The sequence below is a fragment of the Camellia sinensis genome, chromosome 3 (genome assembly GCF_055761805.1).
Source record: "Camellia sinensis isolate YWXY chromosome 3, ASM5576180v1, whole genome shotgun sequence".
In the NCBI taxonomy this organism is placed as follows: domain Eukaryota; kingdom Viridiplantae; phylum Streptophyta; class Magnoliopsida; order Ericales; family Theaceae; genus Camellia; species Camellia sinensis.
The window spans coordinates 30731833-30803921 of record NC_138963.1 but is presented as its reverse complement, the minus strand read 5'-3'; the positions used below and the strand labels follow the sequence as shown (position 1 = coordinate 30803921).

The following is a 72089-nucleotide window of genomic DNA, read 5'->3' as shown; positions in this document are numbered from 1 at the left end:
ACGATCTTTCCTCAGTAGATCATTCCTCACTTATATCATACCACCTGATTACTTGTATTCTTTCTGCGAAACACATAGTCCTGCATGTTCACGCGCCTATTCCACTAAGAGAATTGTGGTTTGAGGGTTCCGGCACCTTTTCTGTGTTAAACGTAGTTTGATGTTGCGTCTCCATCCCTTTATGGTATTTGTGTAGTTTTGTACTACTTGTGGTTTGATGATTCAATTAGATTGCATATCATTTGCATTGTTTCGTTACATTGTATATCATTTACATTATTTTGTTACATTGTATATCATTTACATTATTTTGTTACATTGTGTATTATTTTGTATCCTGCCTCTGAACTACGCTGGTTTGATTCCTTGCAACGGGATACGTAGGCAACCCTCGGGTTCAATCAATTGCATCTGCATTTTGTTTATTTACACTAGTCTTACGACCTTGTCAAAAGGATCGTATTTGGGTTTTGACATTCACTCATGTCATTTCATGGCTTCAAGCTCTGTCAAAGAGGGGTAACTGTAGACACCCCATTTTGACCGCCCTTCAGACTTGGGCGCCATTGATTGATTATTTGGTGATGAAAGTGGTGTTGTGTAAAGGTTCAATTTCTTCGGCAAGGAAAGCTCCAATTCCCAACCTTACACCTCATTTTGGACCAAAACTATTTTGACCAAAATGATTTTTAGACCTTAAAACCCTCACTTTCAAAATATTTTTGAAAAAGTTTCTACGATGTTCTGAGGCTCACATTTAGTTAAATGTTGCGCTTTTCGATAAACCGAGCAAGGACAAAGTGAAAATGAATGAAAGAGAGGTGAACTCTTTGAAAAATATTTCAAAACACCTTATTTCGGGGTTTAGAGTTGAAGAAAATAGGAGAGGGAAGAAAACTAGCTGAGGAGAAGTTAGGCATGAATCCAGTAAGGACCGAAACTGAGCAGTCATCACTAAAATAAGCATATATTTTTGCACACTTAGAATTTTGATAGGAGGCTACCACCATTGGAAAGAATACTTTTGAGGATTCAATTTAGACTACCACCATTGGAAAGAAGACTTTTGAGGATTCAATTTAGACTCAAGAATGACCCGCAAAGGAGTCCAGATGAAGGAGATATGCCCATTTGAAGTTGGACTGGGAGAGTAAATTTTTCTGGCCGGCCACTGGTGGAGTTTTCTGGCCATGAATGGGCTTTGACGGCCATGTGTTGGCCATGAATGGGATTTTTTGGCCATGTGTCAGCCAGGGGTGAGTTGTGTCGTCCATTGGTGTCGAAATGGCAGTTTTTTTCTGCAGATATTTTCCTCCAGCTGTTCCACACTGCTCCAGTTGTCCCTTCTTTGATATTTTTGACCTGAAGCCATATATTTTTATATATAGAGGACCTTCTCTACTGTTTTCAAGGTTGAAAAATTTTTGGGAGTCTCTCTCTCTAGATTTCTTTTTCTCTCTTGAACTTTTGTGCATATAGGTGTAAATACACTTCAAGTTTGCCTATCAACCCTTAACCAAAGTTGCTTATCTTTGGGTTGAGGTTACTTGGGACCCTCTTTGAGCTCTAGAAGGTGGTCTTGGCTTAATTTATTGCCTCAATTGTATCTTGGCTTCAAGAGGTATAACACTCTCCTTTTAAGCCTTCTTTGCATAATTGTTTTCCTATCTCTTTCCACTATTTTTGGACTGTTTTTGGCCTGATTTTGAATTGTAAACAACTCTATTTTTATGACCTAAAAATGGTGGTTTGATGCCATTTTCAGTTAAGAGGTGGTTCACCCTTCTTGCTTCCTTGCTTGTAAAGCTTTTGTGCTATTATTCATCACTTTCAAATCAACTTTTTTTGGACCTTTTAACCACTGAATTTTAGAGTATTTTTAGTGGCCAAAATCTCATTTTGAAGTCCAAAATTGGAGGGGTTAGCCTCCCCTCTTTGTGTCTTGTTTACATGCCTAGTTAGCTTCACATGTTAGTATGTTTTTTTAGCTTAATTTAGCTTAAGTCCAGCATGTTTTAGCCTATGAAATAACCTGTTTTAGCTCTGTTTTAGGCTGGTTAATTTGTTTGAAAGTTTTGCATAGTTGTAGTACAATGCCATGTATTAGTTTCATGTTTTAGCTTTTTGTGATTTAAGTCCAACATGTTTTAGACTATAATTAGGGTTGTTTTGCCTTTGTTTTTGGTCATTTGTTTCATTTGAGCCTTGCATGGCATGGTTGTAGTGTTAATTCTTTCACTAGCTTAGTGTTTTAAGGCTTTAACTAGCATTTGTGTGAGATGGTTGCATGTTTTGGTGCTTTTATTATTCATTTCCAGCACCTAATCATCTCTACAACCCCCCTCAATTCTTCACTCTTGATTTGCTTCGAAAGTGGTTTCAAACCACTTGTTTGCCTAAGTGTGAGATGGAGGTGCTACACCTAATGGTTTAATCCCTTATGGGGTTCATTACCAACAGTGTAATGCCTCTTTCATGCCCAAAGCAATTTGTGGTTTGAGCCATCTTTCCATTAGAGGACACTGACTAATGGACTAAATTAGTTAAAGGATGGATTTGGTAATTAAAATGAGTAAACAAAATTGACAAGTAAAAGTGTGCAAGATAAGCATTCTTTGTGTTGCATTGCATGTGTTCGAATCGGACGTTAGTTTGAACACAAGGAAAATGGAACATTTCATACTAAAAAGTGATGAAATGTGCCATTTCCCTAGGTCACCATTACCCTTGATCATGCATGATAGGGTGGTGGTCATTTTGGTCTTGTTTGTGCATTTATTGAACTTGTATAAACTTGGTTCCTTAGCCATCATGCATGGAAATTGCTTGATTGATGGTTTGAGGTCCAAGAGTTTATCTCCTTTGAGCTTGTGTGATGATAAGGAGGGTAAACAGTACATACAACCTATGAGAATACACTGTTTTGCTCTGCCTTGCTCCCTATTGCAACAAGGAAGTCCAGCTCATTAGTGGCCGACAGCCACCACCAGTGGTCGACCGGCCACCATTGGTAGTTGACCGGCCCCTTGTCCCTCTTGTCGGCCATCAATGATGTTTGCACAATGTGATGGTGAGATGAAGCAAAGGTGTTCTGGAAGTTGGCAGAATTTTCAGTGATCATATGTGCAAACAAAGGCTTGCAGTAACAGAACAACGGCTTTTCGAGTGGAAATCGAGCATGTGCATCAGCCTCCCTTGCATTTTAAGTTTACTTATCACTTAAATATCTGGCTTGATATGTTTTGTTATTAATTAGTCGTAGCTAATTAAGTGTTGTAATAATTAGTTAGTTTAACTAGTTATTCGTTTTCGGTTTGTAATAATTAATTAGCTAGAGTAGTTAATTAATTCAGTTTATAATAATTAGTTAGCTTAATTAGCGTAGCTAGTTAGTTAGCTTATTCATTCGGACCCTCCTTCGCAAGGGCGTAATATTGTAATAAGTGTGCGTGCGTGCATGTATGTATTCCAACCCCACGTCTTTCTCCCTTTTATTTAATCGCTTTTGATGGTTAGATTAGGGATCATATTTCAATTAGCATATCGCATGCTTGCATCCATTCATTTGTATTGCATGCACCGAGGCTCGGTGTATCATTCTAACTGTATTGCAATTTCAAAAAATTCTTTGAATATGTGTTTAAATCGCATGTTGTTATCAAATCGATCCATATGCCATATTAGTAGCTAAGCCTATTAATTGCATATTGCATGTGTTGCATTAGGCATCTTGTATAATTAGGAATCATGAATATTTTTCTAACTCATGTTTTCCTAGTTCGGAGTACTAGGTGAGTTTTTACGCTTTAGCATACTTGCATGAGTGTGAGTGTTGCCATGATTAGCATGCTTGCCATGAGGCTATGTGCTTAAATGCTAAACTGCATGAATGCCTGTGAATGAAGGCTTGTTGTTTGAATTGGAACGATTCAACAAATGTGATGTTTTAAGCCCACTTTGTTCAGTAGCAAATCATGTTTTAAGCCCACTATGTTTGGTGGCAAATCCATATCTTTAAGCCCATTTGAGGTGGCAAATTCAAACCATTTTTGTAAACAAACATGACTTAAATGTTCCAATTCTTGCGATGTAGTCTATACTTGCTTGCACGTATCACATGGTAAAGCTAGTTTAATAACTGGAATAAGAACACATAATGTTTATAAAAAATCATATCATGATTAGTAAAGGCCGATCTTTGATCGGGCGAGCGGGGGTGTTCAATTTATGACCTTCCCCCCTCGTACCCAAGTTCTCGAGCTGAGGCAACTTTGGTGATGACAGACACGTGGCCTTTGGCACGAGTCAGGATTTCCTAAATTTTTCCAAAAATAAAATATTTAGGTGGCGACTCTATATCTGGAAAAGCAGTCTAATTTTGGCATTATTTGATTTAAAATCGATTTTCTAAAATAATTTGCCAGATTTGGACTCTTTGGTGTTTATTAATTCCCCATTGCACTTGTGAGAGTAGATTCAGAACCGAGGGAGTTTGAATTGTAGGGTTTTTTTTTCAAACTTTCCGAAAGGAGGGCGCGAAAAGGGTGAGCCATAGCAGGCCTCGAGAAGGCTTTAATGGAAAGTGACGATGAAACGAATGAAGGGACTGAACTAGGCCAAGAGAGAACATTAGCAGAAGATGGAATATTTGAGGCTTTCATGGCTGAGCAAACCTTTTTGGTTGACAAGCAAACAGAGGTAAATCACCAACAGGCTGTTTTAAAGGAACCTGCTAGCACAAAGGTACTAGAGTGTAGCATGGAAGATGCTTCTGAAATAATAGAACAAGTTAGTTTGGAAGAAAAACAAGTACAGCCAGCAGTTCAGTTTGGCTCATTTCCTCCAATGTCAGTAAACATGGTATATATACTGCCATAGGAGTTCCAGACTAGAGATGGAAACCAAGAAGGTCAGGAAGATGACCCTATTCCAGTTTCTAGTGAAGATTCACAGGTTAGCATGATTTAAGATGAGGCTGAAGTGGCCACACCAATGGAAACTGAAGATGAAAGTAAGGAGGTGAGTATTAATCTCTCATATTCCTTCGAGTAGCCTACAACATCTATGACGCAACACGTTAAGCCCTTGTATATCAAGGCTTATTTCAATGGGATACAAATGAACAGGGTGTTAGTGGACAATGGGGCAATAGTGAACCTACTTCTGAAGTCCTCTTTGAAAAAATTGGGGAAAAAAAACCCCAGATTAATCCTAACCAGCACAACCATTGCTGGCTTCACTAGGGATAAACGGATGGCTCTGGGCATCCTGCCTATCAACTTGAGTGTGGGAACCAGAGATTGTATAAAAGCATTCTTTGTTATAGATAGTAATTCCAAGTATAATGCTTTACTTGGCAGGGATTGGATCCACACCAACAAATGTGTGCCTTCCTCTCTACATCAGAAAATAATGATGGCCCTATGCAATGGAAAGACAAAGGAGATCAACGCAGACCCTCAACCCTTTATCACTTGTGCTAATTTTGCAGAGACCAAGTTCTATACTGAAAGAGTGACACCATTCAGTTTATTGAGGAAGCCTAATGGAACAACCGAAGTGATGGCTGATGAGAAAGTAGCACACCTGAAGCACTTAGTGCAAGAGAGTGTTGATGAAGAGTTCATTACCAATGATGAAAATGATGCCTGGTTGTAAGCAAAAAGATAGGACCTAAGAAGCCAGACCCTTGGCCTAAGTCAAGTTTTCAGCATTGGACATAAAGTCAATAGTCCAGAAGGTTTAGGAACAAGAGAGGAAAGCCATGGTGGCTGGCTGTAATCAGGAGCAACAAAAAGTCAAGCCTTTGACCCTTGATAAGTACTATACATTGGACATTAAAACAAAAGTCTAGGAAATACAGGAAGAAGAAGCCTTATGGACAGATTTTGTCTATGAGGAAGAAGGCAAGGATGTTGAACCAGAGAAGGTAGGAGCAGAACAAAATGAAAAAATTGCTTTGGAGGCAGAAAAAGTCAAAGGAGAAGCATTAGTAAGTGTCAAGTACAAGACCCCATGGAAGAAGTCAATTTAGGGGAAGGTTCTGCACACTAACCTACTTATATCAGTGCTTGGTTAAGTTCTATTGACAGGAACCAGTTGTTAGTAGTCCTAAAGAAATATAAAGATTGTTTTGCGTGGTCTTATAATGAATTGCCAGGATTGGATAGATCATTAGTGGAACATAGGCTCCCCACGAAGTCTAACTTCAAACCAAACAAGCAGAAACCAAGACGAATGAGCCCTGAAGTGGTTCAGAAAGTGAAGGAGAAAATTCTCAGGCTCCTTAAAGCAGGCTTCATTAGAACGGCTAGGTATGTTGAGTGGTTGTCTAACATTGTGCTTGTGGTTAAAAAGAATGGCAAGATGAGGGTATGCATCGATTTTAGAAATCTAAATTTGGCAACTCCAAAAGATGAATGCCTCGTGCCTATAGTGGATCTATTGGTAGACAGTTCAGCAGGGCACATGATTTTGTCTATGATGGATGGGCATTCTGGTTACAGCCAGATTTGCATTGCAGAGGTGGATGTCCATAAGACAGTATTCAAGTGTCCTAAGAATATTGGCACCTTTGAATGGGTAAAAATGCCATTTGATCTAAAGAATGCTAGGGCAACATATCAGAGGGCAATGAATACTATTTTTCATGGTCTTATTGGAGGACACCAAGAGTGTTATATTGATGATATTGTTGTAAAGTCCCAGTCTATGGACGAACAATTGGTTCACTTGGTAGCAGCTTTCGAAAGAATGAGAAAGTTCAAGTTAAAGCTTAATCCTCTCAAATGTGCTTTTGGTGTATCAGTTGGAAACTTCTTGGGGTATGTTGTGCACAAGAAGGAAATACATATTAATTAGAATAAAGCCAAAGCCATCATTGAGGCCAAACCTCCATCAAGTAAGAAAGAAGTACAAAAGTTCCTTAGTCAGGTTAATTTTCTTTAAAGATTTATTTCTAACATTGTAGGGAAAACTAAAGTATTTTCTTCTTTGTTAAAGTTGAAAGATGATGAGGAGTTTGTGTGGACAGTAGAGCATCAAGTTGTTTTCAAAGGAATTAAAGCCTACTTGGTCAAGCCTCCAGTGTTGATGCCGCCAAGGAGGGACAAGCCCTTGAAGTTATACATTGCTGCAGCAGAAGATTCATTGGGAGTTTTCCTAGCCCAGGACAATGATGAAGGCAATGAGCAAGCAGTTTATTACCTTAGTAGGTTTTTAAATTCTTGTGAATGTAAATACTCAGCTGTAGAAAAATTGTGCCTTGCATTATACTTTGCAGCAATGAAATTAAGATATTATCTTTTGCCTACTGTTGTATTAGTAATTGCAACTATAGACTTGGTTAAGTACATGTTATCTAGACCTATGTTGAGAGGAAGAATTGGCAAATAGATATTAGCTTTATCAGAATTTCATCTAGAATATATCCCTTAAAAGGCAGTAAAATGACAAGTTTTGGCTAACTTCTTGGCAGATCATCCATGTCAAACAGAAAGCCAGGAGATAACGGACCTTGGTATGATCAATGTTGAGCCATGGCAAATGTAGTTCGATAGATCAAAAGCCAGTGGTTTGGTTAGAATTGGTGTTATAATTAAATCACCATAGGGGGTAAAAACCACACATGGTTTCAGAGTGGATAAAACTACTTGTTCAAATAATCAAGTTGAATATGAAGCTTTAATAATAGGACTTGAGATACTTATTGGATTACAAGCTCATGCAGTTAATATATTTGGGGATTCCCAATTGGTAATCAACCAAGTAAAAGGAATCTTCAAGTGTCAAAGTGCAAGTGTGTTATCATATTATGTTTCTGCACTTCATTTGTCTTCTCGGTTTCAGATAGCCAATGAGACTTATATCCCAAGATTCATAAACCATAAAGCCAATGATGTGGCCCAAAAGGCTTCAAATTTCAGAAGAAAGGGGAATACCCAAGTGGATATAAGTTAAGCGGCATACTAGAAGTTAATACCACCCTTGGCTAAAAGGGGTATTATGGTAGAAGTTAACCAGAATAACTTAGAAAAGTATGATTGGAGATATCCAATCATTCAATATTTAACTGACCCATCTTCAAAAGCTAGTAGGAAAATTAAATTACAGTCTATGTAATATATAGTGTATAACAATGTTCTTTACAAACGAGGAGCAGATGGGTTGTTGTTGGAATGTTTAGGGCCAAATGAAGCATTGACTGCTATGCTTGAGGTCCATAAAGGTATTTGTGGTACCCATCAGCTTGGTGTGAAGATGAGATGGTTGCTTCGAAGGCATTCCTACTATTGGCCAACCATCTTAAAGGATTGTAGAGAGTATGCAAAAGAATGTCAGAAGCATGGCATGATAAGACATGTTCCGATAGCTAATTTGCATACAGTAGTGAAGCCATGGCCATTTAGAGGATGGGCAATGGATATGATAGGGAAAATATATCCACCTTCTTTGAAGCAACATTGTTTCATTCTAGTGGCCACAGATTACTTCACTAAATGGGTTAAAGCTAAGCCTTATAAGGCTGTAGATCAGGTTGAAGTTATTGGATTTATCAAGGAGTTGATCCATAGGTTTGGCATCCCACAGACCATAACTGTAGATAATGGGACTGTTTTTTATGGAAAGAGTTTGGAATTAGCCTTTTTAGTTCCACCCCTTATTATATACAAGCAAATGGTCAGGCTGAGTCATCTAACATATCCTTAAAAAAGGAAATACAAAGAGTTGTGGAAGACAATCCTAGGGATTGACATAACTTGTTGTTTGATGTGTTGTGGGCCTATAGAACTTCTCCAAGGTCAAGTACAAGAATTACTCCTTATGCCTTAGTATATGGACATGATGCAGTTGTGCTTGTGGAAATTAATATTAAATCCTTAAGGGTAAAATGCCAGGACCAGTTAACTTCTGAGCAGTACCATCAAAACATGTTCTTGGAATTAGAAAGTGTGGATGAAGTTAGAATTTTGGCATTAAATAGTATTCTTTTTCAAAAGAAGAAGGCAGCCAAAAACTATAATAAGAAAGTCAAGCATATGAGCTTTGATAAAGGTGATTTGGTATGGAAGACAATATTTTCAATAGGAATTAAAAGTCATAAGTTTGGCAAATGGTCACCTAATTGGAAAGGACCATATCAAATTTATAGAGTCTTGCCTGGGGGCACATACTATCTGAGAAATTTGAATAGATATGTGCATCCCAAAAAAATTAATAGCAGGTACTTGAAGCCTTATTATCCAACTATGTGGGAGACACAAGGAGTGTAGAAAGTACTAAATAATAGAATGATAGAGCATGATACACCCACACAGATAATAAAAGGTTTTTCATTTTATAAAGAATTAGATACATATAGCCACAAATTGGCCTAGAAATCAGTATAGTGTTTCAATTGTTCCCTTACAATTGATTCTTTACTTCTAAGGGATGGAAACAATTGAATGGCTATAGCTATCTCTTGTTTTTTGTCAGCCAGTCCTTGGTTAGTAATTTGTAGCCGATCCAAGGCTAGATTGATTGCTGCTAGCTCCTCTTCCAGTTGAGCTTTCTTCTCCAACAGTTGGGATCAAAACTGGGATGCATAGGAGTATTATCTCTTCAATTCAAACACTTCAGCATGGATGTGGGATACAAACTCCTTATCCTTCAGCAGTTTTTCTTCTGTAGCCTTAGGCACTTGGTAGATATTGATATAAAAGTCTATGGTGGCTGCTGCCTGAGATAGATGGCTTGAAAAGGCCAGATCAGATTGCTCGAAGGCCTGGCATCATTTGAGGAAACCATCCTTGATGATAGGTCTCTGCAAAGCTTCAAATAGAATCCTCGAAAATGTTTGCAGTAAATCCAAGCAAGTGCCCAAGTCCACTCAAGGTAAAGAGGCTTCAGCAATAGTAGAGGAGCTCTTAAAAATCTCTAGCAAGGAATCATCAAGGGTCAATGGCTCAGTCTCATTACTTGGTACCCGAGCTGGTGAAGAGATGCCAAACAAGCTGGTTACCTGAGCTTCGAAGATGTTTATCTCATCTTCTGACATTATCAGTATAGAGGGATTGTTGGTTGAAGGAAGAGACGGAAGCATGGGAATAGGTGAAGGGGTAGAAGTTCCCCTCGCAGAGTCAATAGTCATGGCTACCACCAAGTCTAAAGTAGAGGAATTGGAGCGGGATGGTTGAAAAGAAATTGGTGAGCCACTAGTATTTTCCTTGCGAGTACCAGTTATCACTGAAGATGAAGTGACCACTGGAATTCTCTCAGGTGATACAGGAGCAGCCATGATTACGGGAGAAGTAAAATGAGAGGAGAGGAAAGATAGATGGGGCAGGTATGGTGTTAAGCTTGGGCATAAGGAAGGTGGAATGTTTTGCTTTAAAAAGGAAGGCATGGAGGATATAGAGCTAGGAAGTGGAAGTACCATCTGAATAGGCTCTATAATCATTAGCACTTCAGTATAAACCTTTCTTGTTCCTTTTGAGACCAAAGAGGCCAATGTCGGAGGAGGAATGACTGTTGTTGCATAAATAGAAAACAGAAAGAAAATGTTAATTCTTTTTGTTAAGTCTTAAGAGGGAATCAAAAGGAGTTAAGAGAGAAATTACCAGCCTCAGAGGTTGTATTGGTAATGATTAGAGAGCTGCGAAGGGCATAGAGCTCAGCAGTCTATTTTTTCCTTGCAGCCTCCCTTTGTAGCACATCAGCAGTAGCAGCTTCATCCTTTAGTATTTGTTACTGCCTCCTCTTTTCAGACCTCTGAAATACGATAATTTCTTTGGAATATTCTTTTTCCACGGCCTTAACAGCTGTCTCGTGAATAGGATCACCAACAAGGTTAGAAGGAGAAACTGTTATTTTCTTCCTCCTCTTCAATGGTGTTTCTTTATCTTTCTTTGCTTCTTCCTCTTCTATGGGAGCCTCAGGTGTCTCCTCTTCAAGATGGTCAGAAGGAGAAACTATTATTTTCTTCCTCCTCTTCAATGGTGTTTGTAGATCCGACTTTCTTCGCGCGCACCCCTTTCGGAGAAGGCGTGAATTGGTCTTACTACAGTTCAGACTCCTGTCATGGTTCTGAATCTAATCTCACAAAGTGCAATGTGAGACTGATAAACACCAAAGTGTCCAAATCTGGCAATTGGTTTTGGAAAATCAGTTTTGAATGAAAAAGCGCCAAACATGGACTGCTTTGCCAGATTACAGAGTCGCCACCGAAATATTTTGTTTTGGGGAGATTTAGGAAACCCTGACTCATGCCAAAGGTCACGCGTCCGTCATCACCAAAGTTGCCTCGGCTTGGGAACTTGGGTACGAGAGGGGAAGGTCCTGAAATGAGCATCCCCGCTTGCTCGATCAAAGGATCGGCCTCTACTAAGCATGATATGTTGTTTTATAAACACCTATGTTCTTATTCTGATTATTAGCTAACTTACTATGTGATGCACACATCATACAAGTATAGACTCAATCACGAGAATTGGAACAAAACAACTCATGTTTGTTTTTGAAAATGGTTTGAAAATGCTACTCGCAAGTAGGCTAAAGCGCGGATTTGCCACCTCAAGTGGGCTTTAAAACATGATTTTGCCACTCCGCAAAGTGGGCTTAAAACTCATAATCATCCAGTTGTCCCAATTCAGGCAATCAAGCCTTCATCCACAGGCATTCATGCAGTATGCTAAAGCGTAAAACTTGTTATCATGGCAAGCATGTTATCATGGCAACATACACATCTCATGCGGTCAAATAGCCTCATGGCAAGCATGTTATCATGGCAACATACACATCTCATGCAGTATGCTAAAGCGTAAAACTTACAGTGTACTCCGAGCCAAAACAGAAAACTAGTTAGAAATAATGCATGATCCTAACTATACAAAATGCCTAATGCAACACATGCAATAATGCAATCAAATAGACTCGGCTATCTAAGATGGCATATGAATGCAACGATTCGATACATGTATTCAAAGAAGTATTGAAATACAATGCAGTTTGAATGATGCGCCGATCCCATTGCATGCAATACAAATGAATGATGCACGCATGCAAAGCATAAGATATGCTAATTGAAAAATGACCCTGAACTAACCACCAAAAGTGATAAGTAAAAGGGAGAAAGAAATGGAGTTGGAAGACATGCACACACACACGCACCCTATTACAACATCATGCCCTCACGAAGGAGGGTCCGGATAAATAAGAACTAAGCTATGCTAAGCTAAGCTAAGCTACTTATTACAAAACAACTAATTAACTAACTTAGCTAATTAATTATTACAACACAATTGAAATTGAATAACTAGCTAATCTAAGCTAATTAGAATATTACAAAGATGAATTGAATTAGCTAAACACATTAACTAATTAATTACAAAACCAGTAAATTAACTAACTAAGTAAAGTAGTAAAATGGCCTCGGGGGAGGGAGACATGCATGCTCGGTGTGCTTTGCCCAAAAGCGTATTGCCTTGCCATGAGTTGCCTCTGTTTGCACTCACTGTGATCTCAGAACATTGCACAAACTTCCAGATGGCTTCTGCTTCCAAACAAGAACATTTTGGACAACTTCTCCTGCAGCTGGCCAACTGATCGGTAGGCTACTTCAACTGGCCGGCCAGCCAGTACAAGTGGTCGGCAGGCTAGTGCAAGTGGCCGGCCGGCCACTTTTCTTTCCAGAATCCTGCCTTTGCTGCAACAGAAAACAACAGAGCCAAGGCAATGTATTTGGCTAGAAATGTGTGTACTACCACCCTCCTTATCATATCTCAAGCTCAAAGGAGTGTGATACTTGGCTCTCAAGCCACCAATCAAGCATCTCAATGCATGATGGTTCGAAAACCAAGCTTGTACAAGCTTAGTGAATGCGCACATAAGACTCAAAATGCCTCCACCCTATCATGCATGATCAAGGGTGTTGGCGACCAAAAAATACATCATGTTTCATCACTTTGAGTATGAAACGTCTCATATTTCTTGTGTTTGGATTAACGTCTGATCCAAACAAATGCAATGCAACACATATATGTTATCTTGGCATATTTTACTTGGCTCAATTCTTGTTTACTCATTTACATTACCAAACCATTCCTTAATTGGTTAATTCTAATTGTGAAAAGTCCTCTAATTTGAAAGATGACCTAAGCTTCGAGTGCCTTGAGCATGGAAGAAAGTATCATGCTATTGGTTAGTAGAAATCCCCAAGGGAGGATTAAAACCAATAGGCATGAATGCCTCAAGTTCATGCTCAAGCCAACAAGGGCTTAAGGTCATTTTCAAAGTGAATGATAGTTTGAAACAATGGAGTGCAATAACACACATTTCAGCACTGAAATAGCATGCTAAGTGACTTAGAACAATGCAAACAACTCATGTAATGCATGCTCAAAGGCTTAACTCATTAAGCTAATGAAAGGGGTTGTGCTACCTCCTTACAACACAAGCCTCAAAGGGCTAAACCAAATCAAAATAGACCTCAAACATGCCAAAATAGTGGCCAAATCATGTTGAGATTGAAGTTTACAAGGCAAGAAAATCATGCATACCAATTGGCCAACAAGCAAGGCATAAGGCTTAACTCTTAGAAGCAATGAAAGAGTGATATGCATGAGAGTGTGACAGAGAAATATGCTCTGAAATCATGTGTGAAATGATGTCATAGCATGCAAACATCTCAAACAAAGCATGCTAGAGGCATCAAAACACAAGGCTAGTGAGGTCCATTGCACTACAGCTATACAAAGCAAGCCCCATATGACCAAAATCACTCAAAATAGAGTTAAATCATGCTAAAACATGGGTAAAATCATGCTAGAGAGTGGTCAAAATAAGCTAGAATGATGGGCTAAAGCATCAAACATACAAGGCTAATTAGCAAGATTACACTACAAGTGTAAGAAGCATGCATGATGTGACTCAACCAGGCCAAAATAGAGTTACAACATGTTGAAACAAGGTCAAAAGTAGGCTGAGATTAAGTCAAGTGATGGTGGAAAAATATGCTCAACAAGTAGGCCAACAAGACATGTAACCAAGAAGCAAAGAGGGGAGGCCACCTCCTCTTACTTTGGACCTCAAAACATGATTTCTACCTGTAGACACCTCAATTTTGTCAAAATGACATTTTTGGCCAGCCGACTACTGTGCATCTGCTTTTGCAGATATTTTAAGACAGCTGTCTTGCTTTTGGCTCCCCTCCATACACGTGTATGGAGGGATCTCTCTCTTGGAAGCTTGTCTTGTAAGCTTTACAAGACAAAAAGCCTCTATAAAGAGAAGCCTTGTCTCTTGGCTTTAGGGTTGGAGACTTTAGACATTTTAGAGACAAAAAACACAGAGAGAAGCTCTGGTTTTTAGGGTTAGGATCCATACATATCCTATCTCTCTTTTTCTCTCTTTGTGTTCTAGGTGTTTTGTGTCTTACTATTGCACACAAACACCTAGTGTTTCACCTTTTTTTGGCTCCTGAGGTTCTAAGGGGCTGATTTTGGTGTTTTGGTGTTGGATTCAAGCCAAGGAAGGCCATTGGAGCATCATTGTTGAAGAGGTCTTCAAGGGTAAGAATCTCACCCCTTTATTCCCCATTTTTGCACCTTATTTCTACCTATCTTAAAATCGTTTTTGAGCTTAGTGTATAATACAAAAAAGTTCTGTTTTTAGACCCTCTTGATTGTTTATTAAGGGTGTTTTGTGGTTTGAGGGTGTTTGACCCCTCTTAGGCCTTGAAAGGCCCCATTTTGTGCTATTTTGTGCAATTTTTGAGACTTTGGTATTTGGGCCTCTTCACCACTAAAATCTTGAGGGATTTCAGTGGTGAAGATGGTGCCTTGAAGTCTCTAAAAGGAGAGGGCCACCCCCTCTCCTTGTTGTCCTTGAAAAGGACCATTTTTGGCCTCTTGAGGGAGCACTTAGCTAAGCTTCATGTTGACCATGCCTTGGCTGTTTTTTGTGCTTAATATGTCATATTATACCTCTTTTTTTGTTGGTTTTGGTACACAATGCATGCTTAGCATACCTACCATGTAATGCCATGTTATTGCCTCAATGTGCCTTAGGTTGTTAGCCCTTGTTAGAGCATGTTTTAGGCTTAGTCTTGTGAAGCTTTTGTGCATATTTTGCCATGTTTTAGGTCTGTCCATAGTTGTTTGGGTCGAATTTGGCATGCTTAGTATAGCTCCTTTGCATTCCGGCTTGTTGGCCTTAAGTGTATGAGTGTATAGCATGACATTTTTGCATTGATTTGGTGATTTGGAATCATCCACCATGTCATTTCAGACCTTATAGTATGCTTGTATGCTTGCTTTAATTACCTCTTTGATGCTTTGAAGGTTTGTGTAACATGTTCCATGTTTTGGCACTTGTGCATGCCTTTGAATTTGAGCCATTTAGATGCCATCTAAGTGGTCTTTTGGGCTTTATTTTATGTGCTAAAATTCTGTTTTTAGTTATTTAGTTCATGCCATGTTTGGTCTGGCTAAGTGTAGTTCAATACTCCATTGGTTTACTTTGAGTACTTGGACCATTTGCATGCTAATGTTTAGCTTATCTTGTTGCTTGGTTTGACATCATCCTAACATGATTTATAATGCTTACCTTGCATGCTATTTGTCCATGATTGCCTCATTGAAATGTGCTTAGAAATAGCCCTTTGATGCTTAAGCATTTGGGCCTTAACATGTGCATGCGTGTATGTGTATTTTGGTCCCTTATTTTGGTCACTTCGGCCGCTGTTTTGGGCCTATTTAAAGTTGCCTAAATCGTGCATAAGTTCGTCTTTTCATCCATTTGCATTGCCTCATGTTTGCTTGTATGCTTGCATAAGTGCCTTGCCATGCCATGTTGCATCCTTAGCTTGCACGCCTAGGTTGCATTGCATCTTGCATGCATGCCTTGTTCTTTGACTTGGTGATAAGAATTGGGCCTTGGTTTGTTTGTTTGGTTTGCATTTCATTTGACATGAAAGTTGCACACTTGACTCCTTGGGCCATCATGCATGGAAATGCGTAATTGGTGGTCCGGGAATCGAGACACATGCCCTTTTGAGTCATTACCATGATAAGGGACATGATTGGTGCATATATGCCTTGAATTGTGCTGCCATGCTTTGCCTTGCCCTCTGTTGCTGTCAATTGCAGATTCCGCAGGAACACTCTGCTGACCGGCAATTTCTAGTGCCGACCGGCAATCATTTCCCTGCCGATGGATTCATTTTGTGCCGGTGGCCACATGCTACTGCCGGTGGTAATCCCACTCAGCCGGTGATGTCTTCCAATATCCAGAGAAGCAATCCAGAGGTTTTGGCAGCCTCCAGAGGAGTAAAAGAAGGAAAACAGAGGCAGCCTATGCATGGCGGTGCATTTCCGAGCAGGATCGAGCATGCATTGCATCGAGCTCTTCCCCCGGGGCAGTTTATCTGTTTTCCTAGCTTAATTAGTTTGTTAGCTGATTAAGAAATTTGTAATATTTAATTAGCTTGCGTAGTTAATTAATTTGTATTATTTATTTGGTCCCTCCGAGCAAGGGCAAATCTGTAATAAGTGTGCGTGAGTGTGTGTATGTCTTCCAATCTCACGTCTTTCTTCCTTTTTATTTACCTGCTTTGATGGTTAGTATTAGGGCACGTTTAATTTAGCATACCTTATGCTATGCATGCGTGCATTCATGCATTTGTATTGCATGCATTAGGCTCGGTACATCACTGTAGACGTCCCCGAACGCCCCGGGAGGAACGAGCTCCCGTTCTGTTCATATTGGGGTCACTACAGCTCAGGACTCTCAAATTTGTCACGGTTCTAAGTCTGAACCAAAGAGTCCAAATCCGGCAAATCGTTTTGAGCAAATAGATTTTGAAAGAAGTGCCAAACATGGACTGTTTTGCCAGATACAGAGTCGCCACCTAAATATTTTTTAATGGGGAATTTAGGAAACCCTGACTCAGTGCCAAAGGCCACGTGTCCGTCATCACCAAAGTTGCCTCGGCTCGAGAACTTGGGTACGATTGGGGAAGGTCACTTCGTGAGCACCCCCGCTTGCCCGATCAAAGATCAGCCTCTACTAACCATGATATCTATTTTTGAAAACTTTGTGTGTCCTTATTCCGGTTATTAGCCTAGGTTACTATGTGATGCACACAGCATATAAGTATAGACCGGGTTGCCTGAATTGGAACAAAACATTTCATGTTTATTTTTGAAAGATGGTTTGCTACTCGCAAGTAGGCTTAAAATGCAGATTTTGCCACCCGCAGGTGGGCTTAGAAAAGATGGTTTTGCCACTATCTAGTGGGCTTAAAACAAATATTTGATGATTTATTCCAATCCAAGTAACCCAACCTTCACCCACAGGCATTCAGGCAGTTATATCACATAAGCATATAGCCTCATGGTAAACATGCTATCATGGCATTCACTCACACGCATGCAAGGATGCTAAAGCATAAAACTCACCGGGTACTCCAAGCCAAAATAAAAACTCATTAGAAATCATGCATGAATCCTAAGCATACAGAAATGCCTAATGCAACACATGCAAAAATGCAACTATAGCAGGCTCGGCTATTCTAAACATGGCATATGAGATGCTACAACTATCATGTATTCAATTTGGAATTGAAAATACAATGCAGTTAGTATGGTGCGCCGAGCCCGGTGCATGCAAAACAGATGAATGATGCAAACATGCTGTCATACTGTATGCTAATTGAAATATGCCTTAATCTAACCATCATAAGCGGATAAATAAAAGGGAGAAAGACGTGGGGTTGGAAGACATACATCACACTCACGCACACTTATTACAATTATGCCCTCGTGTAGAGGGTCCAAATAAATATACAATCCCGAATAAAAGAATAGTACAGTCCGAATATTACAGTCCAAATAATGTTCAAATTCCTAATTAATTAACAAATCAACTAAGAAAATAAATAGAACTGGCATGCAAGCCAGGGACTGCCTTGCTCCTGATGAATGATGCATGTCTGGGCTGCCTTGCGCAGAAATCCACTGGGATGCCCCAATTAGCCTCTGTTTAGCAGTTATTCTTGGAAAGCGTGCCAGACTCCGAAAAGTTGTTGATTCTTCATTTTGCTGCAACAGAGAGCAGGAAAGGGGCATAGCAATGTATTTTCACAAATATATGCATACCTCGATCCTCGTGCCACCAACCACGCATATCGATGCATGATGGCCGAGGAGTCGAATTGCACAATTTAATATAGAATGAATGCACGTGTAAACACAACAAGAATCTAACTCCATCATGGGTAATCCGGAGTGTCGGTGACTGGGAATTGAGACGCGTTCCGTCACTCGGAGTACAAAACGCACCTCGTTTCCCGTGCCCGGGCTAACTCCTATCCCGAACACGATGTAATATGCATGATATGCATGAATGCAACTAAGATACAGCCTAGTATGCACAATGCTATGAAAATGAGATGTCTCGAAATGCGTGCACACGGGCACGCAAACCGAGAAAATGTATAAATGCGATCTAAGATACAACCTAGTATACACTATGCTGTGAAAATGAGATGCCTCGAAATGCGTGCACACGGGCACGCAAACCGAGGAAATGACATACGCAATGCAAATGACATGAAAATATGATACGGGCTTACACTAACATGAGAGAGCCTCAGCCACACTCACGTAAGAGGCCGATGGATGAAAATGAAGTGCCTCAAAATGCGTGCACACGGGCACGCAAACCGAGGCAATGACATATGCAATGCAATAGCATGGAAATGGCATATAAAATGCAACATGGACTTATACTAACATGAGGGAGCCTCAGCCATACTCACATAAGAGGCCGATGGATGAAAATGAAGTGCCTCGAAATGCGTGCACACGGGTACGCAAACCGAGGCAATGACATATGCAATGCAATAGCATGGAAATGGCATATAAAATGCAACATGGACTTATACTAACATGAGAGAGCCTCAACCACACTCACATAAGAGGCCGGTAGATGAAAATAAAGCGCCTCGAAATGCGTGCACACGGGCACGCAAACCGAGGCAATGGTATATGCAATGTAAATGACATGGAAATGTGATATGGGCTTACACTAATATGAGAGAGCCTGAGCCACACTCACATAAGAGACCGGTAGATGAAAATGAAGCGCCTCGAAATGCGTGCACACGGGCACGCAAACCGAGGCAATGGTATATGCAATGTAAATGACATGGAAATGTGATATGAGCATGCTAATGGATTTTCAGCAATGGAACGTGGGGGAAAACAGCCCCGAAATGAGGCGAAAACACACCCGATGCGCGGAATAGTCCCGAAACACGAATTTTGGCACCCGAAATGGCCTATAGCTATACCAAACATGCAAAATTGGTACATGGAATGTAAAGACAGAAGCAAGGCAGCCCCAAAGTTAGCATTTTACTAGCACAAATCATGGCCAAACAGCAAACCAAGATAGGGCAAAACTAGCATGCAAGAAATGGCCCTAAACATGGGATTTAAGAAGCAACTCATAGCTGATGCCCTCAAACAGGTTAGGGCCCTTCAACAAAGTTGAAGAGGGGCCCAAAATATGATGTTTTACAGTTTATGGCAGCCCCAAAAACAGTATACAAATATATTAGAAATGCAATGCAAAAATGAGGCTCAAAAGTGGCTATAACATGAGGTATGCAAAACATTCACCAAACAGCCAAAGACCCTTAATGAAACATGTTAAGAAGGTCAAAATAAGACTATTTATAGGCCTGTAAAATGACCAAAAACAAAAGCATGATAGGCTAACAAAACATGCAAGAATGGGGACCAAAAGAGAGATATAACATGAAGTGGCATATGGAGGTCCCAAACCATGAAAGGCCCTAAATGAAACATGAATAATGGACCAAAATAAGACTATTTTCAGAACTGTAAAATGGCCAAAAACGAAAGCATGATAGGCTGCCAAAGCATGCAAAAATGGGACCAAAAAAGGAGTATAAAGGCAAGTATAGCATGGAGGTCCCAAACAGTGTTGAGCCCTTCTTCAATGTTGAAGAGGGGCTCAAAATAAGCCTATTATCAGTTTATAACATGCTCCAAAACAAATCACACACAAGCTAAAAATATCATGCAAGAAAATGACATTTTAGAGGGATAATGAAGCAAGTGCAAGATGGAGGGCTCAAACAGGGTTGAGCCCTTAATGAGACATGAAAATGAGCTCAAAAGAAGGCCACTTTAAGTTATGGCCGGAGCTCAAAGAAAAAAGCATAGATGGCTAAGAAATATTGCAAAGAAAAGCTCAAAAAAGGGGAAAAGGCAACTCACCCTTGGAGACAAGTCTTTTGTTGCTTCTTGGACCAATTTTGATGACTCTAAGCTACTGGAATTCTTCCCCTTGCTGCTGAAATGGAGTGGTGGTGGTAGAGCTTGGTGGTGATGAAGAAAACAAGGTGTAGGACTTAAGGATTTTTAGGAAAATGAGGAAGATAGAGGGAGATATGTGTATTGAGGCTTGAAGACAACTTTTTCCAACCCCAAAATATGATATTGCCTGCTGGTTATATGGACCAAAAAGGGGGTGTAAAGGTGGGGGAAAAGGAGGCCAACTTTCCCCCACAAAATATCCCCCGGATATAGATATTTTCTGGGGGATAAAGCTATACAGCTGTAAAGTGAACAGTGTGAGGATCATGGCCGGCCAAGTATTTTTGCTGCAGGTGGCCGGCCGGCCACATCCCCTAGCCGGCCGGCTAGGGGTCAAAAGGGTCAAGCTGGTTTAGTGGCCGGCCACCACATGATGGTGTCCTCCCATGTGTGTACAACACAACCTTGTGGTTAAAAGTCCAAGAAAGTGGGCCCAAGGTGTTCAACATTAGCTCGGAAGGAGGGGTTCAAAAGGGTCAGGTGGAATTACTGGCCGGCCACCAACTTTTAGGATCCTCCCAAGTGTGTACATCACAAATATGTGGTTGAAAGTTCAAGAATGTGGCCCCAAGGTGTTCAACATTAGCCCGGAAAGAGGGGTTCAAAAGGGTCAGGTGGAATTACTGGCCGGCCACCAACTTTTAGGATCCTCCCAAGTATGTACATCACAAATATGTGGTTGAAAGTTCAAGAATGTGGCCCCAAGGTGTTCAACATTAGCCTGGAAGTGTGAAAAACGGGCGTCGGAGGGCGTCAGAGGATGTATAACTGGTTGCTACAAAAATTACTGTCCTCCCACCCTTCAGTGACCTCCTCGGTGATAAAACAGAGGTACCTACCAAAAATGAACGAAAACCATTGCAAAACGAATGTTCGGGGGCCAAAACGCGCAGTTCGAGGTCCCGAAAATGGGCTGTTAAGCACCGAAAGTGGCATTCGGCCACGAAGTGGGTTTCTCAGACCCCAGTGTCCCTCAAAAGGGAGAAAATAGGAAGTATGCCAAAAATCAGAGCAAACGGAGATGGTTAGGCGGTCCCGAACCGAGGCACACGGCCAACGATTCTGAAAAACCGGAAACCGGACTCCGAAATGGGCAAAATGGCCTACGACCACGAAATGTAGCCTACGGACATTGAGAGATGGTCTATGGGACCTCTCCCTCCCCTTGGGAAAAAAAATAGAGAAAATCGAGTCTGGTTCGCAAACCGAGGCAAGGCACAGAAGAGGGTTCGGAAGTCCAGAGGCAGGGCTCACGGCCGCGACTCTGAAACTTCTGAACGAGCACATTATGCAACATCACCAAGCGCTCAATCAGTGACGTCTGAGTCTTAAGGTCGGTCAAAAATGGGGTGTCTACAATCACGCTAACTGCATTTGTACTTCAATTCCAAATTGAATACGTGCATCAAATTGATCGCATTTTCACATGCCACGATTAGACTAGCCGAGCCTATTCTAACTGCATCCTATATGTGTTGCATTAGACGATTGACATGAACTAGGACATGCATGTTTGCTAACTAGTTTATTGTTTTGGCACGGAGTACGATGTAAGTATTTTCGCTTTAGCATCTCCTATGCGTGTGAATGTTGCCATGACAGTATGCTTACCATGTGGCTAAATGCTTACGTGATATTACTGTTTGAATGCCCGTGGGTGGAGGTTGGATTGTTTGAGTTGGAAAAACTCGTTGAAATCTGTATTTTAGCCTACTTGCGGGTAGCAAATTCCAAAGCGCTTTTCAAAACCGAACGAATATGCAATGCTTATTTCCAAATTAGGCAATCTAGTCTATACTTGTTTACTGTGCGCATAACATAGTAATTCTAGGCTAACAAGTGAAATAAGAACACATAACGTTTTCAAAATCGGATATCATGGTTAGTAGAGGCCGGTCTTTGAACCGGGCGAAAGGGGGTGCTCATAGCTGACCTTCCCCGATCGTACCCAAGCTCCCGAGCCGAGACAACTCCGATGATGACGGACATGTGGCCTTCGGCACCGAGTCAGGGTTTCCTAAATTTCCCCATTAAAGAAATATTTAGGTGGCGACTCTGTATCTGGCAAAGCAGTCCATGTTTGGCACTTCTTTTTAAAAATCTGTTTCTCAAAACAATTTGCCGGATTTGGACTCTTTGGTTCAGATTAAGAACCGTGACACAAATTGAGTCCGAGCTGTAGTAACCCCACAAATGAACAGAACGGGAGCTCACCCTCCCGGGGCATTCGGGGGACGTCTACACTACCACTGAAATTTCTTTGAGTTTCAGTGGTAGAAAGGCCAGACAAAGGGTGCCTTAAAAGCCTTAAGAGATGGCACACGGCTTAAGAAAATAAGGCACACAAGGCGGTGAAACACCCCTAACTCCCACAGGGCCTCAAATAATCACTTTTAACACTTAAAAAAAGAGATTTTTGTAGTTGAAAGCTAGGCCAAAAACAGCACGCAAGGGTGGCCAAACTAATATACAAAAACAAAGCTTAAAGAGGTAGATTCTCACCCTTGAAACACAACTTTAAAACAGCAAGCAAACAGCCAACTTCTGAGGCAAAATCACTCCAAAAAGCTCCAACAAGGCCTCCAAGATCTTCAACACTATGGTAAAGGTGTTTGACTAGGTGTTTTAGTGCAAATGTATGAAGAAAACTCACTTTTAAGCTCAATTTCACACAATAGAGAGAGAAAGAGAGAGAGAGAATTCTAGAGAGAGAGGGAGATTTCAACTCTGAAATTTTTGTAATCCCTCTAAAAGGGGAGGGAGCTCCCCTTATATAGAGCAAGCAAGCAAAAAGGCTTGATTGACCCCTTCATACACGTGTATGGAGGATGAGTTCAGTGAGCCACAGCTGGCTCAAAAGATTTGAAAATATCTAAAAAGGAGAAAAATTGGCCGCCAGCCAGTTAAGGTGGCCGGCCGCCACTTTCCCTAGCCGACCGACCACTTGAAGTGGCCTACAAGAGAGAAAAGTGGTCGGCAAGTGCCGCAAGTGGCCGGCAAGGCCTTCCCCTCCCCTAGGCAAGAGGCAACAAGGTTTGGCCCAAAAACAAGGGCAAAACACAGAGAGTTAAGAGGCTCAAAGACAAGGCACTCAGTCGAGACTCTCGGGCACTCAAAACAAGCATAAACATGCGCAATCATCGAGTGCACAACCGATGACGTCAAAGTCTTGAGGTAGGTCAAAAATGGGGTGTCTACAGTGTTTCTTTCTCTTTCTCTGCTTCTTCCTCTTCTATGGAAACCTCAGTTGTCTTCTCTTCAGGGTCAAGCAGAAGTTTTCTCTTCCTCTGTTGTTGCTGCTTGCTTTTGAGGATATTCAAGGCTTGAACTCTCTGAGGAAAGTCCTCCTGTGAGGCTCCTGCACCAAAGAAAGGCTATAAATAACTAAGTAAGGTATCATAAAGAGAAAAGAAAAAAAAAAGAGGGAGGCAGCAGTGCACACCTTTCTTCGAAGCAGCCTTGGTAACTCTAGGAGGAGGAGATGGGGTAGCATGAATAGTCCTTGCGGCAGCAGGAGTAGGAGCTGGAATAGCAGGGGCAGTAAAGGAAGTAATGATCCCAGTCCCCTTGGACTTGGCCTAAGGCACATCTAGTCCCACTAACAGATCTTGAGAAGGGATAGGCAAGTGCACCTCCATATTGGCCGTTCACCAATTCTGGTATCTTTTCAATGTATTACCTTAAGGAATGAAGGGTAAGTATTCAAAATCAATTAAGTCTTGGATTAACTTGGAGGTTTCTTCCTCCAGTCTGGACCTTGGAACCTTCAGTTCTCTACTTATAAGATTTGAGTTGGATTGGCTGTAGAGAGGGATAGAAATTCCCTAAATGAATCCAAATTGCCTAGCAAATTGGGCAGGGCAGTAAGGCTCAGAAATACACTTATAAGCTCTAGGATTTATAGTGCCAATGAAAAGCTCCCTCAGAATCAGAATGGAAGCCCACATATCTTTGTGTTGAGGCCTAGAGCAAGACTTGTCACCCAAAAAGGTGCTCAGCCAGGCTAGTCCAATGTTGGCTTTGAAGAGACAGAAAAAGAGGCTAGAAGGGGAAGTTAGGAGTCAATGGAAAAAATAAAAGTAGAAGACTAAATTGGAAGGGTAAAGAGAGACCCTGGAAAACTTTATGCTGTAAGAGGTAGGGTCTGGTAATAAAAATCTTAGGCATTTAGAGTGCAACTCAGTGAAGTATGCAAAAAGACAGAGTTTGAGTATCCAAAATGGGCCTCCTTGATTTGCATCCATGGGTTTTTCACAAAATTGGGAGCAAGTTCTGTAGACATGATCCAAAACATATGGAGCTAAAGCTATCTTTTTATGCAAAACAAAAGCTTTGGCGAGAGGGGCTGTAGACACCCCATTTTTGACCGACCTTAAGACTCAGACGTCACCGATTGAGTGCTTGGTGATGTTGCATAATGTGCTCGTTCAGAAGTTTCAGAGTCGCGGCCGTGAGCCCTGCCTCCGGACTTCCGAACCTTCTTCTGTGCCTTGTCTCGGTTTGCGAACCAGACTCGGTTTCTCTGTTTCTTTTCCTGAGGGGAGAGAGAGGTCCCATAGACCATCTCTCAATGTCCGTAGGCTACATTTGGTGGCCGTAGGCCATTTTGCCCATTTCGGGGTCCGGTTCCCGGTTTTCGGGACCGTTGGCCGTGTGCCTCGGTTCGGGACCGCTTAACCATCTCCTTTTGCTCCGGTTTTTGGCATACATCTTATTTAATCCCTTTTGAGGGACACTGGGGTCTGAGAAACCCACTTCGTGGCCGAACACCACTTTCGGTGTTTAACAGCCCATTTTCGGGACCCCGAACTGCGTGTTTTGGTCCCCGAGCATTCGTTTTGCAACGGTTTTCGTTCATTTTTGGTAGGTACCTCTGTTTTATCACCGGGGAGGTCACTGAAGGGTGGGAGGCCAGCAATTGTTGCAGCAGCCAGTTATATCTCCTCCGAGGCCCTCCGACGCCCGTTTTTCTGACTTCCGGGCTAATGTTGAACACCTTGGAGTTAATGTTGCCAACTTTCAACCACATATCTGTGATCTTCACACATGGGAGGCCCCTAAAAGTTGGTGGCCGGCCATTAAGGTTACCTGACCCTTTTGACCCCCTCCTTCCGGGCTAATGTTGAACCCCTTGGACCTTTTTTCTTGAACTTTGAACCACATATTTGTGATGTACACACATGAGAGGACCCTAAAAGTTCATGGCCGGCCAGTAATTCAACTTGACCCTTTTGAACCCCTTCTTCCGGGCCAATGTTGAACCCCTTGGACCCACTTTCTTGGAATTTTAACCACATGGTTGTGTTATACACACATAAGAGTACCTCACCAGTTGCTGGCCGGCCAGAAAATATGATTGAACCTTTTGACCCCTAGCCGGCCGGCCGGCCACCTGCAACAAAAGTACCAGGCCGGCCTGCTTCCTTGCACTGTACACTTTACAGCTGTGGAGCTGTTTCCCCCAGACAAGATCTTTATCTGGGGGATATTTCGTGGGGGAATTTTGCTCTCCTTTTCCCCCACCTTTACACCCCTTCTTTGGCCTATATAGCAAGCAAGCCTTGTAGTATTTTGGGGTTAAAAAAAATCTCCTTCAAGCCTCCATACACAACTCCATCTTCATCCTTCTCAATTCTTTGAAAAACCCTAAGTCCCTAACCATCATTCCTTCTACACCACCAAGCTCTACCACCACCACCTCATTTCCAGCAACAAGGAAGGTTTCTCAAAGGTTAAAGAAGCTGCAAATTCATCCAAGAAGCAATAAAAGTTTGAGTCTTCAAGGGTAAGTAATACTTTTACCCTTTTGACCCTTTTTCTTGATCTATTTCTAAGCCCCACTTGCTTTTTGTTTCAAGCTCCATCCCTAACTGAAAAGGGCCCTCTTTTGAGTTCATCTTCACTTTTCATTAAGGGCTCAACCCTGTTTGAGCCCTCCATGACACACTTGCTTCATTGATCCTCTTGTATGTCATAGTTTTGTATGCTATTTTTGACCCATGAGAAATTTATTTTCGAGCATGTTTTAAACTGATATTAGGCTTATTTTGAGCCCCTCTTCAACATTGAAGAAGGGCTCAACACCATTTGGGGTTTCCATGTTGTACCTATCTTTATACTCCTCTTTTCTTCCCCATTCTTGCATGCAATGGCAGCCTATCATACTTTTGTTTTTGGCCATTTTACAGTTCTGAAAAAGTGCTTATTTTGGTCCATACTTCATTTTTCATTTAGGTCTTTTCATGGTTTGAGACCTCCATAGGTCACCTCATGTTATATCCCTCTTTTATTCCCCATTCTTGCATGTTTAGTTAGCCTACCATGCTTTTGTTTTTGGCCATTTTACAGTTCTGGAAAAGTGCTCATTTTGGTCCATTCTACATGTTTTATTAAGGGTCTTTGGCTGTTTGGTGATTATTTTGTATACTTCATGTTGTAGCCACTTTTGAGCCTAATTTTGCATCACACTTTTAGCATGTTTGTATACTGATTTGAGGTCTTCCATATACTGTAAATATTCATGCTTTTGGTCCCTCTTCAGTGTTGTAGAAGGAAATATTTCAGTTTGGGTTTTGCTTGTATCACTTGCTTCATTACCCCTCTTTTGGCCCTTATTCTTGCATGCTATTTTTTCCATACCTATGTTTGCTGTTTGGCCATGCTTATAACTGTGAAAGTGCCTTTTTTGGGACTGTCTAGCTTCTGTCTTTGCATTGCATGTCCATATTGTGCATGTTTGGCATAGCTATAGGCCATTTCGGGTGCCTAATGTTGCATTTCGGGACAATTCCTTGCATTTGGTATCATTTCACTTCATTTCGGGACTGTTTTCCCCTATATTTTGTTGCTGAAATTCTGTTAGAATGATTGCCATTCATTTCCATATCATTTCATCACATTTTGCCACCGCCTCGGTTTGCGTGCCTGTGTGCACACATTTCGAGGCACTTCATTTTTATCCACCGGCATCCTATGTGAGTGTGGCTGAGGCTCACACACGTTGGTATAAGCCCATTTATCATGTTTCCATGTCATTTCATTGCATTCCGCCATCGCCTCGGTTTGCGTGCTCGTGTGCACGCATTTCGAGGCACTTCATTTTTATCCACCGGCATCCTATGTGAGTGTGGCTGAGGCTCACTCACGTTGGTATAAGCCCATTTGTCATTTCCATGTCATTTCATCACATTTTTCCATCGCCTCGGTTTGCGTGCCCGTGTGTACGCATTTCGAGGCACTCCATTTTTATCTACCGGCATCCTATGTGAGTGTGGCTGAGGCTTACTCATGTTGGTATAAGCCCATATCATGTTTCCATGTCATTTCATTGCATTCCGCCATCACCTCGATTTGCGTGCCCGTGTGCACGCATTTCGAGGCACTTCATTTTTATCCACCGGCATCCTATGTGAGTGTGGCTGAGGCTCACTCATGTTGGTATAAGCCCATTTGTCATTTCCATGTCATTTCATCACATTTTGCCATCGCCTCGGTTTGCGTGCCCGTGTGCACGCATTTCGAGGCATTTCATTTTTATCCACCGGCATCCTATGTGAGTGTGGCTGAGGCTCACTCACGTTGGTATAAGCCCATTTGTCATTTCCATGTCATTTCATCACATTTTGCCATCGCCTCGGTTTGCGTGCCCGTGTGCACGCATTTCTAGGCACTCCATTTTTATCTACCGGCATCCTATGTGAGTGTGGCTGAGGCTCACTCATGTTGGTATAAGCCCATTTATCATGTTTCCATGTCATTTCATTTCATTCCGTCATCGCCTCGGTTTGCGTACCCGTGTGCACGCATTTCGAGGCACTTCATTTTTTTTATCCGCCGGCATCCTATGTGAGTGTGGCTGAGGCTCACTCATGTTGGTATAAGCCCATATCATGTTTTCATGTCATTTGCATTGCGTATGCCATTGCCTCGGTTTGCGTGCCCGTGTGCACGCATTTCGAGGCACTTCATTTTCATCAACCGGCTTCTTATGTGAGTGTGGCTGAGGTTCCCTCATGTTAGTATAAGTCCATGTTGTGTTTTTCATAGCATTTTATCATTGCCTCGGTTTGCGTGCCCGTGTGCACGCATTTCGAGGCACCTCATTTTCATAGCATTTTACCATTGCCTCGGTTTGCGTGCCCGTGTGCACGCATTTCGAGGCACCTCATTTTCATAGCATTTTATCATTGCCTCGGTTTGCGTGCCCGTGTGCACGCATTTCGAGGCACCTCATTTTCATCACATTTTTCCATTGCCTCGGTTTGCGTGCCCGTGTACTCATATTTCGAGGCATCTAGGTTTGCGTGCCCGTGTGCACGCATTTCGAGGCATTTCATTTCCATAGCATTGTATATGTTAGGATTGTATCTTAGTTGCATTTCACGCATATCATGCATATTGCATCATGTCCGGAATAAGAGTTAGCCCGGGCACGGGAAACGAGGTACATTTCGTACTCCGAGTGACGGAATGTGTCTCAATTCCCCAGTCACCGACACTCCGGATTATCCATGATGGAGTTAGGTTTTAGCTGTAGTTTCATGTGCATTCATTCTATATCGAGTTGTGCATTTCGACTCCTCGGCCATCATGCCTCGGTATGCGTGATTGGTGGCACGAGGATCGAGACATGCATATATCTGTGCAAATACATTGCTATGCCCCTTTCCTGCTCTCTGTTGCAGCAAAATCAGGAATCAGCAACTTTACGGGACTTGGCACGCATTTCAAGAACAGGTGTAAACAGAGGCTAATTGGGGCATTCCGGTGGATTTCCGCGCAAGACAACCCGGACATGCATCATCCATCAGAAGCAAGGCAGTCCCTGGCCTGCACGCCAGTTTTATTTGCTTTCTTAGTTAATTCTTTAATTAATTAGAATTTTGTAATATTTTGGATTGTAATATTCTTTTATTTGGGACTGTAATATTTGCACTGTATATTTATTCGGACCCTCTGCGCGAGGGCACAACTGTAATAAGTGTGCGTGAGTGTGATGTATGTCTTCCAACCCCACGTCTTTCTCCCTTTTATTTATCCGCTTTTGATGGTTAGATTAGGGCATATTTAAATTAGCATACAGTATGACAGCATGTTTGCATTCATTCATCTGTATTGCATGCACCGGGCTCGGCGCACCATACTAACTGCATCGTACTTTCAATTCCAAATTGAATACATGTTAGTTGTAGCATTTCATATGCCATGTTTAGAATAGCCGAGCCTGCTATAGTCGCATTTTTGCATGTGTTGCATTAGGCATTTTTGTATACTTAGGATCATGCATGATTTCTAATGAGTTTCTATTTTAGCTTGGAGTACTCGGTAAGCTTTATGCTTTAGCATCCTTGCATGCGTGTGAGTGCTGCCATGAATAGCATGCTTACCATGAGGCTATGTGCTTATCTGATATATCTGCCTGAATGCCTGTGGGTGAAGGTTGGGTTATCTGAATTGGAATAAATCATCAAATGTTTCAAGCCTACCTGCGGGTAGCAAACCATTTTCAAAAACAAACATGAAATGTTTCATTCCAATTCAGGCGACCCGGTCTATACTTGTTTGCTGTGAGCATCACATAGTAACCTAGGCTAATAACCGGAATAAGAACATACAATATTTTCAAAAATTGATATCATGGTTAGTAGAGGCCGGTCTATGACCGGGCGAGCGGGGGTGCTCACGAAGTGATCTTCCCCAATCGTACCCAAGTTCCCGAGCCGAGGCAACTTTGGTGATGACGGACACGTGGCCTCTTGGCACCGAGTCAGGGTTTCCTAAATTTCCCAAAATAAAATATTTAGGTGGCGACTCTGTATCTGGCAAAGCAGTCCATGTTTGGCACTACTTTTTCAAAAATCAGTTTCTCAAAATGATTTGCCGGATTTGGACTCTTTGGTTCAGATTAGGAACCGTGACATTCAAGAGTCCGAGCTGTAGTGACCCCTAATGAACAGAACGGGAGCTAACCCTCCCGGGGCGTTCGGGGGACGTCTACAGTTTCTGGCGACTCTGCTGGGGATTTAGAGAACTTGACTCGAACTCATGATATCTGTTTTTGAATACACTTGTCTGTTTCTTTGCATTGCATTTGCATTGGTGCGCCTAGGACACCGTGTTTGCCATCTGCTATTCCTGAACGGTTTGCCGGAGGCTTGTCTTGTCAAGGCATGACCATAAGGCTGACCGGTTGTGGGCTCTGCCAGTATGGGAACACAAACCCCGGTTTTACCGGGGCACCCTCTTTGACCATTCGACCTAGTGCATATTCGGATCCATAGTGACCATTCCAAATTAGGACAGGTTGCTTACCCGTTTATAGGTTGTTTGAAACCGCTGCGTGCGTAATGAAACCCTAGCTCTTGACACAATAGGACAGGGAAACCCTACCCCCAACATAGGGGTGTTTTGGCTCTCACTTATCTGTTATGTGCTTTAGAGTGCGTCTCTACAGGAATGCGTGTATCAGTATATGAGTTTGGGTATCAAGCCTGCGGGCATCAGTTCAGTATTGTCAGTATCAAGCCTGAGGGCATCAGATCAGTAAATGAGTTTGAATATCAGGCCTGCAGGCATCAGTTCGGTATTATGGGTATCAGGCTTGCGGGCATCAGCCAGTATTTGAGAATTAGTTATCTGCGGATATCAGATTCTGTTTTAGGGGACAGTGATACAGGGATAATAATCAGTGTTTGAGGACAGTATGTATTCAGCTTATTGACTGTGTGTGGATTATGCCCGACTGTGTGTCTTGCATTTTATTTTAAGCTGTTATGCTGTCCGTTTATCTGTTTATTTATTTCCTTTTCGCTTTATTTATCTTTTGCTAGGTCAGTTTTAGCACGATTGCTTCCAACCCAGCAGGCATTCCCCAAGCACTTTGGACACGCGGTCGTCGACTCCATCGATCCGAGGATCTAATCGACGGACAGCCAGTGTTCCATTCTCTACCCCCTGTTACAAGAAGGAAGCAGAAAAAGCGCAGTGTATCTGAACAAAGAGCACCAGAACAGTGGTATCCCCCACCAGTGGACAATTGGATTGAGATCCCCATTGAGACAGATCTGCCAGTAGTTCAAACAAATCAAAACAGTATGACGGCACCAACAGGAGTTGAGGAAATGATGCGCCAAATGCAGGAAACCATGTGGGCCATGCAACAGGATGCCGTTCGCCGGGATGAACTCGCTAAGCAGCAAGCTGAGATTATGACCCAGCAGGCTGAGCTGATTACCAGACTGCAACAACAGAGTACAGCATCTGCTTCACACCAAATTCCTCCTCCAGCAGAAGCCCCATTACCTGAGCGGGCACCTGCTGTTCAGAACGCTCCTCCAAACACCCAGAATACTGTACCGACTATCCAAAATCTGCAAGAAGACACAAATCTTCCAACGGGGCCAGCTCCGCCCCCGCTTCCACCACAACTGTCCAAGGTCCATACATCCAATCACCCGGACTCTCCATTCGAGGTCGAGGTTGATCATACAGCTCTGAAATTGAGCAAATTGGAGAAGCTCTTCAAGAAATCCCAAGGGGTCAAGGCTATGCCGGATATCGGAGATGGATATACCGAGGAGGCCGTAACACTCCCCGATAGGTTCAAAATGCCACAAATCGACCGCTTTAACGGAACCGGCGACCCCATGGTCCATATCCGACTGTTTGCAGATGTCTTGCGGCCAATGGGCCTAACACGACCACAGAAGCTCTCACTATTCGGCCGAACCCTGTCGGGTGTGGCCTCCCATTGGTACGCAAGATTACAAGATGAAGTGAAAAAGAATTGGGATGAAATGGCTGAGGCCTTTGTCACGCAATATTCGTACAACACTCAGATCGAGATCACAACCCACGATCTTGAAACGACAAGGCAAGAGCCCAAGGAATCTTTCTCGGACTTTGTGATCCGATGGAGGGCAAAGGCGTCAACAATGACTTTAAGGCCCACAGACAAAGATCAAATCCGGATGATTGTGCGCAATCTCCACCCAAAACTGATGCTGAGAATGATTGTAGTCCCCTTCCCTACTTTCGCAGATTTACATGATATGGGGGTGCAAATCGAAGACGCAATGAAACAAGGTCTATTTGACCACGACAGAGAACAACCGAGGAGGACCTTCAACCGTAACAACAATGCGGGCCCGAGTGGCGCTGCAAATACGAGAGCCTCGGAAGTTAGTATGGTCACCACCACTCCCCCTCCCCCTCCAAGGCCCATGACTGCCACACCCTTCTCCGGCGCATCCGGAAGCAACACACAAGCCACCAACAGATTCCAACTGCGAGGCCAAAGAACCTTTACCCCACTATATATGCCTCTGACCAAGGTTCTGGGAATATTAATCAGGAAGAATCATTTAAAACCCCTGGAACCAAAGCCATTACCAAATCCACTCCCCCCCTCTTACGACCCGTCAAAATACTGTGCGTACCACCAACAACACGGTCATGACACCGACCGTTGTTACAGATTGCGTCATGAGATCCAAGATCTTATTGACAAACAGGTGATCGCACCCCCTGATAAACCCAATGTCACCACCAACCCTCTCCCACCACATAACCAAGCTCCTCATCCCAAAAGAATTAACTTTATCCAGACTGGGGTCGCATCTTATGATCCTAGCATCTATATTACACCCACCCACCTACCCAAGCCAGAGGTGCTCCTCCCTGATTGCACTGATTTCTTGTGCATGGTGGACATCTCCAAAACCCAACCAGAACCGATGGTGGTGACCGTCGAAGACAGGGCAGGGCAGATTTTGGGAGAAAATGAGATTGTTGAATCTGGGACTGGGCAGAATTTTGCTGGGGGAGCCTATGACCCAAGAAAGCACATCCTATCAACGAGCCGAATTGGGATAAGTGTAGAATTGCCAGAGACAGGAGAACTATGCATGATCCGGGGGGATGGATCTGGGCTATGGGCAGATGAGCTGACAGCCGTAGAGGAGGACTTTGCTAACTTGCAATTTCTCGAGGACCAGGAACTGGGGGATGCGTCGATTAACTGGTATGATTATGAGGGATCAGAGGAGGCCACGGGATGGCTCGAAGATCAACCGGATGCAGTGGGGGAAGCCCAACCAGAACAGAGCCCGGCAGGGGTGGAAATATCAGTCGTGGCCGGAATGGCCGAAAGCCAAGTTGTACCGCCGGAGAGCGCCGGTGTTAAGAATTCCGCTCAAGACATGGGCATCATAGATATGGGAACTGTTGAACAAACAGCTGTACTGACGCAGCTGGAACAAGAAAAGTTTGAGGCTATTGAAAGAGCCAGGAAGGCAAAAGGCCCTGAGGGGACCGAAAGTGCTGTGTGCACGAAGACAGACAATGCTGCGAGCATATGGACAGAGAGCACTGAGAGTGCGAGTGGACCGGAGCCAGACAGGTGTCTGTTGGCTGCCAGCGGAATGTGGTGGGAAGATGACGACTTGTGTCTTGCCCACACGGATGAAGACTGGGGGAATAACCAGCCGGATGATACTTGGTACCTTGATGAAGTGGACCATATGACAAGAAGTGGGCGGTACTTCAAGCCCCCACATCTGGACCAACCCGAGGCATCCGGGAAGGATAGAGAAGCGGAGAGACAGAAGGAGAAGCAGATTGAAGATGAAGCTGTGCTGAAACAGTTAAAGAAAATACAAGCAGACATCTCCATCTGGGGACTGCTAATGGCATCACGAGTACACAGAGAAGCTGTCCTATCTGCTATGGACAAGTCCAAACTCTCCATAGACACCACGCCTGAACAGCTGGTTGGGCTGGTTTTTCCGGGAGGAGGTTCCCCGGCATTAACCTTTTCGGACAAGGAGCTACCGCCTGAGGGCACAAGTCATAACAAACCTCTCTATATTTCTGTGGAATGTAGAGATAAGTGGATACCGGTGGTACTTGTCGATACCGGGTCTGCGATTAACGTCTGCCCAACCAGAACGGCATATGCAATCGGGTTGAAACCCGTGGACTTCGTCCCAACCACCCAAGTGATCCGAGCATACGACAATACCAGCAGAGAAGTGATGGGGACTGTTAAAATTCAAACCAAGGTTGGTCCAGGACAACACAGCATTGAATTTCATATCTTGGACGTTCCTGCAACCTTTAACCTACTTTTGGGGCGACCGTGGTTGCACCAGGTCAAAGCAGTCTCTTCCACTCTACATCAGATGCTAAAGTACCCCCACGGGAAAGGGGTAGCGATCGTTTTTGGGAATTCATCAATCCATCCGCCGTCGGAAGTGTCCACACACGTCTTGGAAATCGAGCACGGCACGGAGGATGTGTTTTTGTCGGGGTTCACTTTGGCCGAGGCTCAAGTGGTGCAGAATGTCGTGGCTGCGAATGAGGGCATGTATGTTAGTGCACAATCCATATACCTCATGAACAAGCTAAAGCATACCCCTGGGATGGGATTAGGGAGAAGCGGCCGGAAAGGCGTCTCAGTGTTGGCCGAAGTGCCACACAACCCTCACGCTTTTGGACTGGGTTATCTGCCCACCAAGGAAGATTGGGTGAGGAAAGGAAAAGAAATGGCTGGAAGGGCCAGGGCAAAGAAGGCCGGGAAGCCATTTGAGTTAATGCACAGGCCCATCTGGGGTACCCTAAACGGACGCTTCGTCCGGGAGGGGGAAGATTTTCCATTCTGCGGCTTCCCGGAGCCATGGCTAAACGCGGAGGGGACGCGCGTGCCTGGTTTTGAAATCTTCTTCGACATACAATTATCTGGGGATGACGTTGCCGAAGCGCAGACAGACCCACCAACTGAGGTTGAGCAATATGAAGCAGTGGATCCTGAGAGCACAGAGCTTGAAATGGGGGTAGCACTGGCGAGTCTACTATCAGATCCTCCGATCGGCCAAGAGTGCTTGGGGGATAACCCTTCGGTTTCTGTGATTCGAGATGAAATAGCTGCGGGCTTTCCAGCGCCGATCTTGGATGCATCTATCGCACCTTCTCTCATCTGGCAATATGAAGAAGGCTTTTTATCTAGCGGTTCCGGGTCAGTAGTGAGCCGGAATCTGATTCTACCGAATCTTGTGCGTCAGAATCAGATTCCAGCTCGACTGAGTCTGAGTCCGGTATTCCTGGGGGTGATAACTCGGATGCCACAGTCCTGTCTAGGTCGTCTTTTTCATTTTCTTTTGAGTCTGTTGTAACAGAGGAATCTGACGGCTTGGAAGCATTTAATGAGAATGATGTGGATGTGGTTTCCGAGTATTTTTCTGTGCCTTTGATTTATTGCTTAAATCAAGATTTTCAAAATTTTGATGAAAACAGCGAGGGAGAAATTCCCCCAGTTTTGCAACGATTAATTGATCAAGAGCAGGAATGATTTGTTAAACCTTTAATGGATGAAATCACTACTGTGAATGTTGGTACTGAGAAGGACCCGCGGCTGGTCCAGATCGGGTCCACGTTGTCTTCAGAGGAGCGCGAGCGCTTAGTCGCTTTATTAAAAGATTTTAAAGATGTTTTCGCGTGGTCCTACGAAGACATGCCTGGAATCGATCCTGAGATTGTACAGCACCGGATCCCTCTTGACCCCGAGGCCCGTCCTGTCAAACAGAAACTCAGAAGGATTCGCCCGGACTGGGCTCTCAAAATTAAGGAAGAGGTCACCAAGCAAATTGACGCAGGGTTCCTGCTGGTATCTGAATATCCAACTTGGTTGGCCAACATTGTTCCGGTGCCAAAGAAGGACGGCAGAATTCGGGTCTGTGTAGACTTCAGAGATTTGAACAGGGCCAGTCCGAAGGACGACTTCCCCTTGCCGCACATCGATGAATTGGTGGATTTCACGGCAGGACACGCCTTGCTTTCGTTTATGGATGGTTTCTCAGGCTATAATCAGATAGTAATGGCACCCGAAGACCGGGAGAAGACTGCGTTCACTACCCCGTGGGGTACATATTGTTATAGAGTGATGCCATTCGGGTTGAAAAATGCTGGAGCTACGTATCAACGGGCAGCAACTACAATATTGCATGATATGATCCATAAAGAGGTCGAGGTGTACGTGGATGACATGATTTTCAAGTCCAAGGATAGAGAGGGCCACTACACCGCCTTACAAAAATTCTTTCAGAGGATCAAAGAGTTTCGACTGCGATTGAATCCCCAGAAATGCACGTTTGGTGTTACAGCAGGGAAGATGCTAGGGTTTCTGATTACACAAAGGGGCATCGAGGTCGACCCTTCCAAAATCAAGGCCATCTTAGAAATGGCACCACCAAGGACTGAAAAGGAGGTGCGAGGCTTTCTGGGTAAAGTGCAATTCATAAGACGGTTTATTTCTAAATTAACCTTGACTTGTGAACCACTTTTTGGTCTCTTGAAGAAAGGAAAGAAATTCCAATGGGACGGCCGATGTCAAGCAGCTTTTGAGCAGATCAAAGAGTATCTACAGAACCCACCCGTGTTGTCACCGCCAGAGCCGGGGAGACCGTTGATACTGTACCTTTCGGTAACTGAGACTACCATGGGATGCATGCTCGCGCAGGAGTCAGAAGACAAAGTGGAAAGGGCCATATACTATCTGAGCAAAAAGATGCTGGATTACGAGACCCGCTATACACCGCTGGAGAAGGCTTGTTTGGCCTTGGTATGGGCAACCAGGAAGCTGCGGCACTACCTGTTAGCCCACTCTGTAATGTTGGTTTCGCGTTTGGATCCCATCAAATATCTCTTCGAGAAACCAGCACTTACGGGTAGGCTAGCTCGATGGCTGCTGTTGCTCTCCGAATTTGATTTGAAGTATATAACGCGCAAGTCAGTAAAAGGGAGAGCGGTAGCGGAGTTCCTTGCCGACCACCCGGTTGAGGGGGATGAAGCGATTGAGTATCTATTCCCATATGAAGCCATTCTGCACGTCAAAGATGAAACTTGGACAATGTACTTTGACGGAGCGTCAAACCAGTATGGGTATGGGATAGGGGTGTTGCTGATAGCGCCTGATGATTCCCGTATCCCTTTAGCATTCAAGCTCCAGTTCAAAGTTTCCAACAATGAAGCAGAGTATGAGGCATGTATTGCTGGCCTGGAAGCAGCCCTAGAACTAGGGGCGAGACGGTTGGACGTCATTGGGGACTCGAACCTTGTTGTGTCTCAAGCAAAAGGAGATTGGAAAGTCAAGGAGGAAAGGATGATAATCTACCACCAAACCTTGGATCTGCTAATTCCTCGGTTTGAGAAGCTAAATTTTACCCACCTCGTAAGAGAGAACAACAGGTTTGCAGATTCATTAGCAACTCTATCTTCTATGATAGACATTCCGTCCGGAGTCCGGATGCGTCCAGTCATTATTGATCAGAAGTTCACGCCAGCATACGAGTCGATTTCCGCCATAGAGGAGGTTCAAGACGGCAACCCCTGGTATTACGACATCTGGAACTTCTTGGAAAAGGAGACGTATCCACTAGGGGCAAATGCCAAGGATAAGAGGGCCATCAGAAGAATGGCTGCTCAGTTCATCATCTGCGGGGGTAAGCTGTACAAAAGGGGTCATCTGGGAATGCATAAGCTCTGTGTAGAAGCTGAAGAGTCGAAACGCCTGACGGAAGCCATCCATGGGGGAGAGTGCGGTGCACACATGAATGGAGTAATGCTGGCCAGAAAGATCCTCATACAGGGCTACTACTGGTCAACCATGGAGGAGGATTGTATTAGCTTTGTTCGGCGATGCCACAAGTGTCAAATTCATGCAAACCGCATGAACATCCCGCCGTCAAAACTGTACAACATGACTTCCCCATGGCCTTTTTCAGTCTGGGGAATTGATGTGATCGGAGCTGTTACCCCGAAAGGGTCAAACGGGCATGAGTTTATCCTAGTAGCGATAGATTATTTCACAAAGTGGGTCGAGGCCCAATCATACGCGGTGTTGAAGGCGTCGCACGTCGCAAAGTTCATCAGGAACAACATCATCTGTCGCTACGGGGTGCCAAACGAAATAATTTCAGATAATGGTTCCCACTTCAAGAAAGAAGTGATAGACTTGTTGGAGAAATACAATGTGGCTTTCCATAAGTCATCTACATACCGACCGCAGACCAACGGAGCGGTTGAGGCCGCCAACAAGAATGTCAAGCATATACTACAGAAGATGGTGGAAACCTATCGGGATTGGCCAGACAAGCTGCCATTTGCTCTTTGGGGCTACAGGACTTCAATCAGAACTTCTACTGGAGCAACTCCATATTCATTGGTCTACGGAATGGAGGCTGTTCTACCCATTGAGATTGAGGTTCCGTCGTTACGAGTACTGGCTGAATGCCAGATAGCCGAGGCAGATTGGCAGCAAAGCAGATTCGAAGAACTCATGCTCTTTGATGAAAGAAGACTGAAAGCACTGTACCACATCCAAGGCTATCAACGAAGAATTGCCCAGGCTTTCAACAAGAAGGTTAAGTCCAGGAATCTGAAAGAAGGAGATTTGGTGCTCAAAGACAACCGAGCTCCCATCCACGACCCAAGGGGCAAGTTCAAACCTAATTGGACTGGTCCTTACATCATCAAAGCTATCTGGTCAGGTGGAGCTGTGGTTCTGATGGATCTAGATGGCTTGGAGTTCTCACAACCGATCAATATGGACAAGTTGAAGAAATACTATCCTTGAGAGGCTCGCTAGGCCGAAAACCCGAAAGGGCGACCTAGGCAAAAGTCAGAGCACAAAAAATTAGAAAATATAAAAACTGAGCTCGCAAGGTTGAAAACCCGCAAAGGGCGACCTTGGCAAAAGTTAGAGCGCAAAAGGAGAGTGAAAATACTCGAGTGAACCTCAGCCTGAACTACGTAAGGCTTGATTCCCATCTTTGGGATACGTAGGCAACTTCACCTTGAAGTTCAGCCATAAACTTTTCCCCGATCAACTCTGTCCATCTCGATCATCTCAGTCATCTTTATCCATCAGCATTTATCGCGATCTCCGGTACAGTGCTGTTCAAACTAGGGGCAACTTTCCGTTGCTGTGGAGTGCCGCATTGTTCTTCAGACTAGGGGCAACTTTCCAGTTGCAGGGATCTGGGGTTGTACATTTCAGTGACAGATCTCCGGCGTGTCCAGTTCTGATCCACATCGAAAATAGTTTTGAAAAGTTTTAATAAAAGTTGACTTTGATCAAATTAATCTTTTTACGACTAAGACCATTTTTGGACCAAAAGCGGAAAATTTTCAGTACCACAACTTTCAATTTCATTGATTTCAAAACTGAGTTCTCCTGCTCTTGCATTACAATCGAGGTTGCTTTTTAGTACATTCATAACGAAAACTTGAAAATGCTAAATAAGCAAAAAATTTGGGGCATAGTTGAATCAAGTATCTCTGCGTCCCCTCCCAGAGCTGGACGGAACATCTGATGCCAAGCTAGGCCCGACCTGTGCCTCTTCATTGAGCCAATCCAAGCACTCATCGGACAAAATACAACTGAAAGTTGAAGCAAGGGCCAGGAGCTCTCTAGTCCTCCATGCTGTGGCATATCGGGCAAGCTGTACACCCCGGATCGGGAAAGCGGCTGGGTACTCAATCCCCTCCGGTGGACAAGTCTGATCATGGCCAAACTGACGCAGGAACCGGAACGGAAAATAAAATACGCAGTGGGTTAGACCAATCAATTGGATCCCAATCATGCGAGACATACTATAGCTCATTGCCGGGAGGTTGAGCCAAGGACAACGCCAAGCAATGCTGTCTGCGGACAAATTGCACATCCAATCGAACCACCACCTTTCGTCAAGAGCATTGACAAGGCGCTGCCGAAAGAAGTAGCCTCGAGCTGAATAGGCCGGGCAAGAGTCCACAACCTGCAACTTGTCCATCAACCATACCTAGGGGAGGGATGGAAAATGAGAGAATAAAGAATAGAGAGATGTACGATGAGAGAAAAGTGAGACAAGGGTTTTGTGAGAAAAACCGAGCCTGAGGGTCGAGTGATGTGAGCAAATATATACGTGAGGTCGGGTGGGAAACATTACCTGCAGTAGCAGTGGACTCCCAGCAAACCTGGTCGCCTCCCGGCGATAGACAGAATCTAAGCCCATCAGTGTCTCGGCCAAAGTCATGGCAATACAGCTCTTTCCTTCCCTCAAACCTTCGGCGACTTCAATCAAGCGAATGCTAGCCCCGCCGAAGCCCGAGGAAAGCAGAAAGTGGGACAACAAACATAGGCAGAGGGCGTGTTGCCGGAAACCCTGCCAATAATGGTTGCTGCGGTCACCGGCGTCGAAAAAACGACGGATCAAGCCGAGGATGTCCAGTTCCCCACTGCAGATCATAGATCGAGCATCATGCGCCGTGAGCCCACACATCCGCCCTAAAGCCTGAGCGTGGCCAAAACGGAGCTGAGGCAAGATCACTTCAGAGCATTCAGATTCCATCAAAACCTGAAAATCTTCGAAAGTGGGACACATCTCTTGGCCGCCAAAGCTAAAAACATGCGTCACTGGATTCCAGAACCTTGCCGCGGCGTGGAGAAAAGGAAGATGTAGCGGAGTACGGCTCAGCATGAATAGTGCATTCAAGCCGAAACCCCGAAAATTCAGCTTTTCCGAGCCATCTAGAGAAGAGATCCAAGATGTGATATTTTCTGCGAGGAACGCCTCCATCTTTGGCTAAAACTAAGATGAAATGAATGTTCCCGAAGTTGAAGCTTTTATAGAGGGAAAAACACTATTCACGGGGACACGTGTCAAAAATCTGGTGGCTGCAGGACTGAGTGGCCGGCCAGCCACCTTTTCTGGCTGGCCAGCCATTTACTTTTTCAAAAATGGCCGGCCAGCTGTCTCTCTCTACAAAAAATGGCCGGCCGGCTCCTAGGGATGGCCAGCAATGCTGCAGTGTATCTCCGTGGCCCTATTTTACCCTTCGAGGGAGAATTCCAAGCATCTCCATGCAACGGGAAAGTTAAAGGCCTTCATCTCCCTCCGTTTCGGATGCGTTCCGATGCCCAGATCGTCAGAAGTACACTTTGTTGTTGTTGAGTTTTGTTTATCGAGTTGTCGTTTTGCTTATCGAGTTGTTTGTCGAGCGGACGTGTTTCGTGTTTTTGAGTCATTGCTCTCTGTTTAAGCAATTTTTGTTAAAGTCTTGTTTATTTGCGTTGTTGCATTTTGTTTATCGAGTTGTAAACTTGCTAAAGATTCTGTTATATCTTAGTAAGTTGAGTTGCTTAGTTTGTTGCGTCGGTTCACTACCTGACTTGGTAATTACACAATGCGCATTCCCATTCAATCTCATTTTTGTGCGAAATAAATTGATGCGATACGATGCTAAAGTTTAAAATACAAACATCTTTTCAAAAGCTATTTCATTTCATCATGCTTTACAACAAACAAAGGTACAAGTTTTACAAAAAATAAAACTGCCTAACAATGTGCAAAGTGCTACAAACTACTAGCAAAAAGAAAAATAAAGCAGGAAATAGCAACATCAAAGTCCTCGGGAGCGGGAACGAGAAGCACGCCTCATCCTCTTCTGCGGGACAATCTCCACACCATCATCTGAGTCAGGGCTGTCATCCTCAGGATTCCCCTCAGCCTCGCCTCTATTCCCCGAGCCAAAACCGGAGCCCCCCTCCTCAGCAGATGTCTCTGACTGACGGTCGGTAGCCTCCTCCTCCTCCTCAGCATCCTCCTCCTCCTCATCAGGCTCCACCTCCACAACGTGAGCCCTGCGTCTGCGGACAGGCCCTCCTCGAGCTCCCCGAAAAGGCCTAGATGGCCCGGATCCTCGGGAAGGCCGAGATGGCCCCGCCCCCTGAAAAGGCCCAGATGGCCCAGCTCTCCAAGGAGGCCCAGGTGGCCTGGTCTGCCGCTGACCGGACCATGAAGGCATCTGAAAACAAAGAGTTCAATTCAAATACATCAGTCCAAATATATACATCAGATGTAGATACAAGCAAAGGCTACATGAAGTGGGTGCATGTAAATACAATGTACAAGTGGGGTGTGTGTCAGATGTGCTCTACACAAATAGTCTATCGATGCAGTAGAAATCAGCATGTCATCAGAAGTATGATAAATGCCAGAAAACTGAAGGGTACCTGGATGCCCGCGACAGACAACTGTGCCTCCCTACGCAGGACCATGCCCTCGAGTGTGGCCACCAGTCCAACCACCTTCTCCATGTACCCTCGCGACGACTGCAAAAATGAGCTCATAATCATCAGTGAACAGAAGAGTGTCTAAACATCTGAATGATGAATGAATAAGTGGAGCATACCGGCGGTGAGTCCGGATCAATGGCGTATCGATCACTGGGCATCGGAGGCTCTAGTGGAATCGGAGTCGGAAAGCTAGCCCCATACTGCCATGCCATCAACTCGGTAGGCATATCTGGCCATCCGGGATGAGGATGAGTCGACGGAGCCGGAGGAACCGGTCTACTCCCACCTCTAGATGTACTGGCCCTGCTAGTAGAAGGGGCGTCTGCAGCCCGAGCCCGAGCCTGGTCCGAGGATGACATACCGGCAGGCCTCATCATCGGGATATGAGCTCCCGTCAATGGAGGCATCAAATATATGTGACGGTAAGTGGCGTAGTCCCCCTCCTCAATGTATAGTAAAGCATCACTGCCCAGCATGGCGCCGACTACCTCTGAGTAAGAGAGCCTGTCAGCAGTCCACATACTGGCTGGGGGTACTGCGGGAATATCCTGAGAAAGATACCCCCATACCTGGCGCAGAAAGCGCTCCCCCAGGAACCATACCCTGCCAACCGGCCCTTCGAGCAGGACCCTATACTGGGAAATGCCCGACGCTCCGGTATACTGAAGTCGGAGGTCGTCACCCAGGGACACCCAGGGCTGCCATGTAATCTGCGGATGATAAATGCATAAACCAATCAGAAATCGAGAATATACAGAGCAAATCAAAGATGAGAATGAAAGGAATTGAAAGTTCTGAGGTACCTCTGAATGTCGCACAGTGTCAAAGTACTGTCGCAGGCGAAGGAGAGTCTCTCGAGGCCTCGGCCGGTGTGGGCCCTCGAACACCAATGAATATGGGGTCATGGGAATCCCTACCACCTCCAGCTCTGGGGCTAATGATGGGAAGTATACATAGACCCATAGCTGAGAAAAACAGTGCAGAATGCAAGTACGAAATGCTGAGAGCAAAATACAGACTGTAAAAGTGCGCTGTGTGTGCAATGTACAAGTAATGAAAAGCAGAAATGTAAATCAAAGGGGACAGAAAAGTACCTCCCAGGCTCTCCAGTAGCCGCCAAGTAAGTCGCCCCGCCCGCGGGAGGTCGCGCTCATATAAAAGTAAAGGGTAGCCAGGCCGGTGCCACCCCAGTCATATCGATGGACCTGTGATAGGTCGACTAGAGCGCTCAGCAGGTATAGCCCAACGGTGTTCCCTCTGTCGGCGAACAGGGTAGTCCCGAAGAGGAACATCAGGAAACCACGGGCATACTGCTCCGTCTCCTCGGGAGTCTCAGGCGCCATCTCCGCCCGCCGGAAATGGGAAGAGAACCAAGTGTATCGGACTCTCCCTGAAACCCTATCAACAGGCGGGCGAGCCCCCAACAGATACATCCAGGCGGCCTCCCACTCTCCCATATCCTCATCGTAGGGGATGGACCAACCTCCGACGTCTAAGCCCGTCAATACAGCGAAGTCAAAAGGGGTCATGGTCATATCCCCGGTAGCAGAGAAATGAAAGGAGTTGGTGGTGTCCCACCATCTCTCTACCAAGGCTGCCATCAGCGTCCTCCTGGCAGGACAACGCGACAACCCGACGCAGAAGGGCCTAAATCCTGCCAAATCTACCAAATCTCGGACACCCTCCGGGAGCTCAGCATACCAGTCCCGCGCGATGGTGGAACCATACCCCCGCACACTGCGGGAACCAACCTGCATTCAGAATGAATACATGTGTCAATAATGGAATGAAATGGGCCGTGTGCCAATGAGATGAAATGGGCTGTGTGCCAATGAAATGAAATGGGCTGTATGCCAATGGAATGAATGGGCTGTGTGCCAATGAGATGAATGGGTTGTATGCCGATGAAGTGGAATAAGCTGCATGCAACTTTCAGTTAAATTGTGGGCTGCGTGTTCACTATCTATCTGGGCTGCGTGTTCAGAAAATTTGAAGTTTGGGCTGCGTGTTCAACTTTCAGTTAAAATTGTGGGCTGCGTGTTCACTATCTACCTGGGCTGCGTGTTCAGAAAATTTGAAGTTTGGACTGCGTGTTCAACTTTCAGTTAAAATTGTGGGCTGCGTGTTCACTATCTATCTGGGCTGCGTGTTCAGAAAATTTGAAGTTTGGGCTGCGTGTTCAACTTTCAGTTAAAATTGTGGGCTGCGTGTTCACTATCTACCTGGGCTGCGTGTTCAAAAAAATTTGAATTTTGGGCTGCGTGTTCAACTTTCAGTTAAAATTGTGGGCTGCGTGTTCACTATCTATCTGGGCTGCGTGTTCAGAAAATTTGAAGTTTGGGCTGCGTGTTCAACTTTCAGTTAAATTGTGGGCTGCGTGTTCACTATCTATCTGGGCTGCGTGTTCAGAAAATTTGAAGTTTGGGCTGCGTGTTCAACTTTTAGTTAAAATTGTGGGCTGCGTGTTCACTATCTATCTGGGCTGCGTGTTCAGAAAATTTGAAGTTTGGGCTGCGTGTTCAACTTTCAGTTAAAATTGTGGGCTGCGTGTTCACTATCTACCTGGGCTGCGTGTTCAAAAAAAATTTGAATTTTGGGCTGCGTGTTCAACTTTCAGTTAAATTGTGGGCTGCGTGTTCACTATCTACCTGGGCTGCGTGTTCAGAAAATTTGAATTTTGGGCTGCGTGTTCAACTTTCAGTTAAATTGTGGGCTGCGTGTTCACTATCTATCTGGGTTGCGTGTTCAGAAAAGTTAAATTGTGGGCTGCGTGTTCACTATCTATCTGGGCTGCGTGTTCAGAAAATTTGAAGTTTGGGCTGCGTGTTCACTTTCGAATTCGAGCTGTGTGTTCGACAAATCAGTGTTTGAACCGTGTGTTCTAATGTGGGCTGTGTGTTCGCAATTAATTAATGAGCCGAGTGTTCAGAAATTCAAGTGTTGAAACTACATGTTCAAGATGTAAGCAAAGTACTATGTCATAAGCTAAACTGCATGTTCAAGCATGGCAGAGGTGCGAAATGTAAAATACAGAAGATGAAGTAAATACCTCTCGGGCCTCGTGAGAGAGATGCTGCTCCGGCTCTCTGAGAAGCAGATCCCCGGGTGCTCGCTCGTCAAAATTGGTAAAGTGACGGAAGACAGCGCGCGGAAGAACGTGTGCTGGCGGACGGTACCTCCCGGGAATGAAAGGTCGGGTCCTCGGGGGTAGAGTCATGGGATCGAAATCATCGCCGGCACCTGGAAAACCTCCGCCGTGAGGAGAATTGCCTGCCATTTCCAAAGAATCTGCAAAAGGGGGCAAAAATGAGCAAAATAAGCTAAAATTGGAAAAAGTCAACAAAAGTCAACTCTCGGGAAATAAAAAGTCAACAAAAGTCAACTCCTGAGAAAATATTCCAAATATTGAGACAAACTTACCTCGAGTGGCGAAAATGCAAAAAGAAGCTCCCAAGCCGGAATTTAATCGCTTCAAAGTGCTTGAAACTGAGTGTTTTTGCGGAAACAATTTGCGCGGGGCGTTGGAAAACGCACGTGAAACTCAGATCTGGAGAGGAAAGTGTTGTAGAAGGCAAGAAAAGGAAGGGGCCTCGGCTGCCTTTTATAGGCCTCAAGCCTTGGTTGAAGAAGCATGCAAAAAGGGAGTGAAAAAGACCAAAATACCCCCGGATAAGGCAAATGGCCGGCCGGCCCCTATTACTAGCCAGCCAGCTATCTACTTTTTGCAGAAATGGCCGGCCAGCCATTAGCTTTATTGGAAATCGGTTGGCCACCCCCCCTTGGGAAGGTAAATGGCCGGCCATGTTCCCCACATGCCCACCTAGCTCTCTGCAAATTTTGAGGAAGATCGGAGTTCCCGGGACCTGAAAAAGTTCAAGAAAAGTACACTTCCGGTCGCGAAATAGCTCCGCCGGGACTTCAGCTTCAAGTTCTGACATATGTCTCATCATCATTCATCGAAATCAAAGTGTATCCTTTTTGAATGAGTTGTAACCTTTCAGGGAAGTGGATCGGAGGCCGCGATTGAGTTGCCTTCGCCGAAACACGCGTTTCCGTACTCGTTGTTTCATGACAAATGAATACCCTGATTTATGCTCGTTTTGTACTATCATGCACATAACTTGCATTCTCATGAGCATACTTGCCTTGTCATGTACATTTCTTGATATTGGCATACCTCCATGTTTGAGCATGCTTTGTCACGCATGTTCCATTCTTACATTGCGATGCATTCACTCACAGGCACTGCGTGTGTCAAACTTTCAGAATCACATTAAATACATGTTGTCAGCATACTGTATTTGTTGCAATTTCTCTCTTTTACAGGCACGATATTGTATGTACGGTTCAATTGAGGCTGGTGCAACCAGACGAATCGCGCAGGTATCGTATCTTCTCCGTGTGAGACGTGGTGGGGATTGAATGATCCTCCGCATTCTTAACTGCATGAAATGTAGTTGTTGCTTTGCATTCTCGCTTAAAACTGTTGCATCTATTTGCGAATACTTGCTTCATTACAGCTTGCTGCATTTGCACGATCATTGGGTTACCTTCGGCTTCTTGCATATCATTTGCATTTTGCCCCCTGCCTGCGAGCATGCCTGCGGGCACATCTCTGTTTATCTTGTATGTTTGTCGAAGTCTTCGGCCTTGTCAAAAATGGGTCGTCTCTGGGCTTTGACATTCACTCCCGTCACTTGTGACTTCCGAGTTCTGTCAAAGAGGGGCAACTGTAGACACCCCATTTTTGACCGACCTTAAGACTCAGACGTCACCGATTGAGTGCTTGGTGATGTTGCATAATGTGCTCGTTCAGAAGTTTCAGAGTCGCGGCCGTGAGCCCTGCCTCCGGACTTCCGAACCTTCTTCTGTGCCTTGTCTCGGTTTGCGAACCAGACTCGGTTTTCTCTGTTTCTTTTCCTGAGGGGAGGGAGAGGTCCCATAGACCATCTCTCAATGTTCGTAGGCTACATTTGGTGGCCGTAGGCCATTTTGCCCATTTCGGGGTCCGGTTCCCGGTTTTCGGGACCGTTGGCCGTGTGCCTCGGTTCGGGACCGCTTAACCATCTCCTTTTGCTCCGGTTTTTGGCATACATCTTATTTAATCCCTTTTGAGGGACACTGGGGTCTGAGAAACCCACTTCGTGGCCGAACACCACTTTCGGTGTTTAACAGCCCATTTTCGGGACCCCGAACTGCGTGTTTTGGTCCCCGAGCATTCGTTTTGCAACGGTTTTCGTTCATTTTTGGCAGGTACCTCTGTTTTATCACCGGGGAGGTCACTGAAGGGTGGGAGGCCAGCAATTGTTGCAGCAGCCAGTTATATCTCCTCCGAGGCCCTCCGACGCCCGTTTTTCTGACTTCCGGGCTAATGTTGAACACCTTGGAGTTAATGTTGCCAACTTTCAACCACATATCTGTGATCTTCACACATGGGAGGCCCCTAAAAGTTGGTGGCCGGCCATTAAGGTTACCTGACCCTTTTGACCCCCTCCTTCCGGGCTAATGTTGAACCCCTTGGACCTTTTTTCTTGAATTTTGAACCACATATTTGTGATGTACACACATGAGAGGACCCTAAAAGTTCATGGCCGGCCAGTAATTCAACTTGACCCTTTTGAACCCCTTCTTCCGGGCCAATGTTGAACCCCTTGGACCCACTTTCTTGGAATTTTAACCACATGGTTGTGTTGTACACACATAAGAGTACCTCACCAGTTGCTGGCCGGCCAGAAAATATGATTGAACCTTTTGACCCCTAGCCGGCCGGCTAGGGGGTGTGGCCGGCCGGCCACCTGCAACAAAAGTACCAGGGCGGCCTGCTTCCTTGCACTGTACACTTTACAGTTGTGGAGCTGTTTCCCCCAGACAAGATCTTTATCTGGGGGATATTTCGTGGGGGAATTTTGCTCTCCTTTTCCCCCACCTTTACACCCCTTCTTTGGCCTATATAGCAAGCAAGCCTTGTAGTATTTTGGGGTTAAAAAAACTCTCCTTCAAGCCTCCATACACAACTCCATCTTCATCCTTCTCAATTCTTTGAAAAACCCTAAGTCCCTAACCATCATTCCTTCTACACCACCAAGCTCTACCACCACCACCTCATTTCCAGCAACAAGGAAGGTTTCTCAAAGGCTAAAGAAGCTGCAAATTCATCCAAGAAGCAACAAAAGTTTGAGTCTTCAAGGGTAAGTAATACTTTTACCCTTTTGACCCTTTTTCTTGATCTATTTCTAAGCCCCACTTGCTTTTTGTTTCAAGCTCCAGCCCTAACTGAAAAGGGCCCTCTTTTGAGCTCATCTTCACTTTTCATTAAGGGCTCAACCCTGTTTGAGCCCTCCATGACACACTTGCTTCATTGATCCTCTTGTATGTCATAGTTTTGTATGCTATTTTTGACCCATGAGAAATTTATTTTCGAGCATGTTTTAAACTGATATTAGGCTTATTTTGAGCCCCTCTTCAACATTGAAGAAGGGCTCAACACCATTTGGGGTTTCCATGTTGTACCTATCTTTATACTCCTCTTTTCTTCCCCATTCTTGCATGCAATGGCAGCCTATCATACTTTTGTTTTTGGCCATTTTACAGTTCTTAAAAAGTGCTTATTTTGGTCCATACTTCATTTTTCATTTAGGTCTTTTCATGGTTTGAGACCTCCATAGGTCACCTCATGTTATATCCCTCTTTTATTCCCCATTCTTGCATGTTTAGTTAGCCTACCATGCTTTTGTTTTTGGCCATTTTACAGTTCTGGAAAAGTGCTCATTTTGGTCCATTCTACATGTTTTATTAAGGGTCTTTGGCTGTTTGGTGATTATTTTGTATACTTCATGTTGTAGCCACTTTTGAGCCTAATTTTGCATCACACTTTTAGCATGTTTGTATACTGATTTGAGGTCTGCCATATACTGTAAATATTCATGTTTTTGGTCCCTCTTCAGTGTTGTAGAAGGAAATTTTTCAGTTTGGGTTTTTCTTGTATCACTTGCTTCATTACCCCTCTTTTGGCCCTTATTCTTGCATGCTATTTTTGCCATACCTATGTTTGCTGTTTGGCCATGCTTACAACTGTGAAAGTGCCTTTTTTGGGACTGTCTAGCTTCTGTCTTTGCATTGCATGTCCATATTGTGCATGTTTGGCATAGCTATAGGCCATTTCGGGCGCCTAATGTTGCATTTCGGGACAATTCCTTGCATTTGGTATCATTTCGCTTCATTTCGGGACTGTTTTCCCCCATATTTTGTTGCTGAAATTCTGTTAGAATGATTGCCATTCATTTCCATATCATTTCACCACATTTTGCCACTGCCTCGGTTTGCGTGCCCGTGTGCACGCATTTCGAGGCACTTCATTTTTATCCACCGGCATCCTATGTGAGTGTGGCTGAGGCTCACTCACGTTGGTATAAGCCCATTTATCATGTTTCCATGTCATTTCATTGCATTCCGCCATCGCCTCGGTTTGCGTGCCCGTGTGCACGCATTTCGAGGCACTTCATTTTTATCCACCGGCATCCTATGTGAGTGTGGCTGAGGCTCACTCACGTTGGTATAAGCCCATTTGTCATTTCCATGTCATTTCATCACATTTTGCCATCGCCTCGGTTTGCGTGCCCGTGTGCACGCATTTCGAGGCACTCCATTTTTATCTACCGGCATCCTATGTGAGTGTGGCTGAGGCTCACTCATGTTGGTATAAGCCCATATCATGTTTCCATGTCATTTCATTGCATTCCGCCATCGCCTCGGTTTGCGTGCCCGTGTGCACGCATTTCGAGGCACTTCATTTTTATCCACCGGCATCCTATGTGAGTGTGGCTGAGGCTCACTCATGTTGGTATAAGCCCATTTGTCATTTCCATGTCATTTCATCACATTTTGCCATTGCCTCGGTTTGCGTTCCCGTGTGCACGCATTTCGAGGCACTTCATTTTTATCCACCGGCATCCTATGTGAGTGTGGCTGAGGCTCACTCACGTTGGTATAAGCCCATTTGTCATTTCCATGTCATTTCATCACATTTTGCCATCGCCTCGGTTTGCGTGTCCGTGTGCACGCATTTCTAGGCACTCCATTTTTATCTACCGGCATCCTATGTGAGTGTGGCTGAGGCTCACTCATGTTGGTATAAGCCCATTTATCATGTTTCCATGTCATTTCATTTCATTCCGTCATCGCCTCGGTTTGCGTACCCGTGTGCACGCATTTCGAGGCACTTCATTTTTTTTATCCGCCGGCATCCTATGTGAGTGTGGCTGAGGCTCACTCATGTTGGTATAAGCCCATATCATGTTTCCATGTCATTTGCATTGCGTATGCCATTGCCTCGGTTTGCGTGCCCGTGTGCACGCATTTCGAGGCACTTCATTTTCATCAACCGGCTTCTTATGTGAGTGTGGCTGAGGTTCCCTCATGTTAGTATAAGTCCATGTTGTGTTTTTCATAGCATTTTATCATTGCCTCGGTTTGCGTGCCCGTGTGTGCACGCATTTCGAGGCACCTCATTTTCATAGCATTTTACCATTGCCTCGGTTTGCGTGCCCGTGTGCACGCATTTCGAGGCACCTCATTTTCATAGCATTTTATCATTGCCTCGGTTTGCGTGCCCGTGTGCACGTATTTCGAGGCACCTCATTTTCATCACATTTTTCCATTGCCTCGGTTTGCGTGCCCGTGTACTCACATTTCGAGGCATCTAGGTTTGCGTGCCCGTGTGCACGCATTTCGAGGCATTTCATTTCCATAGCATTGTATATGTTAGGATTGTATCTTAGTTGCATTTCACGCATATCATGCATATTGCATCATGTCCGGAATAAGAGTTAGCCCGGGCACGGGAAACGAGGTACATTTCGTACTCCGAGTGACGGAATGTGTCTCAATTCCCCAGTCACTGACACTCCGGATTATCCATGATGGAGTTAGGTTTTAGCTGTAGTTTCATGTGCATTCATTCTATATCGAGTTGTGCATTTCGACTCCTCGGCCATCATGCCTCGGTATGCGTGATTGGTGGCACGAGGATCGAGACATGCATATATCTGTGCAAATACATTGCTATGCCCCTTTCCTGCTCTCTGTTGCAGCAAAATCAGGAATCAGCAACTTTACGGGACTTGGCACGCATTTCAAGAACAGGTGTAAACAGAGGCTAATTGGGGCATTCCGGTGGATTTCCGCGCAAGACAACCCGGACATGCATCATCCATCAGAAGCAAGGCAGTCCCTGGCCTGCACGCCAGTTTTATTTGCTTTCTTAGTTAATTCTTTAATTAATTAGAATTTTGTAATATTTTGGATTGTAATATTCTTTTATTTGGGACTGTAATATTTGGACTGTATATTTATTCGGACCCTCTGCGCGAGGGCACAACTGTAATAAGTGTGCGTGAGTGTGATGTATGTCTTCCAACCCCACGTCTTTCTCCCTTTTATTTATCCGCTTTTGATGGTTAGATTAGGGCATATTTAAATTAGCATACAGTATGACAGCATGTTTGCATTCATTCATCTGTATTGCATGCACCGGGCTCGGCGCACCATACTAACTGCATCGTACTTTCAATTCCAAATTGAATACATGTTAGTTGTAGCATTTCATATGCCATGTTTAGAATAGCCGAGCCTGCTATAGTCGCATTTTTGCATGTGTTGCATTAGGCATTTTTGTATACTTAGGATCATGCATGATTTCTAATGAGTTTCTATTTTGGCTTGGAGTACTCGGTAAGCTTTATGCTTTAGCATCCTTGCATGCGTGTGAGTGCTGCCATGAATAGCATGCTTACCATGAGGCTATGTGCTTATCTGATATATCTGCCTGAATGCCTGTGGGTGAAGGTTGGGTTATCTGAATTGGAATAAATCATCAAATGTTTCAAGCCTGCGGGTAGCAAACCATTTTCAAAAACAAACATGAAATGTTTCATTCCAATTCAGGCGACCCGGTCTATACTTGTTTGCTGTGAGCATCACATAGTAACCTAGGCTAATAACCGGAATAAGAACATACAATATTTTCAAAAATTGATATCATGGTTAGTAGAGGCCGGTCTATGACCGGGCGAGCGGGGGTGCTCACGAAGTGACCTTCCCCAATCGTACCCAAGTTCCCGAGCCGAGGCAACTTTGGTGATGACGGACACGTGGCCTCTTGGCACCGAGTCAGGGTTTCCTAAATTTCCCAAAATAAAATATTTAGGTGGCGACTCTGTATCTGGCAAAGCAGTCCATGTTTGGCACTACTTTTTCAAAAATCAGCTTCTCAAAATGATTTGCCGGATTTGGACTCTTTGGTTCAGATTAGGAACCGTGACATTCAAGAGTCCGAGCTGTAGTGACCCCTAATGAACAGAACGGGAGCTAACCCTCCCGGGGCGTTCGGGGGACGTCTACAGGGGCAAACTCAGGCGTAATCCTCTAAGAAGAGGTACAGAAGAGGAAATACAATAAAAAAGAAAAGAGTTCCCTATCAGTTACAGGACCTTCCCTTTTGTTCTCAAATTCGACAAAGTCATTATAGGATGAGTTCAGAGGAGCAATAGAAATAGAGACGTTATGGTCAAGTTAGTCTGGACCAAGGGGAGAGTGCCAATAGGGGATAACCTTAAAAGATGGCAAATGTCAAGGACAGTAAGGGCCATCATACCACATCTAAATTGGAAGAAATTAAAAATAGAGTTCCAAAAACAAAGAGCAGCAGGTATTAAAAATAGATCCTCCGAAATAGTGAACCTGGATAGTTGAAGGGCGTTGAAGAGTAGGAATGGCAACGGGGCGGGGCGGGGTCGGGGATCACCCTCCCCGTCCCCGATCCCCGATTGCCAAAATCTCCCTAGCCCCAACACCGATCCCCGACGGGGAACTCATCACCTCTCCCGCCCCCATCCCCTAACGGGGATCGGGTTTTCCCGACCCCGAAATATCCCCAACAGTTCTCAACACACACACACACACAAGAACTATTCAGATCAACAACCATCACCAACAACAACAGATATATATATATATATATATATAACAACAGATGTATATATAACTTTAAAAAAAAAATTGTTCATCAACAAGAGAGAGAGAGAGGGAGCTTCTGCAGATCGAACCACGGTCTGTCTAGCAGATCGAACCATGGTCTGTCCAGATCCAGATCGGTAGCTTCAGATCGATCGAAGATGAGAGAGATCTGTCCATCGGTAGCTTCATATCACGGTCTGTCCAGCAGATCTGTCCATTTTCAAACTTGTCCTGTATACGGGGCTGTGACACGGTGAGATGAGAGAGAGAGAGACAAAAGACATGAATGAGAGAGAGAGAGAGTGGATAAATCAAAGATAAAGTATATATATATATATATATATATAATATAAATCATTCGGGGGACAAATGGGGCGAGGCTCGGGGTCGGGGCCGGGGCGGGTCGGGACTGAAACATGTATCCCCGTCCGCGGCCCGAATATCATCGGGGATTTTTTTTTATCACCATCCCCAGCCCGTCGGGGGTATTTTTTGGGGAATAACCGTTATATTCGGGATCGGGGGGTCGGGTCTCCATCGGGCCAGTTTCAGATTGCCATCCCTATTGAAGAGGCAAAGTTCCTGGAGATCTAATAACCTGGCAGAAATAACTCGATCGTACTATTCCTCCTATTCTGGCCTTACTGTGGACCAGCAACGATGGGGTCAGTTCATCCTCTAGCTTCCCCAATCATGACCACCTTCATAAAGGAGGCAGTGATCCTCCAAACGTGGGTATAAAGCAAGAAGCTGAGTAGGGGCCTCCTTAAAAATGGGCCCAAGCACATATTCTTGTTGCTCGTGGCGACGGGGAATGAAAATGCGCCCATTGATAGCACTTTGTTCGCCAGCTTTGTACTTCTCACATTCTTCAATGATAATCCTCTTCAAAGCTACGGATGGGCTCACACACTCCACAACTGGTACTTTCAAGGAGGAAGAAGCTGAGAAAAAGAGTAAAGAGGATGAGAGAGCAATAGAAATGAATGGTTTGTGTTTTGGGCGAGCAAGTAAGTTAAAAGCGCGAAGAGAAAGGGTTTTTTAAACCTTTCTGTTCGAAAGATACCCAATCAGTCTAAATGGATAAAAAAACCCGAGATAACTGTTTGACTAATTTTGGAACCCATATGAGTTTAAGCCTTTGTCTTAAAATTCAAAGGAGTCCTGAAAGTACAACATGGAAAGTTTCTCTCAAGGGTGATTGTTTAGTAGGGAAACGTATCTGAAACACTCAGATTGGCCTTGAAAATAGATATTTGGCTTCGACACCAGGATTTGGCTCCAAAGCCAGATGTCAAACATCCAGCTAGGGCTTTGAGAGCAGGTAGTTGACTTTGAAGCACGTTTTATGCCTAAGAATGCAATAATGTTTAGGTTTGATCTACTTCAAAGGGATTGGGGACTTGCTCTTAGGCTTTTTGTAAAAAGTAAAATCCTTCGAAGTGAACTTTGAAGTATTCTGTAATTGGAATTTGATTCTTATTTAATGTTTTAGACTTCAAAGTTGCAAAGACAATACCAAGTCAAGTAAAGGATCAAAATCCAAAAAGACTTACTTGAACATGAAAAATTCCTTTTAGGATTTTCTGTCAAAATAAACCCTTTTTTGGGAAGGAGCATTGTTACTTTTAAAAGTAGTTCTATACTTCGAAGCACTTAAAAGTAACTTTGATACAAAGGTTAGTTAATTCAAAGTTATTAGATTATGTTGACCATGCGATTGGAATGAGAAGACTTAAGGAAAAAATGTCAATTGCATTCCATACTTCGGAGATATTCAAATCAGGCTTCAAATATTCCATACTTTGGAGACGTCAAATCAGGCTTTGAAGCAAAAATTGGTTAATTCGAAGCTCCAATTTTATTTGAATTGTGTGAATAAAATGGTCACAAGCATGCAATTGGAACATAAAACTAGATCATGTCAAATAGGGGAAGAAAACCCCTAGTTTTATTGATATGTAAGTAATTACATTAGAAATGTCTAATTGGCTACGAATTCGATTTTATAATAATAGGGAATAGAAAGAGTAACAGGTTCATTAAATTCAACCCAACAGTGTTCAATGAACTTATGTTTTTTTTTTATTCTATTTTTTATCCTATCAAAGCTAGGTTGTTGCAGCTGGTATGCTCTTATTTAGTGAAAAAGTTGTTCAGCTTTCACCTCGAACTCTGTCTCTTTCAAGCCTTGCTCCATTTCGTCCATATTTAAATCATCCCAATATATTGAATCCTTATTCTTGAAGTCATCATATTCTTCAATAAGGTTCTCTGCTTCGTACTGAGTCTGAATTCGATTGGCTGTGATTTTGTCCAAAGAGTCACTGGCAGCCAAGGAAATTTTGTACCAATGAAGGAGTGGAAGTTGATCCGAAAAAGCTTGAAGCTCTATCTGGGCAATGGGGTTGAGAACATGACCCCGGGTCATAACATCACAAGCCCATTGAAAGTTCTTGAGAGGAATCTCGTCTCCAAGAACATTGAAAGGCACGTGAGAGAAGGCAACAAGCAAAAGTTGAGCTATGTATCGCTCAAATGCAATTGAAAAAGCTAGAGGTTGATAGGAAGGAAAAAACTGATTCCCAAAAAGAATAAGTTTCAATTCTTCCATCTAATGAGGATTCTGAGGAAAAGAAGGTGCAGAGGGATCCATCTCGAAGGAAGAGGGGAACTGGGGGTCATTCACACATTTGAGCTAGTTAGAAGAGCAAAGTTTTTCTTTCTTAACCAAGAATGACGGATTATATCCCTGTGCTTCGTCTAGATGAAGAGTTTCTCGCACTATCTTCGCTGGCATGGAAGATGTGTACCACACCACAAGCAAGTTGTCTTCCAGATTGCGTTGGTGATCAATGGGTACATAGGGGTAAGCCACTGAGCTCTGAGTAGAAGGAGGAACAAAAAGGGGATCATCGAATTCAACAAATCGATGATGAATCTACTCCTTTAATTGGGGTTCATTAGGTTTTGACCAACTTTCCCAGCTAGTGGACTTGGAGGAAGAAGAAGAAGCGGTTTTGTCCCATGCGGAGAGTAGTGGGCTAGAAAAGGAGCTTTCAAGATCAATTTTTGCAAATGCTTGCTCCAAAGGTTTGTAGTTGGCAGATTCTTGGTCTAAAGGTTGGTAATTTGCAAAAGCTTCCACGACTTGTATAAATGGAGGCGGATAGGTGTAGCAATAAATGCATTAAGGTTCTTTCGAGGCCTGCAATCATCTTCTAAAGACTCCTCGTATGCTCGATCAATGGAAGAAAATGTGTGATTGGCCATTGGGGATGTACCAGCCTTTTTGTCTACTCAAAGGATGGAAGTGCAAAGCATAAGGATTTAATGAAGTTCACTGCTTTATTATTCAAAATGCAATTATACTTCCAGAATATACAGAGTCCATGCATGTCTTAGGACGTGGGTAGATTGTACTAGTCTACTAATATTACCAAGTATTTGGTATATTGGTGCGGGGGGTAATGTTGGCTGTATAAATTGTAAAAGCCAATCGCAGAGTGACACGTGGCACCTAAAGGGCAATTTGGGAAATTAAAGCAAGTCTCCAATCAAAGACAGAAACGTGGCAGTTCATATTGGTAGTATCAGATCTGCGTGGCATCTGAATAGTCAAGAGGCGCGAGATGACGTAGCCTAACGGTTACCTACAATTCAAATTCAAATTCAGAAGGAAAGACTAACTGCAAAAGAGGCGTAGTGGGAGCTAGTTGAGCGAAGCCATGACCAGAGATCGTAGAAACGTATTTCGACGGTTAGAAGGTCACTTCAACGGTTATCACTCAAGAGTATAAATAGCAGAGAGGGCTAAACAGAAGGACCTAGACTCAGATCCAAAAACCAGTCATTTACTTCATATTTTCTTTCCAATTTTTTTACATTTCCAATTCTTTACATTTCCAGCACTTCAATTCATGTACTGCACTTCAATTCCTAGGAGTAGTTTGTTGCTGTGAACCTCGTCGAGGCTGGGTCATTGTAACTTCATTGTAAGTTTTCATTTGCTTAATGAAATTCGATTTCTGAATTATATTTACTTGTTACTATTCATAATTTTCTCCTAAACAAGCCACCAGTAAAAGTCCTTTTCATTGAGGCTGAAAGAACTCCAGCACAATCGCTTGACAATTGGTTGGCAATTATAAATTCTATAAGGACTAATTGATCCTTACTGACACGCTTAAATTTACACTATTAACCCTCGAAAGCCAAAAAAGCCAACAATATCTTTTCATAACGAGTTAAAAAATACATTTATTTAAATAATTCCAAACAACCCCTAGATCTAAACAAGAGACAAGTCAACGGTTTCCTTAATCCCATGAATCAATGCAAAATAGGCCTTTGAGCTTGTCAGTGGTACATTTTTGTGTGAATAATTAATGGATTTTTGTACAATAATAATAGAGACCCCTTTTTGGAGGATTCTTACAAACTCCAAAGTGATCTACATCATTCATGATATGGACCCCACACATCATGAATGGTGTGGATCACTATGGGAGTTGTGGAATCCTCCAAAAAGGAGGTCTCACTCACTTTTTATTTTTGTATTTGCTGAATTCATTCAACACAAAGTCAAAAAGACAAATAAATAAGAGGATGAACTATACAAGGTGTGATGATGAAGTAAACTATATTTAGATTTTTAGTGGTGTTACATATACCAATTAGTATATTAATTAGTGTATTAATATTAGTTATGATATTATTATTGACTCCACTTATTCTATAAATTACAAATATTAAAAACTGCTTAAATTATGTATATAACATTATTCTTAGATCTTACTTGAGTTCAAGTCAAAGTCTTGCAATGAAGGTCATGACTAATGGTCAAATTTGGTTAGTTATGAATTACGGATGTCCTTTCCACTCCCCTAAATCTTGTTTTTTAGTTGACTTTGTGGATTTTTTAAAATTAGGATTAAAAAGTTTGTTGAGTTGATTTTTTAATTTTTTATGAAAAAAATAAATAAAATGATTATAGTTTAAATGTAATATTTTGTGAGTGTTTAGGAAGTTATTATTTTAGTAGGCTATTTTAGTTTTTGACTATTTTAGTAGGTTAAATTTTTTGTGTTTGAGAAGATAGTTGATTTTTTTGTAATTAGATGTGATGTTTATTAGAGAAAAAATAAAATGATTATGAATTTGATGTGACATTTTGTTTTATTGATTATTTTAACTTATTTTGTCTTTTTGTAAATTTTAACAAAAAAAAAGCTAAAATCCACCTTTCTAAACACTCATTTTTATCTTATTAACTTATTTAGTTTATTTTGTCTTTTGTGTTTATTTAGGCATGCACAAAAATAAATAAAGAAAAAATTGGTCTAAGGTCCCTCTCCCAATTTTAGTAATGGAAGAGATCCACAATATTATATTATGATGTCTAAGGTCCCTCAACTTCCACACCAATATATCACAGAGAAAATTAACACTCTCAAGTCAATCCTTATGTCAAAGTGACACTCGACCTCCAAGACGATGACACGATCGTGCTTCGCAGTATGGAACCAGCAACGATCCGCAACATCGACCTAGAGTTCGCCTTTTTCGGAGGAGCGGACACTCCGCTCGGTGTCGGCGTCGGCGAAGGCGTCGGCGTCCGCCTCTGGTTCGTGGTCTCCGATAATGAGGCGGAGTTCGTCAAATCGTCTCCTTCAGTTCGCAGATTTGATAGCATCAATAGAAATGGAACCCCAATCCCTCCTGCAGATGGATTTCCAGAGGGAATCAAAGAAAGTGAAAGACCTGAATCTGTTGCAAGTCATGGCAAAAAAGAGGATTGAATCTATGGATAAGAGTAGGAGGATTGAAAAGATATGGTCTTGAGCTATGTTGGTTATGGGTGACCAAGGTCCATAGCTATTGCTGCTTTCTGCCATGAAAGCTGTGTGTGTGTTTCTTGGTTTTTTTTAAGGCTTCTCCGTTGAAGTTGAAATTTTTGGCTCTGGTTCTGAGGGCAGAGCAAGAGTGAGTTCTCTTTCCTCCCCAATTCTTTTCCTTCTTTCACAATTTTTGGTTGTTTTTTTTGGCACAATGGTGGAATTATCTAGTTAAATTGTTTTGTCCGTTTATCAAATTTTTTCCCCAATGAAAGGAATTGCCATATTGTGATGTGAAACTGTCAATCAATCTATTTCTCAATTAAAATCATCTATAGTATATAGATGATCATGTTAACCATTTGGTTTATTGTTTTGTCCATTTTATGTGTTTCTTGTTTTGTTCATTTTGTTTTCTATCACAATTTTCTCTGGATTGTAAAGGAAAATTTCTCTGGGTTGAAGTGAGTCCAGAGAAATTCTTTCCTGGTCCAGAGAAATTCTCTGGATTTCTCTAGTTTAAACTCAGTTTGTTTAATTTTCTCTGCCTTTAATTGAGTAAAATTGGTGAAGTCATATGTATGTATTTATACTATTTGTTTGTTTGTTTTGTTTGTTTGGTACACTCAGTGAAATTTACTAAAACAACTCAGTGAAATTTCAATAAAACAAACTCAGAGAAATTTGTTCTCTGGAGATCTCAGAGGTCCAGAGAAATTCTAGAGAGAAATTTCTCTGGAGCAATTTTCTTTGTGACGCGAATTTTCTCTGGACCAATTTTCTATGGATCAATTTGAGGGACTTTAGACATTATGAAAATATTATATATCATTTATGTTATAAAATCTTAATACAAGGGACCTTAAAAAAAATCTCATAAATAAATACCAAACGAAGCCTGAATGTTCTAATCAGAATTTTAATTTAAATTAATTGGTTAGAATTTTGACAACCATCCAATCTTTTAACCTTTTATTTTATTTTATTTTTAAAAAGGGCGATGCTAGGGAGCTCGAAAGCCTCCACCGAATCCCCCTAATTTTTTTTATTTTGTTTTCAGAAGCAGAGAAGGAGAAGAGAAGAGAAGGGAGGAGGAGGAGGAGGACTGGAGGGGACCGGAAGCGAGCTGCTGCTGCTGCGACGAGCTGCGGCCGGACTGCGAGGAGCTGCGGCGAGGCTGCGACTCCTCCTCTTACCTTCTCTTCTCTCTCTCTCTCACTCTCCCTCTTCCTCTGCGTTTCAGACCTGAAATGGAAGAAGGAGAAGAAAAAAAAAAAAGTAAAATGTCCAAAACGACGTCGTTTTGAACATTAAGAGGATTTGGGGGGATAGTTTTGAGTTACGAAACATTATCCTTTTAAAAAACCTGTCGATTGTACTTTTTATGAGACTTCAAAATAGTGAAAAATATGGGCTCATCTATTAATCTCAGACAAAGACCAATCAATGCTCAACTATACCCAAGTTTATCAGAATTATAATGGTCAAATCTTGTTCAGGTCAAATCAAGTTTTTTTTTTTTTTTTTTTTTGGTGGATAAAATTTGAGAATTCGGTAGGAATATTGAAACCAACGTGAGCAGATGTCTAATAAAAATGAAGAATTATTAGTGAAAGGAGCAGTCAAGAATCAAGCTTAGCCCACGCGAATTTTGTTTGGTGACATGTTTATTTAATAAATTTTTAATTTTTTACTTAAAATATAATGTAAAAAAAATTAATTAGTTTGAGATGATTTTTTAGATTTTTATGAAAAGATGTGCAAAAAATTAAAAAAAAAAGATAATTTTTGACTTTTTGTATAAGTTGTCGGTTTTTTTATTTTTTTAATAACTTTTTGACTTTTAAGTTAAAAAGTGATGTTGCCAAACGGGACTTAAGCGTAAGTTTGGAAACTCTCTATAATAATCAAAAAAATTAAAAACTTACTAAAAAATTAAAAATCAAAGGAATATATATATATATATATAAAGTCAAAAATTATCTTCTTCTTTTTTTATTTATTTTTTATTTTTACTTTTAAATGTTTTTACATAAAAAATTTAAAAATTATTATAAACATATTAATTTTTTTTATTTCATATTTTAGCAAAAATATTACCAGAATAGCGTATTTCCAAACCAACCCTAAACTACTCAATAAATAAAAATGGGTAAATTACATTGACACTCCTTAAGAATTTTGTTTAATACAGATACCTATCATATTTGAAAAATTACACTTATCCCCTATCAGATTAAAATGATATATTTGTCTCTTAGTTTTTATACATATAAAATAATATAGATATTTTGTTTATGTTATTTCAAGAGAAATAACAATTATCTTCTTTAGTTTAACTTACACAAAAAAACTGAGTTTTTTTTATTTATTTAATTTTTCGTATTTTTTTTAATTTTTACTGATTTTTTTAATATTATAAACAAATTTTTTATTTTGATTTTTTAGATACACCTAATTTAGATATTTTGCGATTTTTTTTAAATTCACCAAACAAATAAAAAAATACAAAAAATCAATACATTATCTTATTTTGTTGTATTCAATAGATTTTTTCAAAATTTTTTGTACAAATTTTATACATTTTAAATATATTTAGATTAAATTGATCTAATCTAGATATAATTGTGGAAATAAAAATAAAAAATTACCTTCATATTTAAAATTTCTACAAAAAATATCATAAAAATGTTGTGATAATAATATTGGTGTAAATATAAATTATATTTATGGGTGTTTTGTTTGAAAGTGAAATGTCACTATTAAGCTATATGTGTTTGAAAATTATATATATAATTTATATTTGTATATCATTACTCAACAAGAATATATTCAAGTAAAATTTAATGATAGAAAATTGTAGAATATAATCATGATAATATGAAGAAGAAATGGTAGAAAAATGATAAGATGGTCATTGAGAAAATTTTAGGGCATAGTATCAACAATCCATGGGATAATTTGTAATGAGATTAAAAATTTTAGGAAATAGAATGTAAATTTTTAAATATAAGAGAGATCTATATTAAACAAAAATCTGAAAGGAATTTACCCAATAAAAATTGGACTATAAGACTATAATGGAGATGAAAATGAAAAATTACATGGGCAATACATGTTTCTAGTTTAACAAATTTTTTGGGTCAATATGGTTGGAATCTTAGGAGAGGCCCAATCTTAGAACCCAAACCAAGCCCATAGGCTGGGCTCCCAACCCCATTTCCACATGGCCCAGTGTGGGAAGGGTCAAGAGTAAGGTTGTGCAAATTACCGCTAAAATCGTACCGATCTGCAACAATTCACACCGCTTTAATTGTTAACCGCTGTTTAAACTTTAAACTTTATAATCCGTCAACCGAACCGCTCCGCTCTGCTATAGTTAATACATATATATTTTTTTAACTTTTAATGAAATATCAATGCAAAAATGAGTGTGAGATAGATTTAAGATATGAAATTTATTACAAATTAGTGGTTATATATATGAAATATATTATATAAAATTACTTTGTGTTATATATCTAAAAAATATTATACAAATTACTGTTATATATTATGCAAATGTATGATAATTAGTTAGAATATTCTTCAATTCTCCAAATAATTAGTTAGAATATTCTTCAATTCTCCAATCCGTCAAAAATCGCCCAAACCACAATTTGTCAATCCGTTAATTCACTAACCCGCCATTCAATTTATAATTTAACTCTCAAACCGTCCGAATTGCATCACGCACATCCTTAGGCAAGAGATACCACTAGCTCTTAGAGAGTAAAAATGTGCTTGGTTTAGTACTTGAAAACATTGTTAGAAAAATACTTTAAAAAAAGGTGTGGAACATACCGGACTTTGATCATTTCCATTCCATTCATATAATGGAGAATTTTCATTTTATATTTAATGACTACAAAATAAAAATGCAAATTTATAATCATTTTAAATTAAAAAAATCATTACACTCACCGAACACACCACACAAGTTCAGTTTACGCCACACATTTTATTTTTAAGATAAATTTTATAATACTTTTTCATGCCACATTATTTTCTTTAATAGGGTGGAAAAGAAATACTACACAGTGGTATTTTGGAAATGTGGTAAAAAGTTGAATTTTTGACTTTTTTAGTGACTTTTTTTAAGCAAAAAACTAGGTTATTTTGAGTAAAAAAAACTACATTTTTTGACAAAAAAATTAAAAAGTCAAAAAATTGACTTTTTTAGTGTGTTCCAAAAGACCCCACAGTCAACTTCTAACATAGAATTTTTAACATCAATTGACCTTTGTTTTCCACTTGCATCCATTTGACCATTCTCGATGTTTTTCAAGTTTAGTCCATCAATTCGAAAAACTACTAGACATTTTTGATATACTTAGGGGTGTTTTGAAAAGATGATAAAAAAATTAGTTTTTGATTTTTATCAAGTTTTTTGATTTTTTTATAAAGTGATTTGGAAAGATGGTTAAAAGCTACTTTTGACTTTTTTGGTTAATACTTATTTATGATGTCACATCATAATAAAATGACCAAATTATCCCACCCAATTTATAAAAAAAAATTATATTTTCACCCACGTATAACCCTAAATAATATAAAAGGTATAATTATAATTTTATATGTAATTTTTTTAAACTTAATGACTCCATAGTTAAAAAAGCCCCCAAGCTCCAAAGGTAACTTTTAACCCAACTTGCGAAAAGACCACTTGGGGGTGTTTTGAGAAGCACCTAAAATAGTAAAAAAACAAAAAATCACTATTAAAATGTTAATTTTTCTCGTCATTTTGTAAAAAAATAAAAAAGTCAGTTAAAATAATTATTTTCAAAAACAGTCTTTAGTGGGATTCCCACTACTTTAGTGTAACTTATAACCAATTTTTATATATATATTTTTTTTTGGAACAAAACTTATAACCACGTTTATTATTTATAAAGTAGATGACAACAAGTTCATAACGCTAGTTATTGAAAAATTGGAAAAGGTAATATTTTAAGTTATGCAATCAAATTATTAAATTTTAATTTGTCACAAGTACCAAACAAGCCTCAATCAATAAAATAAAATTCGTAATGGACCCATGTTTGGCTAGCTTGGAATTGCTTATTTGATGGTGCTAGGGTCACATCTACTTACGTGGGGTTTTTACAAGTTGTTCTTGAACCCCAAATTCAAATTTTTTTAAATATTTCAAGTCTTTTTCTACAATTATGCAATTTTATGAGCCCTAACACGCAATTAATTAATTAATTAATTTTAATCTAGATTGTCAATAAAGTATTATTATTTAATATTATTAACACAAAAAGTGTGTACAGACCTAAACAATCTATCTCACTAATCTCAAATCGAAACGAAAAGTTATTCACATGTATTGATTAATTAATCTATCTAGTTAATTTAATGAGGACGAATTACACTAATGGTCCCTATAGTTTGGGTCTTGTGTCATATTGGTCCCTAACTTTTCAATTGTGACACATTTGACTCTGAATTTTAAATCTTGTTTCGAATAAGAACAATTGAAGATACCATTACTTAATTTCAAGGGTAAAATCATCAATTTGATAAAATATAAACTAATTTGACCAAAAAAAAATATCAAAAAAATATTTTTGAATTTTTAAAAATTATTTCTACACATTAAAGATAAAATTATGTAAAATTAATAATTTTTTTGGACATTTATTTATTTATTTAATTTAACGAATTAATTTTTATTATGTGTTTGGATGATGATCATGTAGTGGATGGCTGCTTTTATTTTCATTAAATTAGTTTCTATTTTTTCAAAAGTCAAATATGACGATAACTTTGATATCATTATTAAACCAATCCATTAAATAAAAAAATTTAATACTAAGAATATTTCATATATTAAATATATCAATTACACATTAAAAACCTAACAACCACCTATTACATGATCATCATCCAAACATATAATAAAAATTAACAACAATGATTCATCCCCCCCTTTTTCTCCCACCCCCTTTGACCCCCTCTCTCTCTTATTGGTTACATTTTCTTTTTCTTTTTCTTTTTTTTCCTGCTCCTCCAATCACCACCCGCCACGTAGCAAAGGGGGTGAGGGGGTGACCCCCAAAAGGGGGTCCCAAACATTATTCAAAAATTAATTTGGTAAAAAAAAAATGTGTAAAAGATTTATCAATTTTACACAATTTTATCTTTGGTCAGTAGAAATTATTTTTAAAAATTCAAAAAAAAAAAATTGACATTTATTTTTGTCAAATTAATTTATATTTTTATCAAATTGACGACTTTGCCGTTGAAATTGAGCAATGGTATATTCAATTGTCTTTATTTGAAACAAAATTCAAAATTCATGATCAAATGGGTCACAATTAAAAAATTAATGACCAAAATAACACGAGTCTTAAATTGGAGAGACGGTTAGTGTAATTCATCCATTTAACTAAGAATGATCTAAATAGAATTAAATACGAACTTAGGGTCTCAAATGTTATTAATTAAAATTTTAAAATTTCCATTTATTACATAAGCACTCACATGATACTTCTTGAGGGCTACTATTTGACACCTTTTGTTTTTTTGAACATTACTATGTGATACTTCAGCAGGTCAATAATCAATCACAAATTTCGACCCAAAGCCTACCTCTTTAAGGCCTAGGCGGAATCCACTGGAACAGAATTTGCGATTAGTTGTTGCAGCTACCAAAGTATCATGTAATAGTGCTGAAGTACTTCAATAATTATGTGTCACCGTAGGAGACTTTGAACCCAACACAAATAATTTGAATCCAAGGGTATAAATCTGACCCGGCCCGGCCTCGTTTGACCCATTCGGGCTCCAAATTGGTCCGGCCTACTTACGCCCCTGCCTAGCCTGGCCCGGCCCATGTCGGGATTCCAAGCCCAGGCCCGGGGGATATTCGGGCCTTGGGCGGACCGAGCCTCGGGTTAGCCCAGTGAGCCTAAGCTTAACCTTGGTTTTGGGCGGGCTTGACTATTTTTTTTTAAAATTTTTTTCTACCACAATTTATTATTTTTCACTAAAAAAGACACTGGGTCTCAGGCGGGTTGATGGGCTGGGCCACGGTCCGAGCTTCAAAATGGTGGCTCAGGTCCCAGCGCAGAGGCTCGGACTGAGCTCGGGCCCACAGCAGGCCACAAGTGGGCTTCGAGCCGCCCACGGGCCGCGGGCCATTTTTACACTCCTCTCCAAAAGTAGACATTATTTTTATTTGTCAGTCTAATTGTGATTTTTAACATTTTTTTTTAAATATATATATATATATGTAGATAAATTTTGAAAAAATTTAGTCAAAACTCCTTCATTGGATCATTATTTGGTGAAAAAGACAACTTAATTTATTTTACTTCATAAATCCATTAAGGAGGAGGCATATAATTAAGTAAGGACAAAGTAAAATATCTTATTCTTTTTTCTTGAACAATATTGTCAGCGTAATATATTACTGTGAATTAGAGTAACATGTTAGCGTAAGACACAGTAATATATTACTGTCAAATAGAATAATATATTACTGAGAGGGTAATTTATATGAAAATTGGGCCGAGCTGGGTAATGGGTCGTTATGGGCCACAGTGCGAAGGGCTGAGTAAAAAGGTCATGAAGTTACTCCGGCCCAAGAGAGTTATAAAGTTACTCCGATCCGTAAGAGGTGTAAAATTACTCCGGTCCGCGAGAGACCTGAAGTTACTCCTGTCCCAAAGAGCTTACGGTAAGTTCGGTCGTCACTCACAAAGTTATCCCGGTTTGGACCGGAGTATTGGTTATTCCGGTCTAGACATACTGTGGTTAGCATTAAGAAGAGCCAAGGTAAGAGCAGTGAATGGAAGAGCCGAGCTAATGTTATCTTGGTCTAGTCTGCGGCTTAGCATAGCCATGCTTACCTCGGTCATGTTGAAGTCTGACCATGGTAGAACCATCTCACTTGGTTTATGCAATGAGGGGGGTGTTGAAGGATAAGCATTATCTTTCAGGAGTATGAATCCTAGGAGGACTCTACATGGAGGAGTAAAAGTCCTACTAGGATTGTGCCACGCGGAACCTATAAAAGCTTACAACATCACCTATGGAGAGGTAACATAACTTTGATTCTCGAATACACAGAGTTTTTTGGTCTTTGTCTATTTTGCTGACTTAGGCATCGGAGAGGTATCCGGCACACACTCGCCGGCTAGCTCACGTTTGTGTTTTCAGGGAGAAAAGCAACAACGTACGGAGGAGCGCAAACTTGATCAACAGGATTATACGGGAAGAATATTTCGTGCCCGTACAATTGGCGCCGTCTGTGGAAAATCAGACTAGAACAAAACCTCTTGATCAAGCTTTTCCTCTTTAGAAGCAATGGTGCACAACGAAGATTTGCCGCAGTCTGCCATCGACGGACAAACACCAGAGGGGGGTGCAAGGCGCGAAGGCCTACCTTCTATCCCTCCCATGGTGGACTTGGAGCCACAGCGACAAAATCTCAAGAGGGATGCAAGGGGGAGGAGGCGGACTAACAGCCCCCGTTACTCTTGTTCACGAAGTCCTGACAGACAAAGGCGGAGAATTGATCCTCAAGTTCTGGAGGACCGCGTGAAGGAGCAAGATGAATTAATAAGGAAGATGGCGGCGGACATGGAGGTCATGAAGCGCCAGATCAAGGGAAATGGGGTGGCGACAGGAGAGGAGGGCAAAGGCAATGCGCCTCTTCGCCACTCAGAAGATCGTAGTTAGCATACTACGACATCACAAGCAGAGAGTAGAAGCCTCAGGACGAGCGACACTCAATCAAGGACTTCCAGAACTCGTTACTCCAGGTCTGAGAGAACGAAATCATTAAGGTCTTACACAGAGGGAAGTACCTATCGGCCCTCACACACGCACCATACATCATCCAGGCAAACGGAGTTGCCCAGATCGTCCGACTTACGGACTCTGTTTGAAGAAAGGGCGCGACAGAAGGAGGATGCTAGGGCGCGCGACCCACACAGAGTTTCAGCCCTTCGGCAGTTGGCTCCTCGGACGCATGGAAGTGTTGAGGTTGGAATGCCAGCACCATACCTTACCTACGAACCAACAGATAAAGCATTGGCAAGACTACATAGTTTTCCGTTCGTTCCCGCGATTGAGAACGCATCATTACCCTCAGGCTTCATCCAGCCTAAATTTACCACGTACGAAGGGAAGACAGACCCTTACATGCACCTAAGCCATTTCCGCCAGGTTATGGCGGTATATCGACGAAACGAGGCTTTGATGTGCATCCTCTTCCCATCAAGCCTTGGTGACCTAGGCTTGACTTGGTTCGAAAAACTTCCAGAAGGCAACATAGCCTCCTGGGCGCAATTGGCAGAGGCGTTTGTAACAAGGTTCAGAACGAACACCAAAACCCTGGTAGAAATTGATCAACTGCTCTCCATCGACATGGGCGAAAAAGAGTCATTAAAATCGTACAATAGCCGCTACTAGGAGACCTTCAACCAGATTGGGGACTGCCCCACCAATCTCGCCATCGCACAGTACAAAAGAGGCCTTCCAGTCAGGAACAGACTAAGGGACTCAATCACTATGACACCGCCTCTCACAATGAAGGCCTTAATGGAGAAAGTGCACCAGCACATTCGGGTTGAAGAAGATGGCGCCCGTGCTAAGGCAAAGTCTAGCACGACCGCAGTACCAGATAAAAAGACCGCGACAAAGGTCAACACAGTAGAATGTCCGAACAAAAACGGACGAGGCAGGCGGGACAATGGAGAAGACCAAGATAAAAGATGGTTGAGAGTCCGCACTGCCATTATCACGGTTTTCAAAAATCCAATCTACCGGATTCTAAGTGAAATACGCGATGAACCTTTCGTCAGATGGCCTGCCAAGCTAGGAGAGGCTCAGAAGGACTACGACGAAAGATCGCGATGCACCTTCCACAAAGAAAAGGGGCATCGCACTAAAAATTGTATGCCATTGAGATAGCGTTTGGAGGAGTTGGTGGCAGCTGGTCACCTGGATAAATACATTGAAGGAGGGACGCAACCAGCCCCCCAGGACCACAATAACCCCAATGGAATGCCAATTGATGCCCCACCTCAAGGTGTGATCAATGTGATACATGGAGTATTCGAACCTGAGCGTGTATGCGAGCTCAGAGGATCGATCAAGAAGGCTGAACACTTAAGAGAAGTACTAAGTGCTCAACCTACCATCAAAAAAGGGAGAATAGACCCTACAAATGTCATCTCCTTTTCAGACAGAGACTTAGAAAGAATATATTGCCCTCACAACGATGCACTGGTCGTCACCCTCCGCATCAAGTATTACGACGTCAAGCGAATTTTGATAGACCAAGGTAGCTCGTGTGAGACAATGTATTACAACACTTTCAAACAATTGAAATTGGAGGACAAAGACTTGGCACTAGCTGTGTCCCCCTGATCGGATTCAACTCAATGCCAGAGTGGCCAGTCGGCAAGATCATCCTTCCAGTCAGGGCAGGAAGCGTGACAAAACAAGTGGAGTTTTGGGTATTGAAGGTCCCTTCCACTTACAACATAATCTTGGGAAGAACATGGCTCCATGCCATGAAATCAGTAGCATCATCCTACCATCAAGTAATGCGGTTCCCCAACGGAGCCGGAGTAATTGAAGAGGTCTTTGGAGACCAGATTATGTCCAAGCAATGCTTTGTCACGGCTAATGGTAGCCGCGTTGCCAAAGGATATGTTCATTCTGTGGAAGAACTTGAGAGCAATGAACTGTTCGCAGATGTCGGCAAAGCAACTGATCAAAAAGCGGTGGCAGACTTGGTAGAGATAAGAATAGATGAAAAGAACCCGGATAAGTTCTTTTTGCTCAGATCGTCGTTGTCCAGCACTGAGAGATTAGAGGTCTTGGAATTCTTGACCTCCAACATCGAAGTGTTCGCCTGGACACCCTACGACATGCCAGGCATTGATCCAAACTTCATCTATCACCAACTCAATATCCACCCATCTGCTAGACGAATCATTCACCGCACTCGCAGATCGACACTTCACCACACCGAGATAGTGGCGGAAGAAGTGGGAAATCTACTAGAGGCAGGAGCTATCAGAGAGGTGCACTACCCCAGATGGATTTCCAACACAGTTGTGGTACCAAAGAAGAATGGCAAATGGCGTGTCTGCGTCGACTATAAGACAGTCAACAAAGCATGCCCAAAAGATAGCTTCCCCCTACCACGGATAGATCAATTGGTAGACCTAACGGCGGGGCATAACCGACTTAGCTTTCTGGATGTGTATAGAGGCTACCATCAGATCGCCATGTACGAACCAGACCAGGAGGTCACATCTTTTACAACTCCAAGAGGACTATATTGCTACAAGGTCATGCCCTTTGGCCTAAAGAATGCAGGGGCAACATTCCAACGGATGGTCACCAAGATGTTTGAACCATTGTTAGGCAAAACAATGGAAGCTTACATCGACGACATGGTGGTCAAGAGCAAGGATAAGAATGACCATCTAAGGGACCTAGGTGAGATGTTCCAGATTCTGAAAAGGCACAAGTTGCGCCTTAATGCATCCAAGTGCGCGTTCGGTGTAGGATCTGGCAAATTCCTGGGCTTCCTAGTGACCAACCGGGGTATCGAGGTAGACCCCTCCCAGATCAAAGCAATTCGGGATCTGGAAAGGCCTAACTCCGTAAAAGAAGTGCAGCATCTCACCGGCATGGCAGCTGCACTCAACCGATTCATTAGCTGGTCATCAGACAGACTACAACCATTTTTTCAAGCGTTAAAAGCCAAGTTCGAGTGGGACGAAGAATGCGACCGCGCTCTAGAAAGCTTGAAAGAATACATGTCTTCTCCACCACTACTTGTCACCCCAATGCTTGGAGAAGAACTCTTCCTGTACCTGGCGGTCTCTCAACATGCAATTAGCGCAGTATTGGTCCGTGCAGAAGGAATCCAACATCTGTCCATTTATTATGTCAGCAAAACATTGCTGGGCGCCGAAACGAGGTACTTGCCACTGGAAAAACTGGCATTGGCCTTAATGATGGCATCAAGAAAGTTATCGCACTACTTCCATGCCCACACCATAGTCGTCCTCACAACTTTCCCATTAAAAGCTTTGTTTAAGAGGGCAAACTTTTCTAGGCGAATCTTGAAGTGGGCAGTAGAGTTGGGAAAATTCGACATCAAGTTCCAATCCAGAACCGCGATAAAGGCCCAAGCTTTGGCAGACTTTGTCGCAGAATTCACCCCAGGAAGTCATCATATCTGCCTAGTCGACTTGACTGACACAACCGAACTAGGGATAGAAATTGACGTCGGAATAACGCAACCCCTGGTGCAGGATATTCAGTCAGACCCTAAGGCAGACTAGAGTAAAGAAAGCAAGGCATAAGGGAACCATGCTACACCAAGCCAAAACTCACCAACAAATAAAGACTTGGTTCAATCAGATAGCAAGGGGCAGACAGCGAGTATGGACCTTAAAGAAAACACCAGCAACATTCTTGACCCCACAACATCGTCTGATCCCTCCACTTGCTAGAAATTGTTCGTCGGAGAGATGTGGAAGCTCTTTGTGGATGGAGCATCCAACCGGCATGGTGCAGGACTTGGCATTATCCTCATCTCACCAGACGGCCTGGTTGTGAAGCAAGCAGTCAACCTTGGATTCCCAGCATCAAACAACGAAGCGGAGTATGAAGTGCTTCTTGCAAGTCTCAAATTAGCATCCTACATGAAGGCCACCGAGC

The 72089-nt window shown here is 42.5% G+C and overlaps 1 protein-coding gene across 1 annotated transcript; it reads right to left on the bottom strand.

The window, feature by feature from the left end:
• Nucleotides 1–23581: 23581 nt before the first annotated feature.
• LOC145821405 (protein MAINTENANCE OF MERISTEMS-like) lies at nucleotides 23582–45782 on the bottom strand. Its single transcript, XM_082917914.1, has 6 exons — nucleotides 45548–45782; nucleotides 43593–44249; nucleotides 43302–43463; nucleotides 42615–43208; nucleotides 23830–23965; nucleotides 23582–23745 (listed from the first exon to the last, which is right to left on the bottom strand). Exons 1-6 carry the CDS (start codon nucleotides 45773–45775, stop codon nucleotides 23582–23584), a joined length of 1941 nt encoding a protein of 646 aa, XP_082774040.1. The 5' UTR covers nucleotides 45776–45782.
• Nucleotides 45783–72089: the final 26307 nt, after the last annotated feature.

Bases quoted from the DNA above. Each gene is read 5' to 3' on its own strand.
- LOC145821405 (XM_082917914.1), bottom strand. From the start codon at position 45,775: ATGGCAGGCAATTCTCCTCACGGCGGAGGTTTTCCAGGTGCCGGCGAT. The intron at 43,209-43,301 runs GTACCTCAGAAC...TATCATCCGCAG, and splicing joins ACACTGTGCGACATTCAGAG to ATTACATGGCAGCCCTGGGT. The intron at 23,746-23,829 runs GTGTGCACTGCT...TCTTTGGTGCAG, and splicing joins CAAGGCTGCTTCGAAGAAAG to GAGCCTCACAGGAGGACTTT.